The 72089-nt window shown below is 44.8% G+C and overlaps 1 protein-coding gene across 1 annotated transcript; it reads left to right on the top strand.

Moving 5' to 3' along the window:
- Positions 1–58433: 58433 nt before the first annotated feature.
- LOC144510331 (immunoglobulin kappa light chain-like) lies at positions 58434–69386 on the top strand. The gene is made up of 8 exons (XM_078239770.1): positions 58434–58596; positions 59205–59537; positions 59628–59957; positions 66971–67072; positions 67175–67205; positions 67431–67477; positions 68709–68758; positions 68863–69386. The coding sequence occupies exons 1-8, from the start codon at positions 58542–58544 to the stop codon at positions 68938–68940; spliced, it is 1026 nt and encodes a 341-aa protein (XP_078095896.1). The 5' UTR covers positions 58434–58541; the 3' UTR covers positions 68941–69386.
- Positions 69387–72089: the final 2703 nt, after the last annotated feature.

Genomic DNA, 72089 nt, shown 5'->3' with positions numbered 1-72089 from the left:
TTTTGAGAGTTATTCAGGAGGCACAAATGAAATTCATCCCAAGAAGGAGGAAACATGTTCAGGGGAGGACGAGGCATCCATGGCTGACGAGGGAAGTCAAGGACAGCATAAAAGCAAAATAAAAAGCTTACAAGTGGCAAGGATCAGTGGGAAGCCAGAGGATTGGGAAGCCTTTAAAAGCGAGCAGAGCACAACTAAGAAAAACAATTAGCGATAAGAAGATGAAATATGAGTGTAAGCTCGCGAGTGGTATTAAAGAAGATAGGAACAGATGTTTTCAATATATTAAAGGTAAGAGAGAGGCAGAAATAGCCATTGGACCACTGGAAAATGAGGCTGGAGAAGTAATAATAGGAAACAAAGCGAAGGCAGAGGAACTGAACAGTTACTTTGCATCAGGCTTCGCGGTGGAAGACACCAGTGGGATGCCAGAGCTCCAGGAGAATCAGGGGGCACAGATGGGTGGGGTGGCCATCACTAAGGAGAAGGTTCTGGGGAAACTGAAAGGTCTGAAGGTGGATAAGTCACCTGGACCAGATATACTTCACCCCAGGGTTCTAAAAGAGATAACTGAGGAAATTGTGGACTCAATGGTGGTGAACTTCAGGAATCACTGGAGGCAGGGAGAGGACCAGAGGATTGGAAAGTAGGAATGTAACACCGCTGTTTAAGAAGGTACGGAGGCAGCAGATGGGGATTTATAGGTCACTTAGCCTGGCTTCGGTCATTGGCAAGATTATAGAGACAATTATAAAAGATGAGATTGCAGAGTACTTTGAAGTTCATGATCAAGTAGGAATGAGTCAGCAAGGCTTTGTCAATGGGTGCTTATGTCTGACGAATCTGTTAGAGTTCTTTGAGGAGGTAACAAGGAAGTTAGATAAAGGAAAACCAGTGGATTTCCAAAGGGCCTTTGACAAGGTGCTGCATAGGAGACAGTTAAATAAGTTAAGTGCGCATGGTGTTAAGAGTAAGATCCTGGCATGGATAGAGGATTGGCTGACTGACAGAAGACAGAGAGTAGGGATAAAGGCGTCTCTTTCAGGATGGCTGCCGGTGACTAGTGGTGTGCCTCAGGGGTCGGTGCTGGGACCACAAATTTTCACAATATACATTAGCGATTTGGAGGAAGGATCTGAAGGCCCTGTTGCTAAGTTTCCAAATGATACAAAGATATGTAGAGGGACAGGTAGTCTTGAGGAAGCAGGGGTGTTGCAGAAAGAACTGGGCAGGTTAGGAGAGTGGGCAAAGAAGTGGCAGATGGAATACAATGTGGAAAAGTGTGAGGTTATGCACTTTGGAAGGAGAAATGGAGGCATAGGCTATTTTCTAAATGGAAAAATGCTTCGGAAATCAGAAACACAAAGGGACTTGGGACTCATTGTTCAAGATTTTCTTAAGTTGCAGTTTCAGTCGGCAGTCAGGAAGGCAAATGCAATGTTAGCATTCATGTCGAGAGGGCAAGAATACAAGGGCAGGTATGTAGTGCTGAGGCTGTATAAGACTCTGGTCAGACCGCATTTGGAGAATTGTGAGCAGTTTTGTGCCCCATATCCAGGGAAGGGTGTGCTGGCCTTGGAAAGAGTCCAGAGGATGGTCACAAGAATGATCCCTGCAATGAAGGGCTTGTCATATGAGGAACGGTTGAGGACTCTGGGTCTGTACTCGTTGAAGTTTAGAAGGATGGGGGGGGGGGGGGTCTTATTGAAACTTACAGGATACTGCGAGGCCTGGATAGAGTGGACGTGGAGAGGATATTTCCACTGGTAGGATAAACTAGAACCAGAGGGCATATCCTCAGGCTAAAGGGACGAACCTTTAAAACAGAGATGAGGAGGAATTTCTTCAGTCAGAGAGTGGTGAATCTGTGGAACTCTTCGTCACAGAAGCCTGTGGAAGCCAGGTCACTAAGTGTCTTTAAGACAGAGATAGATATGTTCTTGATTAATAAGGGTATCAGGGGTTATGGGCAAAATGCAGGAGAATGGGGATGAGAAAAGTATCAGCCAGGATTGAATGGTGGAGCAGACTCGATGGACGAGTGGCCTAATTCTGCTCCCATGTCTTATGGTCTTAGGAGTGACTGAGCATCGACAGGTCACTTGGGCAGAGATTCCCAAAGATTCATTATCCTCTCGTCGGAGAAAATTCTCCTCCTCTCATTCTGAAATGGTAATTTCTTGATCCTGAGGCTATGTCGCTGTGTGACATATTTTCCAGCCAATGTAATCAACCTCTTTCGTATCTGGCATGTCACCATCCTTCAAAATATTTTGTGTTTCAATGCGTTGATGTCTCATTTTTCTGTTCCACAGAGAATATAAACATAATTTTCCCAGTCTCTCATCGCAGGAAAACCCTATCGTTCAAGGGGTTAATGATAGATTATTAGGAGTTGGGGACCAAGTACGCAGGTGACAGTACGATGAGTGGTAGAGCAAAGTGTGCAGAGGACAATTAACGCCTGCGAAGGGTTATAGGTAGTCTAAGTGAGTGGACAAGGGCGTGGCGGATTGAGTACAATGTTGGTAAATGTGAGATCATCCATTTTGGACGGAAGAACAGCAAAATTTTCTTTTTTTTAAATGGTAAAAAATGTAACATGCTGCTGTGCAGAGGGATCTGGGTGTCCTTATGCATGAATCACAAAACGTTGGTTCGCAGGTGCAGCTGACAATTAAGAAGGCAAATGGAATTTTGAGCTTTATTGCTCGAGGGATGGAGTTTAAATCAGAGAGGTGATGTTGTAGCTGTTTAATGTGCTGGTGAGACCACACTTGGAGTACTGTGTACAGTTTTGGTTTCATTACTTGAGAAAGGATATACTGGCACTGGAGGAAGTGCAGAGGAGATTCACGAGGTTGATTGTGGAATTCAGAGGCTTGGCTTATGGGGAGAGACTGTGTAGACTGTGACTATACTCATTGGAATTCAGAGGGATGAGCGGGATCTCATAGAAACATATAAGATTATGAAGGGAACAGATAAGATAGAAGCAGGGAGTTTGTTTCCACTGGCGGGTGAAACTAGAACTAGGGGGCATAGCCGCAAAATAAGGGAGAGCAGATTTGGGATTGAGTTTAGGAAGAGCTTCCTCACCCAAAGGGTTATGAATCCATGGAATTCCCGGCCCAGTGACGCAGTTGAGGCTATCTCTTTGAATGCTTTTAAGGCAAAAATAGATGTAGTAAAGGAATTAAGGATTATGGTGAGCGGGTGGGTAAGTGGAGCTGAGTCCATGAAAAGATCAGCCATGATCTTATTACATGGTGGAGCAGGCTTGAGGGGCCACATGGTCTACTCCTGCTCCTAGTTCTTCTGTTCTAATTTTCTAAAGGACATTAACTGTACCGCCTCTTGAGCAAGTGTATCCTTCCTTAAATTTGGAGTTCAAACCTGGACACATTATTTCAGGAGTGATCGCATAACATCCTGTCCAATTGTAGCAATACATATTGAATATTATTTTTGAATTCTCACTTCGTTCCTGCATCCAGTGCGAATTTGCTGTGTTCCTTTACAAGTTCACGCCAACATAGCCAGATTGTCTATTCTTCCAAGCTATATGAATAATTCCCCACACGAGCCACCATCTGGTAAATTGGCGATTACTCATTTAACCTGCCGCGTTGCAGCAAATCATCTCCTTTTCACACCAAGCATTCACATCTCCCAATGTCAGTAATCTCCATCATCGCCATTCCAACGTACGTTCTGCTCTCGCAGGACATATCTAGCTAAGATGGCGGCCACGGGGTAGCCAGCCGGGAGTGAGTAGTCCTGAGAATACTCCCTCTCGACTCCTGACCCCATCAATTCACATTTGGTCAAACATGGAAAAGGAAAACACCAGCTAATTGCAATGTGTCCCCAGCCCCATTCCGCTGATAATTGAGCAGTTCTCCATGTTAAGGTACAGCGATAACACAGGCAGCTATTCAGTAATGTGGAAAATTTCTCAGGTATGTCCTGTACATTATTACCAGGACAAATTCAACTGAGTTCATTATCACCCCATGCATTTACTCTCCATCATCAGTGATTATTGACATTGCTGGGAAATTTGGCATGTCAGCTACAACTCTCACCAACTTCTACAGAGGCGCCACAGAAACCATTCTTTCTGGTTGCATCACAACTTGGCATGGCTCCTGCTCGGCCCAAGACTGCAAAAAACTACAAAGCGTGAATGAAGTCCATTCTATCATTCAAAACAGCCTTGCATCCATTGACATGTTCTACAATTCCCGACACCTCAAAAAAGCAGCCAGCGTAATTCAAGGACCCCCGCACCCCGGACGTACTCTCTTCCATGTATGGAAAATGCTACAAAAGTCTGAGGTCACGTCCCAACTGACTCAAACACTGTTCCTTCACTGCTACCTTCAGACTTTTGAATGGACCTCCCTAATATTAAGTTGATATTTCTCTGCACCCTAGCTATGATTGTGACACTACATTCCACACTCTCTCCTTTCCTTCCATTTGCACGGTATGTTTTGCCTGTATAGCGCAAAAGAAAACATGCTTTTCAAAGTGTACTAATACATGTGCCAATAGTAAATGAAATCAAATCAAATCCAATCCAATCGATGCATGTCAAGCAATAACCGGCCCACTGGCGCTCAGTTTGGGTTCTCCCAGTCTTAGTCAAGGACTACTTCATTCCAGCCTTGATTCAAACATGGACAAAAGATCTGAAAATAGATTTCGGTCCACCTGCTCTTTCAGCGAGTTGGGGAAGGCTCTATGGGCTGAATGGCCTCCTTCTGCTCTGTAAGGATTCTATGGTTCCAAACATTCTGTCCCTCACCTTAAATCCATGCCCCCTGTTCATTGATCCTCCCACCAAGGAAAACTGAGTGGTACGGTGGCATAGTGATTAGCATTACTGCCTCACAGCAGCAGGGACCCGGGTTCAATTCCCAGCTTGGGCCACTCTCTGTTTGAAGTCTGCACATTCTCTCTGTGTCTGCGTGGGTTTTCTCTGGGTGCTCCAGCTTTCTCACAAACTCCAAAAGACATGCTGGTTAGGTGCATTGGCCATGCTAAAGTTTCCCTCAGTCTACCAGAACAGGCGCCAGAGTGTGGCAATAAGAGGATTTTCACAGTTACTTTATTACAGTGTAATGTGAGCCTAATTGTGGCACGAATAAATACACTTAAAACGTTTCTTTCCATCTCCTCTATCTGTGCCCCACATAATTTTATATATCTCAATCAAGCCGCCCCCTTATCCCCTCAGTCTCCATCACCTCCCCATTCCGACCCAAGATTCTAGATTTGCATATATCTGACTTAATGCACGGTATTAGTAAGGAGCTGGGGACGGCCAGAGCAATCAGTTCCAAACGGATCCACACAGGTTGTGAACGCGCTGATATGAGGAACAGAATGGAGTCCATCCACTTTGCACCTGTTCTTCTCCCTGGAGATGAAAGGCGGGATTCTGACCCTGGATAACCATGAATGTCAACTGACTATCAGACAGTCGACAGCAAGTGCCACCACTGAGCATGTGCAGAGGTGGTCTTGGATGGTAGAGAACAAGTAACCAGGCAACTGCTATTTAAATAGGATTGTTTGTCAGTATAAAGGAAGTTTTTCACAAAGTAAAGGGTTTGCTGGCTTTCTAGAAGCGTAATGATAAATAAAGATTATTACTCTCCCATTCTCTTATGGCCAGCAGCCTGTATTAAGGTAAAGGACGTAGATTAGCTTAAATACAACAAATCACGTTACTTTTTTTAGTTTTGCGTTTAGAGCCTTGTCTGTTTCTTTGTTCTGTTGCCATTCATAATTTCTGCAAAAAAGACGAATACATATTTGTAGAAAAGTGCAAAATATCGAGAGTTACATGGCATTGATTTCAGAGGATTTGTCAAAAGAAGCAACAGGAATCAACAAAAATGGCGAGCGAGGTGTCTGGGACAGTATCTGTAAATTAGAACGCTGTAATTTTAAATGCCAATGTCCAACGATGTGCTGGTTTGGTGGATTGACTAGCTTAATTGCCCCTTAGTATCGAAAGATGTGCAGGTATTTTGGATTTGTCATGCAAAATTGCCCCTTAGTGTCCAAATATGGGCCGGTTTTCTGATTGGCCATGCTAAGTTGTCCCTTCGTGTCCAAAAGTGTGCAGGTGAGGTACATTGATCATGGTAAAATGTCCCTTAGTGTCCAACGATATTCAGGTGACGTGGATTGGCCACGCTAAATTGTCCCTAAGTAACAACAAATGTGCAGGATGCTTGATTGACCAAGCTAAATTGCGCCTTAATGGATAAAGATGTGCAGGTTAGGTGGATTGGCCATGCTAAATTGCCTCTTCGTGTCAGGGGAATTAGCAGGCTAAATATGTGGGGTCACGGCGATAGCGCCTGGGTGGGATTGCTGGCGGTGAAGGCTCAATGGGCTGAATGGCCCTCCTTTTACGCTATAGGAGTTTTATGGTTCTATAAGTCAACTTATCAAGGCTTTATCAATTGTCAATTTTCGGCATTCTGCTTTGCGTGAACCTGACTGAATCTCCTACATTTCAAAGGTAAGTGCACTTGCAAAGACATATCACCGGCTACCAAGAACCTGGGGACATCCTATGTTCGGGCCAGGCTCGACATTAAACAAGGCGACTGTAATCTCACTGAAAAAATGTGGACCATGCCCTGTTGCAACCCATACAAAGCAAAGAGGCAGCATTAACTGCTCACATATCAGGGTATCAAAAGATGGCTTTGATTTCATATTTTTCTAACACGATTACATCAGAAGCACAGTACAGATTGGTACCATTCGGCCTATCAGCTGTCTAAACATAGAAACCCTACAGTGCAGAAGGAGGCCATTCGGCCCATCGAGTCTGCACCGACCACAATCCCACCCAGGCCCCACCCCCACATATTTTACCCGCTAATCCCTCTCACCGACTCGAAAGGAGCAATTTTTAACCTGCCCAATCAACCTAACCCGCACATCTTTGGACTGTGAGAGGAAACCGGAGCACCCGGAGGGAACCCACGCAGACACAAGGAGAATGTGCAAACTCCACACAGACAGTGACCCGAGCCGAGATTCGAACCCGGGATCCATGGAGCTGTGAAACAGCAGTGCTAACCACTGTGCTACCGTACCGCAACACAGCTGTTGTTAATGTTCCAGAGGTACCTCATTCCTTCTTTCTATCACCCCATCAACATATCCTTCTTCTCCTTTCTCTCCTTCGTGTCTCTCCAGCTGCCCAATTAAAATACATCTTGTCATTCGTCTCAAGCGGATGTGAGGAGGAAAATGGGGCAATCCACGCCATTATCAGAAAGATTTTAATGGTGCGATTTTTTTTTTGAATCGTCACATTTTCATTTGATTTGGTTTGATTTATTATTGTCACATGTATTACTATACAATGAAAAATGAGCCCACGTTGCACGAAGTTGATCTTTCTCCACACCCTGGCTCTGACTGTGACAATACATTCTGCACTCTCTCCTTTCCTTCTCGATGAACGGAATGCTTTGTCTGTATAGCGCGCAAGAAATAATACTTTTCTCTCTATCCCAATCCATGTGCCAAGAATAAATCAAATCAAATCATATCAAATCAAAAGCATTCCCCATGCGACCGAATTCTATATTCTGCCCATTCTTACAGATTTTTTACACAGAGAGTAGTGGGTGCCTGGAACTCGTTGCCGCGGCAGGGAATGGAAGCGGATACGGTAGGGACTTTTAAGGGCGTATTGACAAATACATGAATAGAATGGGAATAGAGGGATATGGTCCCCGGAAGGGGTTTTAGTTAAGTCGGGCAGCATGGTCGATGCAGGCTTGGAGGGCCGAAGGGCCTGTTCCTGTGCTGTAATTTTCTTTGTTCTTTGTTCTTCCAAAATAAAATTTGTCCTGAATTCCTGCTTGGCGACGAACTCATCCTGCAATATTTTGAAATCCTACTTCTGCCTTGTTGAAGCATTTCATATTTCTAAATGTTTCGGTGGATCAGCCCTCAATTTTCAATTTTGTTTCGAGAAAAAGACCTCCAAACACTTCAAGGCTAACAGTTACACACTCATTTCTGGCATCATTCGTTGTGAAATGTTAACTGCACCTTTTCCACTACCTGAGAATCCTTACCAGATTAGGAAGAACCGTGCTCTGCACTCCAAGTCTGGTGCAACTGATGTGAGTCGATGTTTGAGGTGTTTTGTAGAACATGTCGAATGCACGCCAGCACTTGGACCTAGAGTAAACAGGAAAACCGCAGAGAGCTCCCTACCTCGGTTCTATTTTCAAACCCCAGTCGTGTTTTCATTCATATCCACAGTGCGCATATTTCACACCTCCCCCACACAGAGAGAACAAGAGTGAGATCTCTGTGAGATTCGGATCCGGGGCTCAGAGTCTCACGGTCTGGCGCAAGGACAATGAGTTTCCTCGGTATCTGTGCACTGTTCCATCTCTTTCAGGGTGAGATATCCTCATTATATTCAGATAGAGTGGAGAAGGATTTAGATAGAGCGAAGAGGCAGAAACTGTTTCCGTTGGCACGAGTGTCTGGAGCCAACGGAGCATGGATTGAAGAATTTGGTAATAGTAACAGAGAGGGAGATGAGGGGAGTTATATTTTTTTACCCATCTGAGTTGTTGTGATCTGGAAGGCTCTGCCTGTAAGGGCGGAGGAAGCAGATTCAACAGGAACTTTCAAAAGCGGCAATTGGAACTTTCAAAATGGGGGAATTGGATATGTATTTAAGAGGGAAAATTCAGTAATGTTAGCGAAATCTTTCAAAGATTCAACACCGACTCGAACGGCCGAACGGTCCCCCCACCTCCCACCTCCCCCCACCTCCCACCCCCCTCCCCCACACCCCTTCCCCCACCGCTCCTCCCCCGCACCCCCCTCCACCCCCCCCCCCAACCCCCCCCCACGCTCCCCACTCCCCCACGCCCCCCACCCTTCCCCACCCTCCACCTTCCCCCCCACCTACCTTCTCCCCGTCTTCTGCGGTGCTATCAGGTGTGATTCAGCGTGCAAGTTTCACTTAACAATGAAACAAATGTTACTGACAAAATGGAACGTCGATTAATAACAATGATTAGAGTTTAATTGATCCGAATTGCCATTTCTCATGAGATATGATATGTCAATGGGCTCCATTAACAATGTTGACCACTTTGGAGAGAAAGCTCGAACTTCAAGTGGAACGTCAGAGTCAGTTATAAACTGTTGAACAAACTTTAGCGCCCACAGTCAACGGAGGAGGAGCAGAAACGAAGCAAAATAGAAAGTACTGGAACATCTCAGCGGCACAGTGCTTCGCACTGATGCACCACAGCGCCAGGCTTGGGTTCCCGGCTTGGGCCACTGTCTGCAGAGTTTACACGTTCTCCCCGTGTCTGCGTGGGTTTCCTCCGGGTGCTCCAGTTTCCTTCCACGGTCCAAAGATGTGCGGGTTAGTTTGAATGGACATGCTAAATTGCCCCTTCGTATCAGGGGATTAGCAGTGTAAATATATGGGTTTGCGGGAATAGGGCCTGGGAGGGATTGTGATCGGTGCAGACTCGATGGACCAAACGGCCTCTTTCTGCACTGTAGGGATTCTATCATTCTAGGATTCTGAGAGCATCGGCGGAGAGGCAATGGAGCTCTGACCGAGAGTCATCCAGACTGGAAACGTCGGGTCTATTCTCTCTCCACTGATGCTCTCAGACCGAGAATCATAGAGTCAGTTTGTACAGTGCACAAGGAGGCCGCTTGGCCGATCGAGTCGGCACTGATCACAATTCCCGTACCCCCACTGAGGTTTCCCAGCATCTTCTGTTTTTTGTTCAGTTCCAGGCATCCCCAGTCTTTTGCTTTCATTTAAGGAGAGACACGCGATGTAAGCAATAGTTGAGAAACGTAATTTCACTGAACCTCTCTATGTGATTAACATCACTTGGTTTCCATGTGCCCCCTCCCCAGTGTTTAAACCAGATTTACTGGTGAATGGACTGGTATTATACCTTTCGAAAGGGAGGAGGAAAATGGGGCAACTAACACCATGATCAGAGTGATTTTAATGGTGCGATTTCTTTTTCTGAATCGGGCATTTTTGTGATTTCATTTGATTTGATTTAATATTGTCACGTGTATTATTATAGAGTGAAATGTATTGTTTGTTGCGCACTATACAGACTAAGCATACCGTACACAGAGAAGGAAAGGAGGGAGTGCAGAATGTCGTGTTACCATCATAATTAGGGTGTACAGAAATATCAATTTTGTGTGAGGTAGGACCATTCAAAAGTCTGACAGCAGCAGGGAAGAAGTTGTTTTGTGTCGGGTGGTACGTGACCTTAGACTTATTATCTTTTTCCCGACGGAAGAAGGAGAATGTCCGGGGTGCGTGGGGTCCTTAATTATGCTGGCTGCTTTGCCGAGGCAGCGGGAAGTGTCAATGGATGGAAGACTGGTTTGAGGTTTACTCCCAATTGGCTTTCAGTCGGCTGTCTTCAGGGAATGCTCCGTAACCTCTGGTGACTGTTGTTCTCTCTTTCTCTCTCTTTCCCAGTTACAATGTCTCAGGTCACCTTGTCCCAGTCTCCGCCGGTTCAGACGCTCCTTGCGGGGAGTCCTGTTAATCTCAGCTGCCGCATCCAGGGTCAAGCTGCTGGCTCTGTCTTCTGGTACAGACAGAGGGAGAGAAACCACATGGATTTGATTTACATAGCGTACCAGAACAGCCCAGCTGAGGGGAGATTTTCCAGCGAGATTTCTGAAAAACGGCGTATTTATTCACTAACCATTGCGGATTCCCGGATCAATGATTCTGGGATATATTACTGTGCAATCCGCAATTACCAGAACATGACCCAAATATTCGGAAATGGCTCCAAGTTAGTGATTACAGGTACATTCCATTATTATTACATTGATGTGGGACCTCAGAGCAATTAATGTGGCCTGTTCCATTTGTCAATGGGTTCCCCTTTTGTTTTGCCGGATTTAGCGGGTTCTCCCACCATATTCCTCCTCACTCCGCCGCTGGATGAGATTCCCGCCATGGAAAGAGTCCCGTTGTTGTGCTTGGTCAGAGGCGTGTCTCCCGATTCCTTTCCCGTCCGCTGGAATGTTTCGGGACGGGATACCGAGGGACAGACCGATTCAGGGACACTGGAGCCGGACGGGACCTACACCGTCAGGAGTTACATCAGCCTCCCGGCGGAAACTTGGAGAAGCGGTGCTCGCTGTACTTGCACCGTTCAGGTCAACTCCAGTGAAAGTATTCTCAGTGAAAGTGTCTCATCTCAGAGAGGTAGCTATTCACAATGACCATTTTTCAATCCATTTAATATTAACGGGACACTTTACTAAGAGCAGTCCAACTTTGTAAATTACAAATGTCTCTGCGGGCATCTCCATTGAAATCTAAATCAACACTGGCATATCACAGCCCTCCCAGTTTCGTTTTCTTATATTTTAACTCTTCTTCGCTACCGTAGAGAGCCTTGGATGTTGAATCACTGAAACACATTCGCCAGAACGGATAGATTAATGGGTAAGAGAAAGGGCGGGAAAGTGAAGTTTATGTACACGGTTCGCCATGGTGTTATTGGATGGCGGAATAGGCGAGATAGGCCGAATGGCCTCTTCCCCTCTCCCACCTCTTGTATCTGGCTAAGACACCGTTACATGTCTGAAGGTCAAGGACCAATCTGCCTGTGTGTAAAATTGAAATGTGTGATTATATCCCCGGTGTCGTACTCTATCTCATCCCTTCGTCTCTCTCTACTTCAATCCCATTCAGTTACACCGGGTTTCCTGCGGGTGCTCCTGTTTCCTCCCAAACTCCAAAGAATGTGTGGGTTAGGTGGATTGACCATGCTAAATTGCCCCTCAGTGTCGAAAGATGTGCAGGTTAGGTGGATTGGCCGTGCTAAATTGACCCTTAGTGTCGAAAGATGTGCAGATTAGGTGGATTGGCCATGCTAAATTGCCCCTTAGTGTCAAAAGATGTGTAGGCCAGGTGGATCGGCCATGGTTAATTGAGCCCAAGTGTCATGAATCAGCAGGTTAGTTGGATTGGCCATGCTGAATTGCCCCTTTGTGTCCACAAATGTGCAGGCTCGTTGGATTGGCCAGGCTGAATTGCCCCTTAGTGTCAAAAGATGTGTAAGTCAGGCAGATCAGCCATGGTAAATTGCCCCTTAGTGTCCAAGATGTGCAGGTTAGTTTGATTAGCTGTGGCAAATTGCCCTTTAGTGTCCAAAGATGTGCAAGTTAAGTGGATTGGCCATGCTAAATTGCCCCTTAGTGTCCAAAGATGTGCGAGTTAGGTGGATTGGCCATGCTAAATTGCCCCTTCATGTCCAAAGATGTGCGAGTTAGGTGGATTGGCAATGCTAAATTGTCCGTTAGTGTCCAAAGATGAGTAGGCCAGGTGCGTTGGCCATGGTAGATTGTCCCTAAGTGTCAGGGTAATCATTTGGGATTAAGTTGTTGGGACCTGGGTGGGACTATTGTCGTGCAGGCTCGATAGGCCGATAGGCCTTGTTCTGTTCTGCAGGCATACTATGATCTGTCTAGTTGTTTATCTTCCCCTGTTTACAATCTCTCTCCCCCACCATCCACCGCCCCCCCCCCACGCCCCCCCCCCCCCCCCCCACTTACCCCCCACCCTTTCTCTCTATCAATCTTCAATTTATACCCTGGTGTAGCTTTCTCAGTCAGTCTGTCACTCTCTTTCACTCTCACTCTAACTTCAGATATTCATCGCCCTCTCTCTCTCTGTCTCTCTCTCTCTCTTTCCCTCTATTTATTGGTTTATCTTCCATTCTCCAGCGTTCTATGTTTACTATTTTTGTGCGAGTTACATGGTGCTTCATCTCAGTGTCTACCTATCGCTCTCCAATGATATCTATTTTGTTCTCTTCTTTTCGCTCTTTCTCAAAAGCTCTCTGAATCTTTCCCTATTGAAAATTGAGCTAAATACTTCTGTATAAGTTATCGTCTCTGCCTATCTCTCTATCTTTGAACGATGTTCTCTCAGATTGCTGCTCTATCTTTGAATCATTTATTCTGTCAATATATCTGGGACAATTTTTTCACACACTGGGTGTTGAGTGTCTGGAACGAGCTGCCAGAGGCAGTAGTAGAGGCGGGTACAAATTTGTCTTTTAAAAAGCGTTTAGACAGTTACATGGGTAAGATGGGTACAGAGGGACATGGGCCAAGCACGGGCAAATTAGACAAGCTTAGTTGTTAAAAAAGGGGCGGGATGGACAAGTTGGTCTGAAGGGCCTGTTTCCATGCTGTAAGCCTCTATGACTCTATGATTCCACTTCGTGCTTTATTCCTCTGTTGTTTAAACTGGGCTTTGTAACATCTTGGTTCTTTCTCTTCCCTGAATCTTTCACACTCTCCTCCTTTCTCTATGTTCAAAAAGTGCGCAGTCCCTCTGTCACTCTCTCTCTCTGCCTCTCCCTGTGTCCCATTGGAAAAGTGCTTTTTAAAAATCTCTTGATTGGGCAACACGGTGGCACAATTGTTCGCACTGATGTCTCACAGCGCCAAGAGCCCCGGGTTCAATTCCGGCCTCGGGGGTTGTCTGTGTCGAGTCTGCACATTCTCCCCGTGAGTGCGTGGGTTTCCTCTGGGTGCTCCGGTTTCCTCCCACAGTCCAAAGATGTGCGGGTTAGGTTGATTGGCCATGCTAAATTGACCCGACTGTCAGGAGGATTAGCAGGGTAAATGCGTGATGTGACGGGGAGAGGGTGGGATTATTGTCAGTGTAGACGCGATGGCCCGAATGGTCTTCTTCTGCACTGTGGGATTTCATGGTTACTCTCTCCCTGAATCTTTCACTCTCTCCTTCCATCTCTCTGTGTGCCCTGTTCAAAAAATGCTCAGTCTCCCTGTCACTATTACTCTCTATCTCGCCTTGTGTCCTATTGTAAAAGTGCTACTCTATTACATGATGGGAAAGTGTGCAAAAACATTTTACCATTTTCCTGTCAAATTGGACAGTTAAATTGGGCAAACTCCTTCGCTTGTTTAATTATTTCCACACTTGATTTTCTTTGAGTGAAAGTTTAATTCTTTTTGCAGATTCTCCCTTCCCGACCACCTGTCATTTACTGTTTTCCGGGGGTTTGTCGGCTGCGGCGCTTCTCCTTCTGGGCTTGGTCCTTGTGGCCGGAAGAAGGATCTGCAGGAACCGGCAGAGAGGTAGCGATTGTTGGAGGACGCTGTTACTGCGCGGCGTTCTCAATCCGCCCATTTATCGCTGAGTTATTGACACTTCTGAGCGGGTTCGGTGTGAAATGTAGCCAGTTTAAATTTCAGTTTAAATCACTCTTTCTCACAGGAACCGCGAACAGTGATGAGAAACTGACAGAATCCAGAGAACACAAACAGAATAAAGAGGTGAATGAATGGAATTGTTGTTGCTATACCACACGGATACATTTCACTAACTATTAATCCGCGGTTTACAATTCATAACCAACACAGAAAGTTCTGGATAATCTCAATAAGCCTGGCGGCATCACGGACAGAGAAAGTTTCCAGGCCGAATGACACTTCTTCCAAGTTAGATTTTTTGTTCAATTCATTCGTGGGACATTTGATTTGAGTTGATTTATTATTGTCACATGCATTAGCATACAGTGAAAAGTATTGTTTATTGCGCGCTATCCAGACAAAGCATACCGTTCATAGAGTACATTGATTTGATTTATTATTGTCACAAGCATTAGCATACAGTGAAAAGTATTGTTTATTGCGCGCTATACAGACAAAGCATACCGTTCATAGAGTACATTGATTTGATTTATTATTGTCACAAGCATTAGCATACAGTGAAAAGTATTGTTTATTGCGCGCTATACAGACAAAGCATACCGTTCATAGAGTACATTGATTTGATTTATTATTGTCACATGCATTAGCATGCAGTGAAAGGTATTGTTTATTGCGCGCTGTACAGACAAAGCATACCATTCATAGAGTACATTGATTTGATTTATTATTGTCATATGTATTGGGGTACAGTGGAAAGTATTGTTCCTTGCGCTCTATATAGAGAAGGCATACCGTTCATAGAGAAGGAAAGGAGAGAGTGGAAAATGTAGTGTTATAGTCAAAGCTCGGGCGTAGAGAAAGATCAACTTAGTGCGAGGTAGGTCCATTCAAAAGTCTGATGGCAGCAGGGAAGAAGCTGTTCTTGAGTCGGTTGGTAGGTGACCTCAAAGTTTTGTAGCTTTTTCCCGACGGAAGAAGGTGGAAGAGAGTAAGTCTGGAATGCGTCGGGTCCTTAATTATGCTGGTTGCTTTTCCGAGACAGCGGGAAGTGCCGACAGAGTCAGTAGATGGGAGGCTGGTTTGAGAGATGGGATTGGACCAGTTCTTGTGGTCCTGGACAGAGCAGGACACATACCAGGCGTATTCACTTTGGAAGGATGCTCGTGCTCTCGAGGGAAGGTTTACCAGGCTCATTCCGGGAATGGCGGGACTGATGTATGAGGAGAGATTGACTAGGTTAGGATTGTTTTCGCTGGAGTTCAGACGAATGAGGAGGGATTTCATAGAGACTTATAAAATTCTAACAGGGCGAGACAGGGTGGATGCAGGGAGGATGTTTAGGACGGAGATGAGGAGACATTTCTTCACCAAAAGAGTGGTGAACCTGTGGAATTCATTGCCACAGGAAGTAGTTGATGCCAAAATATTGAATGTATTCAAGAGGCGGCTGGATATCGCACCTGGGGGCGAAGGTTATGGGGAGAAAGCAGGATTAGGCTATTGGGCTGCACGATCAGCCATGATCGTAATGAGTCGTGGAGCAGGCTCGAATGGCCAAATGACCTCTTCCTGCTGCTATCTTCTACGTTTCTATGTAAAAAAGAGACAGCACAATCAAGGACCCCACGCACCCTGGACATACTCTTTTCCACCTTCCTCCTTCGGGAAAAAGATACATCAGTCTGAGGTCACGTACAACCCACGCAAGAACAGCTTCTTCCCTGCTGCCATCAGACATTAGAATTGACTTGCCTCATATTAAGTTGAAATTTCTCTACACCCTAGCTGTCACTGTAACACTATAATCTGCACCCTCTCCTTTCCTCCTCCGTACACGGTATGCTTTGTCTGTATCCTGGGCAAGAAACAATACTTTTCAATGCATAGTAATACATGTGACAATAATAAATAAAATCAAAACACTTCATCACAGCACGCGGAGCGGAATTCTGGTCACTAAAAAGCTATATAGAACATTGGGCAATTGGAACTCTCAAAACTGCGACAGTTAGATATATATTAGGGAGTGGATTAAGGATTATTCAATATTGGTGGTTGACTGTGAGTTGAGCTACAGTCCAGCCATGAACCGATTGAATAGAGTGGCGGGGCGGCGGAGGCGGCGGGGGGGGGGGGGGGGGGCGGGCGTGCGGAGAGGGGTGGAGTGGGGGACTCAATGGTCTCGCATATCCCTATAATAATGGTGTGGATTGCACTAACTGATCACTTTTCATCCACAGACGCTTTACGCTCGCCTGGCCTTTAACGAGGATCCAAAACTCTAACTCGAGGGGAGAGAGAACTCACCGGATGTCGAGTGCTTTAGAAACATTCTTCTTGTTGCACGGGAAATTCAGAAAGTGCAGCCGGTGGAAATTCGGGCGGATTGGTGGCTCTATAGTATGATGGCGCCCAAACCGGAAAATGAATTTTCTCTTAATGTCCGCCATCCTATGACGGAATATCGTCGGCAGTGCAATTTCACCTCTCCTTGCTTCTAATTTCTCATAGCGGTTTTTAAAATTCTATTCTGAATTTTCTACTGTAATTGTGCAAGAAATAATTCAAAATATATCTTTGCCGGAGTTATCTAAATATTGAAACAGGTTTTGAATACCAAATGTAAGCTGTGTGATTCCGGTTTCTATAAGGGTTTAGAACAAATATGTTTCCGGTGGCTCTTCAGCTAATTTACATAGACATTTTTAGGATGTGTGTGTGCGTTGGAGATGGGATTAAGGGCTGACCAGGCAGGTTAGTAATTGGTTCAGGATTTCGGCTGCATGAATATGAAATCTGCAAGATTAAATGTGTCCCGAGCCTTAACTGGATGTATCCTGGTATTGGGCACTGATATATTTAATCCTGAAAGAACATTATCTGCAATCCATATTCCCGTCTGAACACTGGGTAAATGGATTTTATAGACTCGAAGCTTAGAACTGTGGCAATTTCCAGCCCAGAAAGAGGCCATTCTGCCCGTCAAGCCAGTGTCATTTGCTGGAACCATCAATTTAGTCTAAACTCTTGGCTTTTTCCCAATGCCCTTGAGAATGATTCCTCTTTCACCACACCACGATTTTAATGGTGATTTTGTTTTTCTTAATTCTTCGTAAATGTTCCTACCTGAATGCGGAGGCGAAGGCCTAGTGGTATGATCGCGAGACTCATAATCCAGAAAGTTAGCTAATGGGGACCAGGGTTCGTATCCCACCACGGCAGATGGTGAAATTTAGATTAAATAAAAATAAACTCTGGGATTAAGAATCTACTGATGACTATTGGCGATTGTCCCAAAAAATAATACCTGGTTCACAAATACCCTTTGGGGAAAGAAATCTGCCTCCTTACCCGGTCTGGCCTTCATGTGACTTCAGATCCACAGCAATGTGGTTGACTCTCAACTGCCCTCCAATGGCAACTAGGGATGGACAATAAATGCTGACCAACCAGCGACGCCCATGTCCCCCGAATGAATAAATAAAATCCATACAGCTTGAAGGATAACCCATTGGCTTTGAATGCAACAGATTTGCTGGCGAACTTTGCAAACGTCAATTATTCAGTCACGTTAGAAGATTCGGCAAACGAGTGAGTAAAGTTCAGATGATTTTTCACTGACACGGTACGACATATCCCCATAATATTTTTAATATCACAACTATTAAGAATCTCGAATGTCGTGTGATGATTTTTGGATAATTGGATAATTGTTATTCTCTGAAATAATATAGAACCTTGGACAATTCCTGATACAAACGCGTAGACACATTTTCAAATGCACACCGCTTTGCACTGGTCCAAAAAATCATTCTGCGCAGAAATTGCGATGAGTATTTGAAGCCATGTGTACATTATGCAGAATCATAGAATCATGGAGTGCAAAGGAGGCCTTTCGGCCCAGCGAGTCTGCACCGAGACCTGAACTCCCGCCAAATCTCATCTACCAACACTTGGCCCGTTGCCCTGAATGTTATGACGTGTCAAGTGCTTATCCGGGTCTTTTTTAAAATATGGGAGGCAACCCGCATCTACCACCCTCCCGACCAGCGCATTCCAGACCCTCACCACCCTCTGAGTGAAAAATCTTTTCCTCACACCCCCCTAAACCTTCCTGCCCCTCACCTTGAATCTATGTTCCCTCGTGACTGACCTTTCAACGAAGGGGATTTTCAAAATGGGAAAAGTTCTTGTGCTCAAGACAGTCCATCCACCCCATGAGGATTTGAACTTCTCATCCACCAGGACAATTGTTTCTTGAGGAATGCAGTGGTTTCATTCAATTATCCCCCAATTCACTCTACCCAGAGAACTATTCTCAATGCCGATCACTTCCTGTGAGATAGGCTCCTGGCATCAGTCCTAAATTTGACTTGGAATACACTGCTGTATCCACAAGAACACTGGGGCAGGTGGAGTCCATTCAGCCACTCGGTGAGTTTGGTCTGTCTTGACTGATCTGTATTAACTCCATCCACGCTGTTCCATTCAATAAACCTCCATCGTATTACCGAACAACATCTAAGTTCTGGAAGTTTTCAATGACCGCCACCCCACCTTTCTTAGCAACTATTTGAGGGTCGGAGTTCCAGATTATTCCTCTTCTTTGTTTGAAGAATAATGAACAGATCAACATTCATAGAATCCCTGCATTGCAGAAGGAGGCCTTTCTGCCCATCGAGCCAGCACCACAATAATCCCACCCAGGTCCTATCCCCTGAACATCATGTTTTTACACTGCTAATCCCCCTGACACTACCGGGAATTTAACATGGTCAATCAACTTAACCCGCACATCTTAGGACTGTGTGAAGAAACTGGAGCACCCACGCCGACATGGGGAAAGTGTGCCAACTCGACACAGAGAGTGACCCGAGGCCAGAATTCAACTCGGGTTAGGCAACAGTAGCGCTGGCACTGTTAGGCAACAGTGCTAACCATTGTAATTGGTAGATTCTTAATTCCACATATTTTTTATTAAATTTAAATTCCATTCTCTGCCGTGGCGGGATTCGAACTCGGGTACCCAGAACATTAGAAACATAGAGACATAGAAAACTACAGCACAAAACATGCCCTTCGGCCCCACAAGTTGTGCCGAACATATCCCTACCTTTTCGGCCTACCGAGAGCCCTCCATCCTATTAAGTCCCATGTACTCATCCAGGAGTCTCTTAAAAGACCCTATTGAGTTTGCCTCCACCACCACTGACGGCAGCCGATCCCACTCGCCCACCACCGTCTGTGTGAAAAACCTCCCCCTAACATTTCCCCTGTACCTACCCCCCAGCGCCTTAAACCTGTGTCCTCTCGTAGCAGCCATTTCCACACTGGGAAAAAGCCTCTGAGAGTCCACCCGATCTATGCCTCATTAGCTGAGTTTTTGGATTAAGTCCAGTGATAATGCCACTCGGCCATTGCCTCCCCACGTGGTTGCGTTCAGTGTGAAGGATAACAGCCTGGAGCAGATTGTCCATGCTCCATCGAGTAAGAGGATAATTAAGCCACAGAGAGATAGACAGGGAAACAGACACCAGGTGAAACAATAACTAAAACGTTCACTCCTCTTTCGAGTTATCTTCAATCTGACACCTTCTGGTTCAAAACAAAATAAATGAAGATATCGGGAATGAATTCAACGCAACACTCTGTATTATCATAGAAACCCTACAGTGCAGAAGGAGGCTATTCGGTCCATCGAGTCTGCACCAACCACAATCCCACCCAGGCCCTACCCCCACATATTTTACCCGCCAATTCCTCTAACCTACACATCCCAGGACTCTAAGGGGCAATTTTTTAACCTGGCCAATCAACCTAACCCGCACATCTTTGGACTGTGGTAGGAAACCGGAGCACCCGGAGGAAACCCACGCAGACACAAGGAGAATGCGCAAATTCCACACAGACAGTGACCCGAGCCGGGAATCGATCCCGGGACCCTGGAGCTGTGAAGCAGCAGTGCTAACCACTGTGCTACCGTGCCGCCCATTAGAAACTATTAGATTGCTGTCCCCTATGCTCAGGTGAATGACGCAACCAGTCGTGCTGTTGAGTTCAGCAAATTATCCACGCTGCCCAACAAAGGGCGGCACGGCGGCACAGTGGTTGGCACTGCTGCCTCACAGCGCCAGGTTCGATTCCCGGCCTCGGGTCACTGTCTGTGTGGAGTTTGCACACTCTCCCGTGTCTGCGTGGGTTTCGGGTTTCCTGCGGGTGCTCCGGGTTCCTCCTATGGTCCCAAAGATGTGCAGGTGAGGTGAACTTGCCAAGCTAAATTCTCCCTCAGTGTTACCCGAACAGGAGCTGGAATGTGGCGACTAGGGTATTTTCACAGTAACTTCATTGCAGTGTGAACGTAAGCCTACTTGTGACTAATAATAAAAAAATAAATAAACTTTGCCTTTTCTCCACAGTTTGAACAGTCTGAAGCGCCCAGTGAAGCATAAGCTGTGAGGTGTTTGTCTTGGCGGACTGAGATATGAGCGGGCTCCTGAACTATAAACGGGAAGCGCTGAGACAAAATAAACACAGTGCTGAATTTTCCAGTTCTTAACCACTGCACGTAGTATCTGCAAAACGTACATTTCCACCATGTTTTCCAGCGCAGATGACGAGTCACCAAAGAGAAAAGCTAGTATGTGGAAAACAGCAAAAAGACCATCCGCTCCTCACTGCCCTGGGTATCTCTTTGTAGTTTGTGTCATCCTCACTCCTCATTTAGAATGATGCCTTTGCAGGGTTAGCACGATTGAGGGAGCAGACAGTTGCTCCCGTTTATACTTGGGATACAGTGAAAGGTTTTGCTTCTTGAGCGCTAAACAGACAAGGCATACTGTTCATAGAGTACATAGGGCAGAAGGAAAGGAGAAGGTAGAGAATGTAGTGTCACAGTCAGATAGAGTGTCGAAAAAGTATTCCTTCTTGTGTGCTTTACAGACAAGGCAGACTGTTCATAGAGGACATAGGGGAGAAAGCAAAGGAGAGAGTACAGAATGTAGTGTTACATTCATAGCTAGGGTGTAGAGAAAGATCAACTTAATGCGAGGTAGGTCCATTCAAAAGTCTGATGGCAGCAGGGAAGAAGCTGTTCTTGAATCGGTTGGTACATGACCTCAGACTTTTGTATGTTTTTCCCGACGGAAGAAGGTGGAAGAGAGAATGTCCGGGATGCGTGGCGTCCTTAGTTATGCTGGCTGCTTTTCCCGAGTTACCCGAGTATTCGGGTAAGCGTTCTCCAAGGCGGCCTTCACGACACACGACGGCGCAGAGTCACTGAGCAGAAACTGATAGCCAAGTTCCGCACACATGAGGACGGCCTCAACCGGGATATTGTGTTCATGTCACACTGTTTGTAATCCCCACAGCCTGCCTGGACCTGCAGAGTTTCGCTGGCTGTCCTGTCTGGAAACAATACACATCTTTTTAGCCTGTCTTGATGCTCTCTCTCCACTCACATTGTTTGTACCTTTAAGACTTGATCAGCTGTAAGTATTCGCATTCCAACCATTAGTCATGTCAATTGAGTCTGTGTCTTTATATGCCCTGTTTGTGAACAGAATTCCCACTCACCTGAAGAAGGGGCTTGGAGCTCCGAAAGCTTGTGTGGCTTTTGCTACCAAATAAACCTGTTGGACTTTAACCTGGTGTTGTTAAACTTCGGACTGTATTTACCCCAGTCCAACGCTGGCATCTCCTCATCATGCTTTTCCCGAGGCAGCGGGAAGTGTCGACAAAGTCAATGGATTGGAGGCTGGTTTATGTGATGGTCTGGGCTACGTTCACAATATTTTGTAGTTTCTTGCGGTTTTGGCAGGAGCCATACCAAGCCGTGATACATCCGAAAACGATACTTTCTATGGTATACCTGAGAGGTGGCAAATGGAGTTTAATGCGGAAAAGTGCGAAGTGATTCACTTTGGAAGGAGTAACAGGAATATAGAGAACTGGGCTAATGATAAGATACTTGGTAGTGTGGATGAACAGAGGGATCTGGGTGTCCATGTGCATAGATCCCTGAAGGTTGGCACCCAGGTTGATAGGGTTGTTAAGAAGGCGTCCGGTGTGTTAGCTATTATTGGTAGAGGGATTTAGTTTCGGAGCCAGGAGGTCATGTTGCAACTGTACAAAACTCTGGTGCAGCCGCACTTGGAGTATTGCGTACAGTTCTGGACGCCGCATGATAGGAAGGATGTGGAAGTGTTGGAAAGGTTCCAGAGGAGATTTACCAGGATGTTGCCTGTCTGGTGGGAAAATCGCATGAGGAAAGGCTGAGGGGCTTGAGGTTGTTTTCGTTAGAGAGAAGGAGGTTAAGACGTGACTTAATAGAGGCAGACAAGATGATCAGAGGATTAGATAGGGTGGACAGTGAGAGCCTTTTTCCTCGGATGGTGATGGCTAACACGAGGGGACATAGCTTTAAATTGAGGGGTTAGAGATATAGGACAGATGTTAGAGGTAGGTTCTTTACTCAGAGAGTAGTAATGGCGTGGAATGCCCTGCCTGCAGCAGTAGTGGACTCGTCAACATTACGAGCATTCAAATGGTTATTGGATAAACATATGGATGATATTGGAATAGTGTAGGTTAGATGGGCTTTAGATTGGTTTCACTGGTCGGCGCAACGTCGAGGGCCGAAGGGCCTGTACTGCGCTGTAATGTTCTATGTTCTCCACCCTGGAAACGTTGGTGAGGGTTGTAGCAGGCATGCCACCGTCTCCTGGGAAAGTAGAGGTATTGTTGGGCTTTATTAACTATAGCATCAGCATGGGCGGACTAGGACGGGTTGTTGGTGATTTGGGCACCTGGGAAGTTTAAGCTCTCGACCATTTCAACTTCGTCCCCGTTGATATACGCAAAGGGCATGTCCTCCACTACGCTTCCTGAAATCGATGACTACCTTCTCCGTTTTGTTGACACTGAGGGAGAGATTATTATCGCCGCACCAGTTCACCAGACTCTCTATCTCTTTCTTCTATCACTAACCTCATGCTGAAGGAGTGGATTATTTACAGCTGATCATAATGAATCACATGTCAATATTCTCCAATCAATTGAAACAAAATCCGCGTGTCTAATCACCTGGAATTTGAAGTATGTCATGGTCACTGTGAGCAGGACCACCAGAGTGGGTCCACTTGTGGGCATATTTCTCCCTCAAGCAACATCAGTAAAAACAATATCTGGATATGAACATATGAACTCAGAAAAGAAGTAGGCCATCACCTCTTCGCGCCTGCTCACCCAGTCAATCATATCGGGGCTAACCTAATTGTAAATTCAACGCCACGTTCCTGCCAATTATCAAGAATCTATCAACCGTCCAAGGAAAACACTTTTAAAAACATTCAGAGACTTTGTTTCCGCCAGTTTCTTCTCTCCGGGTGTCTCTCTGTCTGTCTGCTTTTCTCGCTGTCTCTCGCTCTCTCTTTCTCTCTCCCTCTCTCTCTACCTCTCTCTCTCTGTCTCTCCCTCTGTCTCTCTGTCTAACGTTTTCCCTCCCACCCTCGCTCTCTCGCTCTGTCCCTCTCACTGACTTTCTCTGTTTCTCTCGCTGTCTCACTCTCTCTCGCTCGCTCTGTCCCTCTCTTTCTCTTTCTCTCTCTCTCTCTGTCCACCTCCCGCTATCTCTCTCTCTCTTCCTTTGGCTCTCTCTGTGTCTTTCTCTCTCTCTCCCTCTCTCTGTCTCACTTTATCTCTCTATCTCCCTCTCTCTGTCTCTCTCTCTCTCCCTATCTTTTTCTCTGTCTAACTCTCTCTTGCTCTCTCTCCCTCTCTCTCTCTTTCTTTCTCGCTCTTTCTCGCTCTCTGTCCTTCGCACTGGCTTTCTCTGTCTCTCTTTCTCTGTCTCTCTCTCTCTATCTTTCTGTCTGTCTCTCTCTCTCTATCTCTCTTTCTTTCTCTCTATCTGTCTCTCTCTCTCTCTGTCTCTCTCAGCCTCGTATCTCTATCTCTGGCTCCCGCTCTCTCTATCTCTCCCCTCTCTCTCTCTCTTTCTCCCTCTGTCTCGCTCTCTTTCTCACTCTCTATTTCACCTGCTCTGCCTCAATCTCTCTCTCTAACTCAACGTTTACTTATTACGCTGTGAAATCAATGGATTAGGGAAATAAAAATATCTACATAGAAAAAGACAATAAGACTAGAAGATGTATCAGCAGAATTAGGCCATTCAGACCATCGGGTCTGCTCCACCATTCAATCATGGTTGATAGGTCTCTCATCCCCATTCTCCCGCCTTTCCCTCGTAACCTTTGATCCCCTTTCCAATCAAGAACCTATCTATCTCTGTCTTAAATGACCTGGCCTCTGTGGCCATGAATTCCCCAGATTCACCACCCTCGAGCTGAAGAATTTCCTCCTCATCTCGGTTCTAAACAGTCGTCCCTTTACTCTGAGGCTGTGCCCTCGGATCCCAGCCTCTCCTACTAATCGAACCATCTTCCCTATGTCCACCCTAACCAGGCCTTTCAGAATTCGGTGAGGTTCAATGAGATCCACCTCATCCTTCTAAACTCCATTGAGTACAGACCCAGAGTCCTCAAACCAACTCCCATATACATCACATTTTACGACCCTGGAAGTTGCATGTGTGATGTGAGTGTACCTTTAAGAATTTTTCTTCAAATTCATGCTGACAGCCTGATGTGATTTTATTGTTGGAAGGAGAAAAAAATATGGGCACATCAGGTGATAGGGATTTCATTTTCAGTTTCAGTTTGGAGCTCCAGGTTGGAGTTGAGTTTTAGAAGGGACAGCAAGCTAAAAAGAAATGTTTTCCCTTTTTCCCTATTGTTTTGAAAGTTCTGTTGCTTTCCAGAAAGGTGGAAATCTGATGTTGTTGGCAGCTGGACGAGTCTCTCTGCTGTTTTGGGAAGCTGCCTTGTCTTCAAATTGTTTGGAGTGAATCCAGAGAACTGCAGATTTCAACGAAGGGACGCAAATTATCATTAGTCACGTGAGCATTAGTCTGTGCTGTTAAACCTGTGAAAAGCGTGTTTTGTCAATGGGAGGTTTTGGTTTTCATTGGGAAAGCCTTTCTTTGTTCATTAAGGGTTATACATTGTAATGGTTGCTTTGTTTCTCCTTTGTAATTGTAAAAGTTCTTGCTACTTTGCTTACTATACATGTCAACTATATTCTTACCTCAACTTTGTTTGATAAAAGCTCCCAAGTGCGTCTTTGAATACTCCTGAAGGGAAACCTGGTGTGTCTCAGGGATCAGTGCTGGGTCCGCAATTGTTTCCGATTTACATAGATGATTTGGAGTTGGGGACCAAGTGTAGTGTGTCAAAATTCGCAGATGACATGAAGATGAGTGGCAGAGCAAAGTGTACCGAGGACGCTGAAAGTCTGCAAAGGGATATAGAGAATCTAAGTGAGTGGGCGAGGGTCTGGCAGATGGAGTACAATGTTGGTAAACGTGAGGTCATCCATTTTGGTAGGAATAATAGTAAAATGGACTCTTATTTAAATGGTAAAAAATTGCAGCATGCTGCTGTGCAGAGGGACCTGGGTGTCCTTGCGCAAGAATCACAAGGAGTTGGTTTGCAGGTGCAGCAGGTAATTAAGGCGGCAAATGGAATTTTGTCCTTCATTGCTAGAGGGATGGAGTTTAAAAACAGCGAGATTATGTTCCAGCTGTATAAGGTGCTGGTGAGGCCACATCTGGAGTGCTGTGTACAGTTTTGGTCTCCTTACTTTAGAAAGGATATACTGGCACTGGAGGGGGTGCAGAGGACATTCACTAGGTTGATTCCGGAGTTGAGAGGGTTGGCTTCTGAGGAGAGACTGAGTAGACTGGGGCTATACTCATTGGAATTCAGAAGAATGAGGGGTGATCTTATAGGAACATGTAAGGTTATGAAGGGAATAGATAAGATAGAAGCAGGAAAGTTGTTTCCACAGGCGGGTGAAACTAGAGCTACGGGGCATAGCCTCAAAATAAGGGGAAGCAGATTTAGGACTGAGTTGAGGAGGAACTTCTTCACACGAAGGGTTGGGAATCTGTCGAATTCCCTGCCCAGTGAAGCAGTTGAGGATACCTCATTGAATGTTTTTTAAGGCAAGGATAGATAAATTTTTGAACAGTACAGGAATTAAGGGTTATGGTGAGCAGGCGGGTAAGTGGAGCTGAGTCCATTAAAAAGTCCAGCCATGATCTTATTGAATGGCGGAGCAGGCTCGAGGGGCCAGGTGGCCTGCTCCTGCACCTCGTTCTTATGTTCTTATGAAACATCTCACGCTTATCCGAACCAAATTCAAAATGCAAAACTTATGATTCAGGTGGGCTTCATAAAAGACTTCGGCGTTTCTAACCCGAACCATAACACATGCTACAATCATAATATGGCTGGCATTGCGACAGATGTTAGCAGTATACCTACAAAAGACACAGATGTGGGCAGGGAATCCCTCCATCAGGAACTAGGATTGAACAGTAGCTCTGAGGTCAGTTCTTCCTCCAAAACACACAATTCCTACACTATGGATCAAACCTCGGCTTCAAGTCAAAAGATTAAAAATTAAAACACACCAAGGAAAAAATATTTTTTCCAATTTCGTATTCATAAAATATCTCAAAGATCATGAAGAATATGACAAAATGGCCACCACAGGAAGTAATGAAACATTCAGGATCTCTACACAAATCATGCAGTATACTGAGTTGCTTCAACGCAATGCAAAGGAAATTTTGAGATATTTCAAATTGGTTATTACAGAAAGAGTAATCACATTCAAGTTTTCTACTTAGGTTATGTTGTAAAAAGAGAAATAATAAAGACTTTTCAAAGTACTCATCACATCAAGTGCAGTAAGAAGTCTCACAACACCAGGTTAAAGTCCAACAGGTTTATTTGGTAGCACGAGCTTTCAGAGCACTGCCCCTTCATAAGGTGAGTGGAGGATTGGGTTCACAAACAGGGCATACAGGCACAGACTCAATTTACAAGATAATAGTTGGAATGCGAGTCTTTACAGGTAATCAAGTCTTTACAGGTGCAGACAATGTGAGTGGAGAGAGGGGTTAAAGAGGTGTGAATTGTCTCAAGCCAGGACTGTTAGTGAGAATTTGCAAGCCCAGGCAAGTCCTGGGGGTTACAGGTAGTGTGCCATGAACACAAGATCCCGGTTGAGGCCGCCTTCATATGTGTGGAACTTGGCTATCAGTTTCTGCTCGGCGATTCTGCGTTGTCGTATGTCTTGAAGGCCGCCTTGGAGAATGCTTACCCAAAGATCGGAGGGTGAATGCCCTTGACTGCTGAAGTGTTCTCCGACAGGAAGAGAACACTCCTGCCTGGTGATTATCGAGTGGTGTCCATTCATCCATTGTCGTAGCGTCTGCATGGTCTCCCCAATGTACCATGCCTCGGGACATCCTTTTCTGCAGCGTATCAGGTAGATTACGTTGGCCGAGTTGCAAGAGTATGTACCGTGTACCTGGTGGATGATGTTCTCACGCGAGATGATGACACCCGTGTTGATGATCCATCACGTCTTGCAAGGTTGCTGTGGCGGGACTGTGTTGTGTTGTTGTTGCTGTTCTCCTGAATGCTGGGTAGGTTGCTATGAACAGTGGTCTGTTTGAGGTTGCGCGGTTGTTTGAAGGCAAGTGGAGGTGAGGCGATCGCCTTGGCGTGATTTTCGTCTTCATCAATGACATGTTGAAGGCTCCGGAGAATATGTCGTAGCTTCTCCGCTCCGGGAAAGTACTGGACACTGAAGGGTACTCTGTCCACCGTGTCCCGTGTGTGTGTTCTGAGGAGGTCGGTGTGGTTTTCCGCTGTGGCGCATCGGAACTGTCGACTGATGAGTCGAGCACCATATCCTGTTCTTACGCTTGCATCTTTCAGCGTCTGTAGGTTTTGCCGTGGTTCCCCGTGGACGGCAAGAAGAGTTCATCAATCAGAATAGAGAGTCTGCGTCTTGATCTTCCAGGCAGCAAGGCTTTATTAGCTAACATATTTCAATAAAGCCGGGATTTCCAGATGAATCCAAAAAACCAGTGCTCTGACAGTCCTTTTTATCCACATTTAGCTTCATATTTCATCATTCTTATCTTACAGTCAAGCTTTTTTTGTTGCAGACCCCAAGGCCACTTTTCGTTAGCCACCATGGTTTACTTGACCTATGTTATCTGCCTTCTTTCTGATTGGTCACTAATGAATGTGCTATGATATCACTGTGGTTACATCTTGCCTTCTTATCTGAAGTTTATTGTCTAACCAGCCAAGGTTGTTGTTTGTTCAACCATTGTAGGGCATCCTGCTATGCCAAGTCTTTTTTCCCGTTGTCTGACTTTCTCGCGTTTATTTAAGAAATTACTTTCAGCTTCTGTGTGTTTGCTTGACTTCTTTCAGCCTTTATGTTCATTTACGTGAGTATCCATGTGTACTGACCTGGTAAGGTATTGTGCACTTAAAAGGGTACAGGTGTATGCTTAATAAGATATGTGATATATGAGAGCTTCTCAAGTAGTGATTATCTCTTCTATGTTAATTATTATCTCCTACTTGTCCTAATAATTATTCCTTCCAATATATGTTGTCTTAATGATTATTCCTTACATATTTGTCTTAATGATTATTCCTTACATATCCCCTCTTTGAGACATCATTGTCTCACTAAACTATTTCTTGATATATTTTCCCAATATATGTCTTAGTTATGTTTGGTTTCACGAAATGTGGAGGAGCTTAAGTGTAGGATCAATATCCCTTTTTGTTTATTAATAGCCTAATTGCGAACTGCTCCTCCAGATTTCCTTTACCTGATAGTTCATTAAAATACATTTTTGCATTAATACATTTCATACACTTTGTACTAACACATCTCTCCCTCCTTGATTTTGCTTGATCATTTAAGTATTTCCCTCTATGCGTATGGTATCTAGGGTCATATTATCTCCTCTTATTTTCAAACTATTGATAATGGTACATGCTGTCCATTGCCCTGTTAATTACACATTGACATAAGCATCCTGCTAATGCTATCCCTACTATTATAAGCAACAGTAACATAAATGATTTAAAAATCCAATCAAACATCCCATTTCCCACCCATCCTAACCATCCAGGTGGGTTATAATCATGGAATTCGTGACCTATCTTTTGGAGTTGGTCTGCTTGTGCCTTGATATGCTTTGCAAGGTTAGTTATATTCTCAGATTTATCTGGTATGTAAGTACAGCATTCTTGTTAAATTATGGCACATGTTCCTCCCTGCGAGGCCAATAGATAGTCCAAAGCCAGTCTATTTTGCAGGGCTACTGTGCGACTGCCATCAGTTCTGCTGATACTTCTGTCAAGGCTTGCCCTGTTTATCGAGCTTCAGCTGCAGTGATATTAGCCAGTTGTTCCAGGGCTGTGGCCATCAGAATTAACTCGTTTGCTGTTCTTCCTGTCCCATGTAATGGAAAGGCCATCATAAAGAACCAGTCAGTCTTACTGATTGTTCGTTTTGCTCGCGAAGGGTAGCTTCGTAGGGAAGGCATGTGGTGTATATAGGGCACTACATATCCCAGATAACAGGAGCCTGTCCAGTTCGCAGGAAGCCAGGGATATGCCTTTGTACCGCATATAAAGTAAGTTCCATTGTAGGCCGTAAAGTTATCAGCCAACGTCATCCAAGGTTGTACAGCTTTTCCTTCCCACACGTTGTTTGATGTGATGTTGCATATTTCAGTCCAGTCTATTTTGAACATACCAGCTGTACTTAAATCTTTCACAGGTGGTTGCCATTCTACAGTTTGCTGACATTTACTTTCTCCAACTCTTGCTCCATCCACATTTTTCTTTAAACAGAAGGATCCTGGTCCATTTGATTTTAGGACCGTCGGTACAGGTGGGAACTGGGAATGGTCGTAGGTTGGTTGGTACCATGTAGCAAACCTGGTCATTCTATACCCAGCTGACTCCCACATTGTCATGTTTCCTCCTTCCCCTGTCTTATTTTGTCTCAATATCCATTCTATAGTTTCTGAAATCTGAAAGGGGAGAGACTGGAGTGGTAGGCCTTCTTGGGAATGGCTTGGGACATGAGTGCAGACCCAACATTTGCTTATGTTCAATCTTTCTGCATACATATATGACATATATAGGTAAGTATTTATATGCGATCTGTCTTCTTCCTGTTCATTTTTACTCTTGCCACCCCCCATACTAAGTACTAGTATTATCCCCATCCATCCTACCCCTACTTTTCCCATGCTTTCACAAGGAGGGAGAGTACAATTTATCACAGTTTACGCAATTCTTTTCCCGCGCTTAGTCGCCGCTACTACTATTTAGTTTATACAGTCTTTCAGCTTCAATTTCAGTGATTTCTCTTGTTTTGTCAGTTCAGTTGATAGCTCAGTTTCCTGGGTCGAATTCGGTGAACCATGAACTTGAGCGGTAGAGTTTGTGTCAACAGTCCTTGTTCCTGAGGAAGGAAAATACTGATCACTGGTATACAAATCAAATTTCCATCTTCTTTTAACGCATTGAAACAGATCTTCCCCTCTTTTGCAGTCTTTCGTGCTACATTGCAAAACAAGGAGCGTCAGTCTCAATCAAAGTTATCATGAGTCTATTCGGTGGGGGTAATTCAACTTGACCCCATTCCTGGACTTCTTGTTCGGGGATTTGTTCATTCTCCATTCGCACTACCATTTGTCGCATCATTAGTCTGGTAATAAAAGATCTCAAAGCAGGCAGTAAACAACAAAAGATTAGTCCAATTTTGATTATTACTACTACTATTATAACCCCTGCCTTTGCAACCATGCTCCCCATTGTCCGAATACATTATCAAGCCAATTCCAAATATTATGGCCAAATCCAGCATTGTCATGCATTTTTTTCCTTAGATTTTGTAATTTGGTCATAGCTTTAGTGCTCACTGTCTGTGGTTTTGGGATTTTCAATACTGCTTCTATCTGCTGGTGAGCTATTCTTTTTTGTCCAACAGTTATTTCCCTTCCAAGGTATTCTACTTTTCTTTGACAGAACTGTAATTTCTTTCTTGACACTTTATGTCCTCCTTTCGCCAGTTTTTCTAGCAGTTTTAAACTTTCTTCCCTACATTGTTCCTTTGTTTCTGTACACAACAACAAGTCATCCACATATTGTATCAGTGTTCCTTCTAGTTGTATCCCTGCCAAATCTGCTCTCAACACTTGGTTGAATACATGTGGGGAGTGTTTGAATCCTTGTGGCATTCTATTGTATGTGTACTGTTTTCCCTCGTACTTGAAAGCAAATAAGTACTGACTCGCTTGTGCCAAGGGCACACTGAAAAACGCTGAGCATAAGTCTATTACTGTAAACCATCTGCTTTCAGACGGTATGTTAGTCAATAAGGTGTAGGGGTTAGGGACTTCTACTGGCATATTTTCAACTACTTCATTAACTGCTCTCAGGTCGTGTACTAACCTCCACTTTTCCCCATCTGCCTTTTTAACTGGTAATAAGGGTGTGTTACATTTACTTCGGGTTTCTTTTAACACCCCTGCGTCTACTAATCCTCTGATTGTTTCTCTTATGCCAGTCCAAAGATGTGCGGGTTAGGTTGATTGGCCAGGTTAAAAATTGCCCCTTAGAGTTCTGAGATGCGTGGATTAGCGGGTAAAATATGTGGGGGTAGGGCCTGGGTGGGATTGTGGTCGGTGCAGACTCGATGGGCCGAATGGCCTCCTTCTGCACTGTAGGGTTTCTATGATTTCTATGATTACTGCTGCTGCCTTGATTGGATATTGTGGATTATAAGGTCCTTGACATCCTGGCTTCAATTTTACTTCGACTGGGGTAGCTGTTTTAACTTTGCCTACATCTGTGTCATTCTTTGACCACAATTCCTCAGGGAGAGAATCTAAATCTTTTTCTAACTTTGCTCTCCATTCTTACTCTACTTCTTTATCTTTTAACTCTATTTTTACCTCTTTTGTTCTTCCAGTCATCCTTGCATTAACAGATATTTTCATCATTTGTCCGTCAGTCGACATCCAAATATTCTCATTGTTTGCTTTAATAAATTCCAGTTCCTGTGCCCTAAACGTCATAAATCCCAAATCCTTTGGTCTGTAATCAGGATTCACCTTTAGCGTAACATGTGGTTCTGTCTCAGGCACTGAGAACCATTTTCTGACCCATTCATTCTTTCTAATTGTGAGGGCTGCTCCCTCTGGTCCGATTAAAATGCTGTCTGAATTTATTTCCTGTTCTTGTCCTGCCTCTTTATTCCACTTCTCCTGTATCTCTGACTGTTGTATTTTATCAAAAATCATTGTGCTATGTAGTTCAGTTTTTGGCCATTCGGCGTCTGGAATCTGTGCCTCTATAAATGTCCCCCAAATTTCCCATACCTGCTTTTTAATTTGTTCTTCTATGTCCCCTAGCCAATATACATTGGCCCACTCTTCTCCCCTTACCCTAATTACGTACATGCCCGTCAGATTAATTCCTTGAGTTGTACACTCTAATTTTAACCCTAACCCTAAGATTGCATCCCGGCCTAACAAATTCAGTGGTGTTTTATTGCATACTAACACAGGCACATGAGTGGTTTTGTTTCCAACGGTGATAGGCACCGGCATCGTCATTTGAGTCAATACTGCTTTCCCCGAGAACCCCATAGTTTTTACAAACTGACCTGACAATGGTAGGTGTCCTGCATATTTTTCTTGTATGCACGTACAAGTAGCTCCTGTATCTATCATCATGGGGATCTCAACCCCCCCTATTCTAACATTGATTATAGGTTCTTGATTTGCTGTGTCCGTTATTTTACATACTGGCCTACCATTTCGGGGTTCTCTGGGCCTCCCTATAGGAAACTCTGGTGATTTACTGGCCCCTGACTCATTGGGCAGTCACTGGTTTGCACTTGCATCATTTGCTGACTCATTTGTTGTTGACCTCCTTGTCTATAGCTGTTTTGGGGACAATTCCTCTTTATGTGTCCTGCTTCCCCACATCCCCAGCATATCCCTGGAGGGCCAGGTGGTCCTCCCTGCCTGGGGCCTTGATTATATCCTTGGTTTTGTCCCCTCTGGTGCTGATAGGGTGCTTTTCCCTGTCCCTGTCCTTTTCCTCCTGCACTTCCCTTGCTATATTTACATTTTTCATCCCAATCTTCCTTACCCTCCTCCTCTTCACACCTTGCCTCACTGTCCACTGCCTCCTCACCTTTTTTACTCTGTTCTTCCTCCATTTTTCTATTTGCCCATTTTAACACCCTTACCCGAACCATCTCTTCCTCTAACTCTTGCCTCATACGGCGTATGTTATCCAGTTCTCCTTCCACTTTAGCACCTTCTTCTTCCCTTTTTACCTTTCTTTCCACCTCCTGCTTTGCCCATTGTTCGCGGGTCATGTCCCTTTCTTCATATTCCCCCTCAAAATTCACTGTCCCCTTTATTACTGGATACAGCCCAGCAAAATCTTGGTTTTCCTTATAAGGGGGCGGGGCTATATTTGGGTCTTTCAATTTTTCCTTTTCCTGAATCTGAACTGGCATTTGCATTTTCCATATGCGCTTTTTCTCTTTTCCTTCCTTTTCAAATAATGTTAGTATCTCCATTTCTTTTCTTCTTTTCTGATTTCTCTTTTGTGATTTATCCCTTAGTTTATAGTTCTTTACCAGTCCTTTCTGATCCTCACATCTTTCTGTACACCAGGTGCCTCCCTCTGGCCACTGTGTGTTTAATTTACTTGTTCTTTTGGTCCATTTTTGGGAGATATGGGCTATGTTTCCTTTCAGGGCTGGGTACTTTTCTCCCAGAATTTCCACCGGTGTCTTAATTTGATATGGCATGTTCTGTTTCTTTGCACTGCCTTGCGGCTTAATATTTTCTGATATGTTGGTATTTGGCACTATTGTTATTTTTATGCGATATACTGTTTTCCCTTTTTCTGTCCTTGGACTATCTTCCCACTGCACTTCCCTGACTGACACCTGTATTTCCAACCGAGGTCTCAGTATTTGCTTCCCTGTTCTTCCCTCTCCTGGTGATAATCCTTTTTCTTCTGCTAGTGGATAATATGCCTCCACTTGCTCACTGATTTCCAACAGAGCCTTACTTGGTCTGATTTCTTCTATTAATTCTGTCAATGTTTCTTCTACTGCTTCACTCGTCCAATTTTTGTATATTATTTCGTCCCAATTTATGTATGGCCACTCCTTATTCACTTCCTCCAAATTAACTACTTCAGTTATTCTTCTTAGCAGGGCATTTCTCTCACCCTCATACCACTCCCTAAAACCTCCTCCAACTATTTTTACTAGATCTTCTCTAAAAAAATGTGTGTTAACACCACTACTTAAGAAATCTATTACTGCAATATTCCTACGTGATTCATCACTGTCGTGATCCTGCTTTACACTCCACATTTACCAACAGCTGCTTACACCGCTATTCCAGATCAACCTTTTCAGGCTTCTCCTTGTAACCCCTTTACTTTATTTCACTCCCTATCCCCTCTCTTCTTCCGGCGATCAACGTAGGTCCTTAATTACTATATCAGGTAGGAGACCAATCTCTCCTAGATCTCTCCTTCCTCTCGGCTGACGTCTCTCTCTCCGAGGTCCTGGGTAGGTTTGGACTGGCAGGCTTGCCTACACTTACTCTCCTTGGGCAAGTCGTAACCTGGAAGCCCGCTCCAAACCGCTCGACTAACCTAATTGCATCAATTAGCGTTCGGTTTTTGTAGCGTCTCACTTTTTACCCATTCGTGGACAATACAGTACATAAAACTAAAGCGTGCTTTTTACATGCAAAATTTACCCTTCCGATCAGACTCAGTCTCTCAATATTTTACACAATTTTAAGTTTACCAATGCAGGTTATCTTTTGGGCAGGTGAGATCCAGGACCAGTGGAGAACCGGGTGCGCCAGGCCTCGAAAACCCCTTTCTGACAACAAGGATTTACATGCATGCAAGTCTGCTTACCTTGTTGACAGAAGGCCGGCTGGGGACTTCTCGGTTCCGGTCGGACCACCGTCTCCCTCGATCCCTCCGGGGTTGAGTCACCGGGAGACCTCAACTCTGCCCTCTCGCAAGCGCCAGATTTGCCGTGGTTCCCCGTGGACGGCAAGAAGAGTTCATCAATCAGAATAGAGAGTCTGAGTCTTGATCTTCCAGGCAGCAAGGCTTTATTAGCTAATACATTTCAGTAAAGCCGGGATTTCCAGATGAATCCAAAAAAACAGTGCTCTGACAGTCCTTTTTATCCACATTTAGCTTCATATTTCATCATTCTTATCTTACAGTCAAGCTTTTTTTGTTGCAGACCCCAAGGCCACTTTTCGTTAGCCACCATGGTTTACTAGACCTATGTTATCTGCCTTCTTTCTGATTGGTCACAAATGAATGTGCTATGATATCACTGTGGTTACATCTTGCCTTCTTATCTGAAGTTTATTGTCTAATCAGCCAAGGTTGTTGTTTGTTCAACCATTGTAGGGCATCCTGCTATGCCAAGTCTTTTTTCCCGTTGTCTGACTTTCTCGCGTTTATTTAAGAAATTACTTTCAGCTTCTGTGTGTTTGCTTGACTTCTTTCAGCCTTTATGTTCATTTATGTGAGTATCCATGTGTACTGACCTGGTAAGGTATTGTGCACTTAAAAGGGTACAGGTGTATGCTTAATAAGATATGTGATATATGAGAGCTTCTCAAGTAGTGATTATCTCTTCTATGTTAATTATTATCTCCTACTTGTCCTAATAATTATTCCTTCCAATACATGTTGTCTTAATGATTATTCCTTACATATTTGTCTTAATGATTATTCCTTACAGTTTCTATTGTGTTCCACCTTATCTGAGCAGATCCTGTGTATACCGAGGACTTGTCCGTAGGGGATGGCTTCTTTAACGTGTTTAGAGTGGAAGCTGGAGAAGTGGAGCATCGTGAGTTATCTGTGGGCTTGCGGTACAGTGAGGTGCTGAGGTGACAGGCCATGATGGAGATGCGTGTGTCCAAGAATGCAACCGATTCCGGAGAGTACTCCATGGTGAGTCTAATGGTGGGAGGGTACTTGTTGATGTCATCATGTAGTTGTTTCACTGATGTTTCACTGTGAGTCCAAAGGAAGAAAATGTCATCGATGTATCTAGTGTATAGCATCTATTGAAGGTCCTATGTGGTGAAGAGATCTTGTTCGAACTTGTGCATGAAAACGTTGGCATACTGAGGTGCGAATTTGGTCCCCATGGCTGTTCCATGTGTTTGAATGAAGAACTGGTTGTTGAAGATGAAGACGTTGTGGTCCAGGATGAAGCAGATGAGTTGTAGAATTGCGTCTGAAAATTGGCAGTTGTCGGCGTTAAGTACAGAGGCAGTTGCAGCAATGCCGTCGTCATGGGGAATGTTGTCGTATGGGCAAGCCCTCCGTATACAGAGGATCTGCTCAGATGGGGAGGAACACAACAGAAACCTACAGTTGCTGCAAGACGCCATTGTAAGAACAGGATATGTCGCTCGACTCATCCATCGACAGTTCTGACGCGCCACAGCAAAAAAACGCACTGACCTCCTCAGAAGGCAAACACGGGAGACGGCGGGCAGAGTACCCTTCATCGTCCAGTACTTACCCGGAGCGGAGAAACTACGACATCTTCTCCGGAGCCTTCAACATGTCATTGATGAAGACGAACATCTCGCCAAGGCCATCCCCACTCCCCCACTACTTGTCTTCAAACAACCGCGCAACCTCAAACAGACCATTTTTCGCAGCAAACTAGCCAGCCTTCAGGATAACAGTGACCACGACACCATACAGTGAGTATTTCCACAGCAAACTGTGCAAGATGTGCCGGATCATCAACATGGATGCCACCATCTCACGTGAGAGTACCATCCACCAGGTACACAGTACATACTCTTGCGACTCGGCCAACATTGTCTACCCGCAGGAAAGGATACCCCAAGGCATGGTACATTGGCGAGACCATGTGTATGAGTGTGTGTGCAAATGTGTATAAGTGTGTGTCAGTCTATGAGCGTGTGTGTATGTGAAAGTGTATGAGTATGAGTGTATGTGTGTGTGTGTGTGTGTGTGTGTGTGTCAGTGTATGAGTGTGCGAATTTTTAATTATATGAGTATGTGTGTGTATGAATGTGCATGTGAGTCTGTAAGTGTATGAGTGTGTGTGTGTGTGTGTGGGCGCGCCATTAGGAGACGCTGTTATTCAAAACAATAAGACGGGATCTTGACCCTTCTCACCCGCAAGAAGATTTTTTTTCAGTAATGTCCCATGTAGAACAAGTTCTTCTCTCACCGCTAGGGGAACCAGAAAACCGGTTTCCATTTTTTGAAGTCATGAACTGAGTGAGAAATTGTGAACAGTTCCCCTTCAACATGGGACATCAGAGACTGGCAGGTATACAGAAGAACTGTCTACTTGGATTGATTGGTCCTGTCTAACAGCCAAATAGTCTCGTTTTCTGACTGGATATTTTGATTTGAAAAATAATCTTATTTACTTCTACTTTAATTATTTTCTTATTAATACATATCCCCAGTGAAACCAGATTCGTGTTTCATGCAGAATAAATAAACTGATACGAATCTGAGTTGCATATCTAGATATTTCCCTCAGATAAAATGTCTTACAGGTTTAGGGCGGGGTTGCAGCACCGGACTCTTTACCGAAGAGTGAATGTTGCTGTATTGAAAACGCCGCGAATAAGAGAGAGGCGGATCAGAAATGGAATCTATAAGAATGGAACCACTGCTAACGGAGATGGAAATCTTACATTCAATGTACCGCCTGTGATACACTGAACAAACAACTAAACAATCTTAAGCCAAGTTGTTTCCGGTAATATCGCGTCCAATAAAATTCTGAGAGTACCCAGCAGAGAGTATGGATCTGTAAATGTGTATACGTCTGTTTCTGGCATTATCCAGGAATGGGAAGAGTGATGAAGGTGTGTGTGTGTGTATGCGAGAGAGAGAGAGAAATTCTGGCAGTGTGTGTGTGTGTGTGTGTGTGTGTGTGTAACTCTGACATTACCCAGCAGAGGGTGGATTGGTAAAGGTGTGTGTGTGCTTGTATGTGTGCTCGTGTGTGTGTGTGTGTGTGTGTGTGTGTGAGAGAGAGAGAGAGAGAGAAATTCTGGCTGTCTGTGTCTGCGTGGGTGTGTGATTCTGACATTGTCCAGCAAAGGGTAGATTGATAAAAGTGTGCGTGCGCGTGTGTGTGTGTGAGAGAGAGAGAGAGAATGACAAAGGTTATGTCTGTGTGTGTGTGAGAGAGAAATTCTGGCTATCTGTGTGTGTGGTGGGGCGGGGCGGGGGGGGGAGGCGGTAGGGGGTGGGTGGTGGGTGTGTAATTCTGACATTATCCAGCAGAGGGTAGATTGGTAAAGCTGTGTGTATATGTATGTGTGTGTGTGAGTGAGAGAGAGAGAAAGATTGTATCTGTGTGTGTGAGAGAGAGGGAGAGAGAAACTCTGGCTGTCTGTGTGTGTGGGTGTGTGATTCTGATATTATCCAGCAGAGGGTAGATTGGTAACGGTTTGTGTGTTTTTGTGCCTGTGCATGTGCGTGTGAGAGAGAGAGAAAAAGTGAGAAAGATTCTGGCGTGTCTGTGTGTGAGAGAGAGATTCTGACTGTGTGTGTGTCTGTGTGTTGATTTGATTTGATTTATTATTGTCACCTGTATTGGGATACAGGGAAAAGTATTGTTTCTTGCGCGCAATACAGATGAAGCATACCGTTCATAGAGAAGGAAACAAGAGAATGCACAATGTAGTGCTACAGTCATAGCTAGGGTGTAGAGAAACATCAAATTAGTGCGAGGTAGGTCCATTCAAACGTCTGACGGCAGCAGGGAAGAAGCTGACCTCAGACTTTTGTATCTTTTTTTCCAGGTGGAAGAAGGTGGAAGAGAGAATGTCCGAGGTGTGTGGGGTCCTTGATTATGCTGGCTGCTTTTCCAAGGCAGCGGGAATTGTAGACAGAATCGGGATACCTAAAAACTTGTAGCTCATATATTTAAGATGAGAGGGGAGAGACACAAAAGGGTTCAGAGGGGCAATTTTTCGCACAGAGGTTGGTGAGTGTCTGGAACGAGCTGCCAGAGGTAGTAGTTGAGGCGGGTACAATTTTGTCTTTATAAAAGCGTTCAGACAGTTACATGGGTAAGATGGGCATAGAGGGATGTGGGCCAAATGCAGGCAGTTGGGACTAGCTTCGGGGTTTAAAAAAAAAGGGCAGCATGGACAAGTTGGGCGGAAGGGCCTGTTTCCATGCTGTAAGCCTCTATGATTCTTGACCATTTCTACTCTGTCCCTATTGATGTAGACAGGGCGCATCCTCCACTGCGCTTCCTGAAGTCGATGACTATCTCCTTCGTTTTGTTGACATTGAGGCAGAGATTATTGCTGCGACACCAGTTCACCAGATTATCTCTCTCATTCCCGTTCTCCGTCTCATCATTGTTTGAAATCCGACCCACGACGCTCGTGTCATCAGCAATCTTGAAAATCGAGTTGAAGGGGAATTTGGCCACACAGTCATAGGTGTATAAGGAGTATAGTAAGGGGTTGAGGACAGAGCTTCGTGGGACACTGGTGTTGAGGATGATCGTGGAGGAGGTGTTGTTGCCTATCCTTACTGATTTCGGTCTGAGGGTTACGAAGTTCAGGATCCAATTGCAGAGGGGGGAGGACATGGAGTTTGGAGATGAGTTTAGTCGGAATAATGGCGATGAAGGCTGAGCTGTAGTCGGATAATAGGAGCCTGACAGAGGGGGCTTTGTTATCCAGCTTTTCCACGTTTGAGTACAGGGCCGGGGAGATGGCATCTGCTGTGGAGCTGTTGCGGCGATAGGCGAACTGTAGTGGATCCAGGTGATGTGTGAATGGTGGATGTGTGAATAGTGGATGTGTGAGAGGGAGAACGTCTGTGTGTGAGCGAGAGAGAGAGAGAGATTCTGGTTGTTTGTCAGTGTGGGAGGGGGGGGGGGAGAGCTTCTGGCTGTGTGTGTCTGTATGCGAGAGAAAGATGTTTGTGTGTTTGAGAGCGATTTTGTGTGTGAGAGAGAGAGAGCGATTCTGGATCTGTGTGTGTGAGAGAGAGCGAGAGAAAGAAAGAGCGTTTGTGCGTTTGAGAGAGAGAGATTCTGGCTGTGTGTATATGAGAGAGAGATAATGCGTGTGAGAGAGAGAGAGATTCTGGCTGTGTCGTGGCTGGGTGTATGTGTGTGTTTGCCTGTGTATATGTGTCTGTGTGTGTCTGTGTGTGCGTGTCTGCGTGCGTGTATGTGTGTCTGAGATTTTGTTAGAGCTTTCTCTGTTTTCTCTGTGTGAAGGAATAAGTTTGAAAGTTGTCAAAGCCGCTCTGATCACTGCCTTGTGAATAAAGTTGTGCAATGCCGCCATCTGGTGGCGGCGGACGGCTACTGCATGCGCTGCTTACTCGCCCGATGACCCCGTCTGGGAACTGATGGGTGTAAGGTGATTACTGAATAATATTGCAAAAGGGATTGACGTTTCCATCAGGATCTCGGGTGGCGCATTCGCCCTTTTATCACCAGACACTGAACGTGAACTCTGTTGCTCATTCCCCATTGGAGATTTTATCTGCAGTTTGAGATTGTTGATTATAGTAAGAAATCTCACAACACCAGGTTAAAGTCCAACAAGTTTATTTGGAATCGCGAACTTTCGGAGTGCTGCTCCTTCACCTGGTGAGTGGAGAGATAGGTTCACAAACCTACAATTGCGTATTTGCCTATATATGCCGTGTTTGTGAACCTACCTCTCCATTCACCTGATGAAGGAGCAGCGCTCCGAAAGCTCACGATGGACTTTAACCTGGTGGTGTGAGGCTGACAAGAACACTGCAGTGAAGTTACTGTGAAATTCCCCTAATCGCCACAGTCCGGGTCTATGCACCTAACCTGCACATCTTTGGACTGTGGGAGGAAACCAGAACACCCAGAAGAAAACCATGCAGACACGGGGAGAATGTGCAGACTCCACACAGACAGTGACCCAAGCCAGGAATCGAACCCAGGTCCCTGGTGCCGTGAAGCAGCAGTGCTAACCACTGCACTACCATGTCACCCCAGACATTCTCAATGTTTAATCCTACACAGTCGATTTTTTGCTTGATTTTTAATTATTTTTAAAAATGTTTCCAAGATAATTGCTTCATAATTGGGAACAGCACGGTGGCATAGTGGTTAGCACTGCTGCCTCACAGCGCTAGGGACTCAGGTTCGATTCTGCCTCGGGTCACTGTCTGTGTGGAGCTTGCACATTCTCCCCGTGTCTGCATGGTTTTCTTCTGGGTGTTCCAGTTTCCTCCCACAGTCCAAAGATGTGCAGGTTCGATGCATTGGCCATGCTAAAATTCTCCTTCAGTTTACCGGAACAGGCACAGGAGTGTGGCGACTAGAGGATTTTCACAGTGACGTCAATAAAGTGGTTAGCACTGCTGTGTCACAGCTCCAGGGACCCGGGTTCGATTCCCGGCACGGGTCGCTGTCTGTGTGGAGTTTGCACATTCCCCCTGTGTCTGCGTGGGTTTCCTCCGGGTGCTCCGGTTTCCTCCCACAGTCCAAAGATGTGCGGGCGAGGTTGATTGGCCATTCTAAATTGCCCCTTAGTGTCCCGGGATACATAGGTTAGAGGGGTTAGTGGGTAAATATGTAGGGACATGTGGATAGGGCCTGGGTGGGATTGTGGTTGGTGCAGATTCGATGGGCCGAATGGCCTCTTTCTGCACTGTAGTATTCTATGATTCTATAATACAGTGTGAACGTAAGCCTAATAGATGAATAGACTAATAAATAAATAAACTTTAAATGACCATAATTCTATTAGTTTTAAGATAACTATGGTGAATGATAGGTCCAGCCCAAAAGTTAAAATTCTAAATTGGGGCAAGGCCAATTTTGATGGGATCAGGCAGGAACTTTCAAAAGTTAATTGGGGGAGTTTGTGGGAAGGCAAAGGATCGTCTGGTAAGTAGCAGGCTTTCAAAAGTGTGTTAATCAGGGTTCAGGGTTAGCGTGAAGGGCAAGGCTGGCAGAAGTAGGGAACCCTGGATGACTTGGGATATTGAAGCCCTGGTCAAGAAGAAGAAAGAGGCGCATGACATGCATAGGCAGCTGGGACCAAGTGAATCCCTTGAAGAGTATAGGGGGTGTAGGAGTAGAGTTAAGAGAGAAATCAGGAGGGCAGAAAGGGACACGAGATTGTTTTGGCAGATAAGGCAAAGGAGAACCCAAAGAGCTTCTACAAATACATAAAGGGCAAAAGAGTAACAAGGGAGAGAGTCGGGCCTCTTAAGGATCAACAAGGTCATCTATGTGCGGATCCACAAGAGATGGGTCAGATCCTAAATGAATATTTCTCATCAGTATTTACTGTTGAGAAAAGCATGGATTTTAGGGAACTTGGGGAAATAAATAGTGATGTCTTGAGGAGTGTACATATTACAGAGAAGGAGGTGCTGGAAGTCTTAAAGCGCATCCTGGTAGAGAAGTCCCCAGGACCTGATGAAGTGTATCCCAGGACATTGTGGGAGGCAAGGGAGGAAATTGCGGGTCCCCTCGCCGAGATATTTAAATCATCGATAGTCACGGGTGAGGTGCCTGAAGATTGGAGAGTGGCAAATGTTGTGCCTTTGTTTAAAAAGGGCTGCAGGGAAAAGCCTGGGAACTACAGGCCAGTGAGCCTCACATCTGTGGTGGGTAAGTTGTTGGAAGGTATTTTGAGAGACAGGATCGACAGGCATTTAGAGATGCAAGGACTGATGAGAAACAGTCAGCATGGCTTTGTGAGTGGAAAATCATGTCTCATAAATTTGATTGAGTTTTTTGAAGGGGTAACCAAGAAGGTAGATGAGGGCAGCGCAGTTGATGTTGTCTACATGGACTTTAGCAAGGGCTTTGACAAGGTACCGCATGGTAGGTTGTTGCATAAGGTTAAATCTCACGGGATCCAGGGTGAGGTAACTATATGGATACAAAATTGGCTTCTGGACAAAAGCCAGAGTGTGATTGTAGAGCGTTGTTTTTCAAACTGGAGGCCTGTGACCAGAGGTGTGCCTCAGGGATCAGTGCTGGGTCCACTGTTATTTGTCATTTATATTAATGATTTGGATGAGAATATAGGAGGCATGGTTAGTAAGTTTGCAGATGACACCTAGATTGGTGGCATAATGGAAAGTGAAGAAAGTTATCTCCAATTGCAACGAGTTTTTGTCAATTGGCCTGTGGGCTGACGAATGGCAGATGGAGTTTAATTTAGACAAATGCGTGGTGATGCAGTTTGGTAGATTGAACCAGAGCAGGACTTATTCAGTAAATGGTAGGGCGTTGCGGAGAGTTACAGAACAAAGAGATCTAGGGGTACATGTTCATAGCTCCTTGAAAGTGGAGTCACAGGTGGACAGAGTGGTGAAGAAGGCATTTGGCATGCTTGGTTTCATCGGTCAGAACATTGAATACAGGAGTTGGAAAGTCTTGTTGAAATTGTACAAGACATTGGTAAGGCCACACTTGGAATGCTGTATGAAATTCTGGTCACCCTATTATAGAAAGGATATTATTAAACTAGAAAGAGTGCAGAAAAGATTTACTAGGATGCGACCGGGACTTGATGGATTGAGTTATGAGGAGAGGCTGGATAGACTGGGACATTTTTCTCTGAAGCGTAGGAGGCTGAGGGGTGATCTTATAGAGGTCTATAAAATGATGAGGGGCACAGATCAGCTCGATAGTCAATATCTTTTCCCAAAGGTAGGGGATTCTAAAACTAGAGGGCATGGGTTTAAGGTGAGAGGGGAGAGATACAAAAGTGTCCAGAGGGGCAATTTTTTCACACAGAGAGCGGTGAGTGTCTGGAACAAGCTGCCAGAGGTAGTAGTAGAGGCGGGTAAAATTTTGTCTTTTAAAAAGCATTTAGATAGTTACATGTGTATGATGGGTAGACAGGGATATGGGCCAAATGCGGGCAATTGGTACTCGCTTAGGGGTTTTTGAAAAAAGGGCGGCATGGACAAGTTGGGCCGAAGGGCCTGTTTCCATGCTGTAAACCTCTATGACTCTATAACTTAATGTTTTCCATGCAATTATTTGTCCTAGAAATAACTATGAAATTAAAACGTTCTATTGCATAGATTTCATTTTGACACCATTCCAGTTTTCATTCCCCTTTGAATGAAAGCTGGAAAGGTGTCAAAATGAAATCTGCTGGACCAGAAGTGAAGATCTCCATTGTGTGCTGCTTGATCAGGTTACAATGATGCAGAGAGAGGGACTGAGTTGGACGCAAAATGCACTGCCTCCACTCCCGCCAACTATTTACCCTGCCAGTTAGAACCTTCAATAAAATCTTTCACAGAATTGTCAGGGAAAGCTGCCCTTTCAGAATTCATACAAACCCTACAGTACAGAAAGAGGCCATTCGGCCCATCGAGTCTGCACCGACCATAATCCCACCCAGGCCCGACACCCATATCTCTGCATATTTTACCCGTCAGTCCCTCTAATCTACGCATCCCAGGACACTAAGGGGCAATTTTAGCATAGCCAATCAACCTAACCCGCACATCTTTGGACTGTGAGAGGAAACCGGAGCACCCGGAGAAAAACCACGCACACATGAGGAGAATGTGCAAACTCCACACAGACAGTGACCCAAGCCGGGAATCGAACCCAGGTCCCTGGAGCTGTGAAGCAGCAGTGCTAACCACTGTGCTACCGTGCCGCCCCAAATGACTGATGAAACGGCACAGTGGTTAGCACTGCTGCCTCACAGCGCCAGGGGCCCAGGTTCGATTCCTGGCTTGGGTCACTATCTGTGTGGAGTTTGCATGATCTCTCTGTGCCTGCCTGGGTTTCCTTCGGGTGCTCCGGTTTCCGCCCACAGTGCAAAGACGTGTGGTTAGGTTGATTGGCCATGCTAAGTTCTCCCCCAGTGTCAGGGGGGTTAGCCGAGTAAATAAGTGGGGTTATGGGGATAGTGCCTCTGTGGGATTGTGATCGGTGCAAACTCGATAGGCCGAATGGCCTCTTTCTGCACTGTATGGATTCTATGATTCTAAACCACAGTTCACAATAAACACACCGGGGATACATGACACCTGAATTAAGTGTTGGAATTGCCAATATCTGGGGAAAACAGAGTGAAATATGTTTCTGCACAATATTATCAATCACACCTCGCAGGAGAACACACACCCACACTCACACCCACACACACACACACACACACACAGGCATGCCGGCATCTGCACATAAACACATGCACAAACAAACATACACAGAAATAACGGCGCATACACAGACACAAAAGAACAGAAACACACAGTCATACACACAGACTTAAATACATACACAGACACACGCACACAGAAACACAGACTCAATCACACTCACACACACAGAAACACCAGTTCATAAACACAGACACACACACAGCCACATACAGACATGCACATATCTGCACAGACACGAACGGGCAAAGACACACGCACAAACACATACGGACACACACACACATGCACAGACACACACTGGCTCACTCACGTGCTCTAATACACACAAGTACACACACATAGGTAGCCATGATGTCGAAATGCTGGCATTGGACTGGGGTGGGCACAATAAGAAATCTCACAACAGCAGGTTAAAGTCCAACAAGTCCACCTCACCTGATGAAGGAGCAGCGCTCCGAAAGCTCGTGATTCCAAATAAACCTGTTGGACTTTAACCTGGTGATGTGACACTTGTTACCATGCGCACGCACAGGTACTCATACATGCATGCAAGCTCACACACAGACACAAGAGTCTATAACCCTTCTCTGATTGCAATCTAACTTCCTCGCTCCCAGTCACCTCGTCTCGATCCCCTCTCCCCAACCTATCTAGTTTAAACTCTCCCCAGTAGCCTCAGCCAACCTTCCCGCCAGGATCTTGGTCCCCCTGGGATTCAAGTGCCACGCGTTTTTTTGTGTAGAGGTCACACCTGCCCTGTATTCTATTCTATTCTATTCTATTAGATTATATTATATTATATTCTGCACCCTCTCTTTTCCTTCTCTCTATGTACTCTATGAACGGTATTTTTTGTCGGTATGGCGCGCAAGAAACAATACTTTTCACTGTATCCCAATGCATGTGACAATGAAAAATCACATAATTCCACCCATCTTTTACTTGCTCCTTTCTGCAAGAAGGTGTGTGTACGAGATCAGGTGCCAGAAATGTCACAACACCTTTGATGCTTTTAAATATTAAAGTTATGCATTTATTAAAAGTTACACAAAAAAAAGACACAGAAGATTACATTACACCATTAACATTAATCTCACAGAACACTTTCCAGCAAAGACTCTTACCTGGTTCGACTCATGAGTAAACATACCTTTAGGGTGCAGTCCCTATAGCCACTTAATCTATAAAATAAATCCAGTAATATTACCACAAGCCATCCAGTGTTTATGTGGGAAGTAACGTCCCAGGGATTCTCAAACTCACTCGTCTGTGGAAAGTTCCAAACACTTTGAAATCAATCATTTCTTTCTAAAATTGTTATTTTCGATATTACTAATGGAAACCCATTATCTTAACATAGTTTAGTTGTTTGTTGAGAGTCTTCGATATTTAGATTGACAGTTTAGTTCCTGTCTCTGACTGAGTGGACCCGTTTGGAAATCTGAGATGATCCACTTGACTTCGAGCCTCCTTCTTGTCTTCCTGTCGACCTTTGTCCAATGCAGAAAAATGCTTTAAGTGTATGGTTGTGCACCACCACTGAACCTGGGAAATAGATGAAATCATATATATAGGTGTCAAATCAGTATCATATCAGTTCATTCGTAATGCATAACACATGAAAATGGCATGTGGATCATAGGCAATCTGGGATGAATATTGGCCATGAAATACTTCAAATGAAAAACCATGCCATTAATTTTTAAATTAAAATGTCATGTAAGAGAAGTAGACCACTTGACTTGTGAAACAGGGGCGCAGTGCAACGGTGGTAATATCAGTCGACATGTCCAGGCAAATCCGTTTGGGATATGGAATAGAATTCGGAAAATGTGGAATTAGAATTCGGAAAATGTGGAATTAAAATTCTGTTAATAACGGAAATAACAGAAATAACAATCCAATGTACAGGCAGCAAGGAACACATCAGATGCTCGAGGAGTATAAAAAGTGCAAGAAGCTACTTAAGAGGGAAATCAGGAGGGCTAAAAGAAGACATGAGGTTGCTTTGGCAGACAGAGTGAAGGAAAATCCAAAGAGCTTCTATAGGTATGTTAGGAGCAAAAGGATAGTGAGGGATAAAATTGGTCCTCTTGAAGACCAGAGTGGTAGACTGTGTATGGAACCAAAAGAGATGGGGGAGATACTAAATGGTTTTTTTGCATCCGTATTTACTGAGGAAACGGGCATGGAGTCTACGGAAATACGGCAAACTGGTAGGGAGGCCATGGAACATTTACAGATTAAAGGGGAGGAGGTGCTCGCTGTCTTGAGGCAAATCAGAGTGGATAAATCCCCAGGACCGGACAGGGTATTCCCACGGACTTTGAGGGAAGCTAGTGTTGAACTTGCAGGGGCCCTGGCAGACATATTTAAAATGTCAGTATTCACGGGGGAGGTGCCGGATGATTGGAGGGTGGCTCAAATTGTTCCGTTGTTTAAAACAGGTTCCAAAAGAAATCCGGGAAATTATCGGCCAGTAAGTTTGACGTCGGTGGTGGGCAAGTTATTGGAAGGTGTGATAAGGGATAGGATCTACAAATATTTGGATAGACAGGGACTTATTAGGGAAAGTCAACATGGCTTTGTGCGTGGTAAGTCATGTTTGACCAATCTATTAGAGTTTATTGAGGAGGTGACCAGGAAAGTGGATGAAGGGAAGGCAGTGGATGTTGTCTACCTGGATTTCAGCAAGGCCTTTGACAAGGTCCCTCATGGGAGGTTAGTTCGGAAGGTTCAGTCGCTAGGTATACATGGGGAGGTAGTAAATTGGATAAGACACTGGCTCAATGGAAGAAGCCAGAGAGTGGTTGTGGAGGATTGCTTCTCTGAGTGGAGGCCTGTGACTAGTGGTGTGCCACAGGGATCGGTGTTGGGTCCATTGTTGTTTGTCATCTATGTCAATGATCTGGATGATAATGTGGTCAATTGGATCAGCAAGTTTGCTGATGATACAAAGATTGGAGGTGTAGTGGACAGTGAGGAAGGTTTTCAAAGCTTGCAGAGGGATTTGGACCAACTAGAAAAATGGGCTGAAAAATGGCAAATGGAATTTAACGCAGACAAGTGTGAGATATTGCACTTTGGAAGGACAAACAAAAGAAGAACGTACAGCGTAAATGGTAGGACTCTGAAGAGTGCAGTTGAACAGAGGGATCTGGGAATACAGGTACAGAATTCCCTAAAAGTGACGTCACAGGTGGATAGGATCGTAACGAGTGCCTTTGGTCCATTGGCCTTTATAAATCGGAGTATCGAGTATAAAAGTTGGAGTGTTATGGTAAGGTTATATAAGGCCGAATTTGGAGTATTGTGGACAGTTTTGGTCACCTAATTACAGGAAGGATGTAAATAAGATTGAAATAGTGCAGAGAAGGTTCACAAGGATGTTGCCGGGACTTGAGAAGCTGAGTTACAGAGAGAGATTGAATAGGTTGGGACTTTATTCCCTGGAGCGTAGAAGATTGTGGGGAGATTTGATAGAGGTGTATAAGATTTTGATGGGTATAGATAGAGTGAATGCAAGCAGGCTTTTTCCACTGAGGCTAGGGGAGAAAAAAACCAGAGGGCATGGGTTAAGGGTGAAAGGAGAAAAGTTTAAAGGGAATATTAGGGGGGGCTTCTTCACGCAGAGAGTGGTGGGAGTGTGGAATGAGCAGCCGGATAAAGTGGTAAATGCATTTAAGAAAAACTTGGACGGGTTCATGGATGAGAGGGGTGTGGAGGGATATGGTCCAATTGCAGGTCAGTGGGACTGGCATAAAATGGTTCGGCACAGACAAGAAGGGCCAAAAGGCCTGTTTCTGAGCTGTAATTTTCTATGGTTCTATGGTTCTAAAAACACGCCCCAGTTATAGAGACCCCGAAACCGTGATCGATCGTCATAAAGAAACATTGCATACATTTTTTCTCATTTAGTGAATGAAATGGTCGCTCTGCGCCCAGTCTGACCTTGCCAACTTATGATTCCAGACCTCTGAGATAGCTTTTATGTCACCCCATTGGATAAAAACAGTACAATAGGACGAGATCAGGGAGATTCGCTCAACATTGATGGAGACACGAAAAACAACAGCAGAAATAAAATGCGAACTCAAATCTGTTGACCCATCAAAGTAGTCCTTAAGAACGTCTGGGGGCCTCTTCCAAATTTAGAGGAAATGCATTCCCTACCCACCTCCCTCTCTCTCCCCCCCACCCCCACCGCCCCCCCCCCCCCCCCACCCCCCCACCCTCCCCCTTCCACCGCCGGCTCCTTCTTTCCGAACAGGAAAGGAAAAGGTTGTAATCGTCATACTCAGGGAATCACATCCGGCAGAGGAAGTCCTAGACACCACCATCACCATCCCTGAGGTGGCGCTACAGTAGCATGCAGTCGGAACGGAGGGAGAATCTCAGATTGAGACACTGAGTTCCCAAAATCTTCTCCAGAGCACAAGTCGTTACTTGCCAACAGCACACCCATGGACAAGGAAACGTCCTGCTATTTACCTCAGACTGTCCGAATCAGCTCATGTATCAATACTCCTCCATCTTAATTACAGGCGCATGAGGGAGGAACTGACAAAAACCGACTGGAAGCAGAGCCTAGTGGGAAAGACAGTAGAACAGCAATGGCAGGAGTTTCTGGGAGTAATTGAGGACACAGTGCAGAGGTTCATCCCAAACAAAAGAAAGGTTATCAGAGGGGGGATTAGGCAGCCATGGCTGACAAAGGAAGTCAGGGAATGCATCAAGGCAAAAGAGAGAGTCTATAATGTGGCAAAGAGTAGTGGGAAGTCAGAAGATTGGGAAGGCTATAAAAACAAACAGAGGATAACAAAGAGAGAAATAAGGAAGGAGAGGATCAAATATGAAGGTAGGCTAGCCAGTAACATTAGGAATGATAATAAAAGTTTCTTTAAATACATTAAAAACAAACGGGAGGCAAAAGTAGACATTGGGCCGCTCCAAAATGACGCTGGTAATCTAGTGATGGGAGACAAGGAAATAGCTGAGGAACTTAATAAGTACTTTGCGTCAGTCTTCACAGTAGAAGACATGAGTAATATCCCAACAATTCAGGAAAGTCAGGGGGCAGATTTGAATATGGTTGCCATCACAAAGGAGAAAGTGCTAGAGAAACTGAAAGGTCTGAAAATTGATAAATCTCCGGGCCCAGATGGGCTACATGCTAGAGTTCTAAAGGAGATAGCTGAAGAAATAGTGGAGGCGTTAGTTATGATCTTTCAAAAGTCATTGGAGTCAGGGAAAGTCCCAGAGGATTGGAAAATCGCTGTTGTAACCCCACTGTTCAAGAAGGGAACAAGAAAAAAGATGGAAAATTATAGGCCACCTAGCCTAACCTCAGTTGTTGGCAAAATTCTAGAATCCATCGTTAAGGATGAGATTTCTAAATTCTTGGAAGTGCAGGGTCGGATTAGGACAAGTCAGCATGGATTTAGTAAGGGGAGGTCGTGCCTGACAAACCTGTTAGAGTTCTTTGAAGAGATAACAAATAGGTTAGACCAAGGAGAGCCAATGGATGTTATCTATCTTGACTTCCAAAAGGCCTTTGACAAGGTGCCTCACGGGAGACTGCTGAGTAAAATAAGGGCCCATGGTATTCGAGGCAAGGTACTAACATGGATTGACGATTGGCTGTCAGACAGAAGGCAGAGAGTTGGGATAAAAGGTTCTTTCTCAGAATGGCAACCGGTGACAAGTGGTGTCCCGCAGGGTTCAGTGTTGGGGCCACAGCTGTTCTCCTTATATATATTAACGATCTCGATGACGGGACTGGGGGCATTCTGGCCAAGTTTGCCGATGATACAAAGATAGGTGGAGGGGCAGGTAGTATTGAGGAGATGGGGAGGCTGCAGAAAGATTTAGACAGTTTAGGAGAGTGGTCCAAGAAGTGGCTGATGAAATTCAACGTGGGCAAGTGCGAGGTCGTGCACTTTGGAAAAAAGAATAGAGGCATGGACTATTTTCTAAACGGTGACAAAATTCATAATGCTAAAGTGCAAAGGGACTTGGGAGTCCTAGTCCAGGATTCTCTAAAGGTAAACTTGCAGGTTGAGTCCGTAATTAAGAAAGCAAATGTAATGTTGTCATTTATCTCAAGAGGCTTGGAATACAAAAGCAGGGATGTACTTCTGAGGCTTTATAAAGCACTGGTTAGGCCCCATTTGGAGTACTGTGAGCAATTTTGGGCCCCACACCTCAGGAAGGACATACTGGCACTGGAGCGGGTCCAGCGGAGATTCACACGGATGATGCCAGGAATGGTAGGCCTGACATACGATGAACGTCTGAGGATCGTGGGATTATATTCATTGGAGTTTAGGAGGTTGAGGGGAGATCTAATAGAAACTTACAAGATAATGAACGGCTCAGATAGGATGGACGTAGGGAAGTTGTTTCCATTAGCAGGGGAGACTAGGACGCGGGGGCAGAGCCTTAGAATAAAAGGAGTCACTTTAGAACAGAGATGAGGAGAAATTTCTTCAGCCAGAGAGCGGTAGGTCTGTGGAATTCATTGCCACAGAGGGCTGTGGAGGCCGAGACGTTGAGCGTCTTCAAGACAGAAATTGATAAATTCTTGATTTCTCGAGGAATTAAGGGCTATGGGGAGAGAGCGGGTAAATGAAGTTGAAATCAACCATGATTGTCTGGTGGAGTGGACTCGATGGGCCGAATGGCCTTACTTCGGCTCCTATGTCTTATGGTCTTATGGTCTTATGTTGAAATCCACTTGAAGGATGCACTGGCTGGAGATGAACCTTAAAAGTAAAATGTAACGTCGTTAAGGTACAGCACAGGAAGACTTGTGTGACAAACAGCGAACGCAGAATGCGATAGACAGAGCTAAATGGCCCCACAATGAGCAGATCATTGTCAACTGCAGTCCTGCTCCATTCAGTCGGGAATAGAGGTATTAAATACGACAGTTAACAGGTTGGGAAGCTCCAATCATATTTTAAGCTCAATGACGGCGGAGCCCAGCACATCAGTGCAAAATGCAAGGCTGAATCTGTTGTAAGAAACTTCAACTAGAAGTGTCCAGTGGCTGATGCACCACAGCCTATTCCAGGAATTGCCAATGTGACAGATAAATGAGTTCATCAGATTCGATTAAATTATCTGATAACAATAAAATGCAGATGGCCTCATTCACAACCATTTGTAGTTTTTTGCAGTCTTGGCCAGAGCAGGAGCCATACCAATCTGTGAGACATTCGGAAAGGATGTTTTCTATGATGCATCTGTAAAAGTTCGTGAGAGGCGTAGCAGAGATGCAGAATTTCCTCAGTCATCTGAGAAAGTAGAGGCGTTGGTGGGCTTTCCTAACGATAGCATCGGCGTGGAGGGACCAGGACAGATTGCTGGTGATCTGCACACTGAGAAAGGTGACGCTCTCGACCAAAAGAGTAACAATGTTCCTGGTCAACATTATGAAATGGATCATTCGCTCACTTTTCCTTGAGGGAGCTGTTCACTCAGATTTCTGAGGGAAGAACAAACGAGCTACAAGTGGTGTTCAAAATCAATGCACATTAAAAAAACATTTATTTTAAAATGTGCCTGCTAAACATCAGTCCTCACCTAATCAACTGTTTTATGACTTGAAATTCCAATGAGAATAAAGAGTAGAATTCCGATGAAGTGGCACTTATTGCAAAGGGTCAAAATGCATCATTCTAACAGACAAAACACTTGGAACTGTTAATGGGGCAAATGTTGCTGCTTATTGGATTCTCTCATTGGAAACATGACCTAGTTCTGCTGTGAATTCAGTGAAACGTGCAAATTCTCTGTCAGACGATTCAGGAACCCATGTCACATAATCTTCAGTATAATGATGGGGAACGCACGTTGCGACAAAAAGATCATACATTCATGGGACATGGGCATCGCTGGCTGTCCCGCATTTTTTGCGCATCCCTAGTTGCCCGAGGGCAGTTGAGAGTCAACCACATTGCCGTGAGTCTGGAGTAACATGTAGGCCAGAACAGATAAGGGCAGCAGATTTCCTTCGCGAAAGGATATTTGCGAAGTGGATGGGTTTTTCCTGACAATCGACATTGGTTTCATGGTCATCAGGAGACTTTGAATTCCAGATATCTTTCATTGAATTCATACTCATCCAGCTACCGTGGCGAGATTAGAACCAGGGTCACCAGAACACTAGCTGAGTGTCTGGATTAATAGTCCAGCGATAATGCCACTCGGCCATCGCCTCTCCTTCTTTAATATAAAGAGATTTGTCGAATGGCTTCTGACATTACCGGGAATTGAGTGCCTGAATTGTCCTGCATAAGTGCATGACCTCGAATGAAAATGAAGTGAGTCAGTCGACCCTGCAACAGAGGGTTTGACGTGGCAGCAAAGAGGCACATTACCTAAAAAGAGGGCAAAGAGGCACATTAGCTCTGGCCACGGCTGTTAGCTTCTACACACACAAGGACGGCTCGCATGTTCTGAGGTGTGCAGAGGACATCGAGGGGCGGAAGTCGCTAGCCAAGATTCCATCCACTTTACACCAATGATGGGAAATTATTCGAGCCAGAAACTCTCAGTGGTTTGCTAGTTTTCACCGTTGAGATGCTGCACGCAAAGAGCTGCCTGCCGAGGGCACAGCTTGGCTCTCTGCTTGAAACCGCAAGCAGCAGACTGTCTGCTGCCAGCTTTGATACAACGAACAAAGACCAGGTTATTGTATGAATGACCTTATGTACAGTGTCCTCATAAATACGACACTAGGTCCATGTGTTTATTCAAGGCCCAGTTTGGAAGACAGGTTAAAGATGCCCAGATTCACTCACAAATGACTATTCCCTCAATCAGCGAGCAGTGCATTCTTTACATACAGGGAACATCGAAACAACTCATTAAGGCCGCCACTGTGCATTTCAAATGTATTCACCCACAGTCCATCCAATATTTTCCAGTTTCTGTGCAAGCAGGTTGTGTCGCGTACGAGGGATCATACTTGAGGATATGGGTAAACCTTTTCAAGTTTAAAGTCAATTTATTAGTCACAAGTAAGGCTTATATTAACACTGCAATTAACTTACTGTGAAAGTTGAAATTCCCACCGTCGCCACAGTCGGGCGCCTGTTCGGGTCGATTCACCGAACTAGTACGTCTTTCAGAATGTGGGAGGAACCCAGAGCACCCAGAGGAAATCCACGCAGGCACGGCGAGAACGTGCATACTCCACACAGACAGTGACGAAAACCGGGAATCAAACGCAGGTCCCTGGTGCTGTGAAACAGCAGTGCTAACCACTGTGCGACCGTGCCGCCCCAGTTTTTGGACTGAAGTGAGGAGAAATTTCCTCACCCAGAGAGTGATGAAAGTGTGGAATTCATTACCACATAAAGTAGTTGAGGCCAAAACGTTATGTGATTTCAAAAATAATCCTGGAGTGTTGTGTACAATATTGGCTGCCCTTATCTGAGGGAGGCATGTCCTTGCTATACAGGAAGGACAGCGAAGGTGCACCAGGCTGATTCCTGAGATGACAGGTCTGTCAAGTGAGGAGAGACTAAGTTGGTTCGGATTGAATTCTTCAGCGTTAAGGAGAGTGAGAGGGGGTCTCGCTGTAACTTATAAAGTTCCACCAGGTTTAGACAGAGGAGATACAGAAAGAGTGGTCCTGATTGTGGGGGTGAACAGAACTAGTGGTGATTGTTTGAGGATAAGGGGTAAACCTTTTAGAACTGAGGTGGAGAGAAATGTCTTCACCCAGAGAGGGGCCAATGTGTGAAATTCACTACCACAGAAAGTTGTTGAGGCCAAAACGTTTTGTGATTTGGAACATAGAACATAGAAAAAATACAGCACAAAGAGGCCGGTCATGTCCCGACCAACCGAGGCTTATATATAGGCTTACCTCGAACCCTCAATCCTATTAAGTTCCATGTACTCATCCAGAAATCTCTTAAAATACCCTATCGAATTTGCCTCCACCAACACTAACGGCAGCCGATTCCACTCACCCACCACCCTCTGAGTGAAAAACGTACCCCTGACATCTCCTCTGTACCTACTCCCCAGCACCTTGAACTTTTGTCCTCTCGGAGCAGCCATTTCAGCCCTGGGAAAAACCTCAGAGAATCCACCCGATCTATACCTCTCAACATCTTGTACACCTCTATCAGGTCACCTCTCATCCTTCGGCTCTCCAAGGGGAAAAGACCGAACTCCCTCAGCCTATCCTCATAAGGCATGCCAACCAATCCAGGCAACATCCTTGTAAATCTTCTCTGCACCCTTTCAATCATTTCCACATCCCTCCTGTAATGAGGCGACCAGAACTGAGCACCAGTACTCCAATTGGGTCTTATAAAGCTACATCATTATCTCCCGACTCCTAAACTCAATCCCTCGATTGATGAAAGCCAGCACACCATACGCCTTCTTAACCACCTCCTCCACCTGCAAGGCCGATTTAAGAGTCCTATGGACCCGTACCCCAAGGTCCTTCTGATCCTCTACACTGCTAAGAGTCTTACCCTTGATATTGTACTCCTTCATCCCATTTGACCTGCCAAAATGGACCACTACACATTTATCCGGATTGAAGTCCATCTGCCACTTCTCCGCCCAGTCTTGCATCCTATCAATGTCATGCTGCAGTTTCTGACATCCCTCCAACCTATCCACAACACCACCAACCTTCGTGTCGTCGGCAAACTTACCAACCCATCCCTCCACTTCCTCATCCAGGTCATTTATGAAATTGACAAACAGCAAGGGTCCCAGAGCAGATCCCTGGGGCAATCCACTGGTGACCGACCTCCATTCAGAAAAAGACCCGTCGACAACCACTCTCTGCTTTCTGCAGGCAAGCCAGTTCTGAATCCACAAGGAGTTCGAGGAATTAGAAGAAATAGCTCTTGGGGCTAAAGAGGAATATGGGGGAAAGGGGGGGATCAGGACATTGAATTTGATGATTAGCTTTGACCAAACTGAGTGGCGGAGCAGGTACAAAGTGCCAAATGAGCTCTTCTTGCTTATGTTGCCTATGTTTCTATATCAATAATTGTAAAAATAAAGTTTTTTTCAGAATAGCTCATAGTGTGTACTATTGCATTCAATCTATATTCCTGTCATTCACTTTGCAAATCCACACCTTATTGGCCCTGAAGGACAAAGAGAGTGGATGCATGTGGACACCATCGCCATCAACTCCCCTCCCAATCAGAGGCAATATGTTGGAAATCTATTGTCGTTCCTTCACTACGGCGTGGTCAAAATGGTGGTCCTCGCTCCTTATTTAGCACTGCTGATGTAGCACATGGACTACCACAGAGAAGATGCAGAAGTTGTTTTCTCTGGAGCAGTGAAGGCTGAGGGGAGAACCGATAGAAGTCTATAAAAATTATCATAGTCATGAATAGAGTTGGCACTCAAAATCCTTTTTTCTCAGGTTTGAAATGTCAAATACTAAGGGGCATGCACTTAAGGTGAGAGGGGGAAAGTTCAAAGGAGAAGTGAGGAACAAATTGTTTACACAGAGAGTGCTAAGTGTCTGGAACGCGCTGTCTGAGGTGGTGTTGGAGGCAGATCCGACAGGGGCGTTTAAGGGGATTTTAGATAAGGACATGAATATGCAAAGAACAGGGGGATATCATAGAAATCATAGAAATCCTACAGTACAGAAAGAGGCCATTCGGCCCATCGAGTCTGCACCGACCACAATCCCACCCAGGCCCTACCCCCATATCCCTACATATTTACCCACTAATCCCTCTAATCTACACATCTCAGGACACTAAGGGCAATTTTTAGCATGGCCAATCAACCTAACCCGCACATCTTTGGTATGGACCAAGGTCAGGCAGAAGAGATTAGTTTAATTTCCGCCATGTTCAGCACAACATCGAAGTGCTGTACACTTCTATGATATATACTCTATGTTCTAAAAAGACAACTCAACACCATCAATCAATCGGATCATAGAGATGGTTAATACATGTTGGCCAAGCCATAAGCCCATAGGATAAAGGACCATAATTACGCCATTCTGCATCGAGTCTGCTCTGCCATTCGATCATGGCTGATATGTTTCTCAACCCCATTCTCCCGCCTTTTCCTCTAAATCTTTGAACCACTTACCAATCAAGAACTTACCTATCTCTGTCTTAAATACACTCAATGACTTGGCCTCCACGGCCTTTTGTGGCAATAAATTGCACAGATTAACGTCTCCCTGGCTGAAGGAATTCCTTCTCTTCTCGGTGCTAAAGGGTCAACCCTTTACTCTGAGTCTGTGCACTCGGAGGCGAGTCTCTCCAACTGATGGACGGTGGCACAGTGGTTAGCACTGCTGCTTCACAGCACCAGGGACTCGGGTCCAATTCCGGCCTTGGGTGAATGTGTGGAGTTTGCACATTCTCCCCGCGTCTGCATGGGATTCCTGTCGGTGCCCCAGTTTCCTCACACAATCCAAAGATGTATGGGTTAGTTGGATTGGCCATGCAAAATTGCCCCTTAGTGTCGGCGGGCTCGGAGTGTAAGGTGGCGTTCCGGAGTGGGGTCATTGTCAGTGCAGCCTCGATGGGCTAAATGGCCTCCTTCTGCATTGCAGTGATTCTATTCTATTCTATTCTGAAGATCTTCTCCATATCCACTCTACCCAGGCTTTTCAGTGTTCTGTAAGTTTCAGTGAGATCCCCGCCCTCATCTTTCTAAACTAAGCCGCCGTATCACACATTCTGAGAATACATTAAACTGTAACTTACATATTCAGCACATATCCCCACACTCTTGTGATGCCCTCGGAACGACAAACCAGTCAAACTCTGCGTGGATATTCTATCACTTGACCATTGTGACACGTCGGCGGCGACCACAGTGCGTCAAATGCATGTCGCATTCCGCAGCGCTACGCCACCAGCATTGTGTCATACTTTCCATTGTGTCTCTTGTCATAGTTTCCGCCCAATCTCAAAGTGCAACAATTAACTGGGACTGAGACCAGGTCAGTCCTTGGCCGCTCAGCAAAAATAAACTGGTGAGTGGAAACAGGGAGATATTGCTCACCTCTGCAAAATGTCCCAGCAATCTTTATCCCTGATACTCATTCTCCACGTGTTGCGGGCTCATGGTGAGTATTTGCCAGGTGAGACATTTAAAATGGCAGCAGCAAAATTAGTTTTTAAGCATTCGTGTCACAAGTCGGCTTCCAGGAGAATTTCACAGTAACTTCATTATAGGGTTAATGGGAGCCTTACTTGTGACTAATAAATAATCTTTACTTTTACATCGACACTGCAATGAAGTTACTGTGAAAAGCCCGGAGTCGCCATACTCCCGCGTCAGTGCTGGTACAAAGAGGCAGAATTTCGCACGGTCAATGCACCTAACCAGCACGGCTTTCGGACAGTGGGAGGAATCTCCCATGCAGGCACGGGGAGAACGTGCACAGACAGTGACCCAAGCCAGCAATTGAACCCGGGTCCCGAGCGCTGTGAAGCTATGGTGCCAACAACCATGCCGCCCGGCTACAGCACTGCAAATGCGACATAGTGATCGGTACAAGGGGTTTTCTGTTTCCTCCTTTCAAGCGAAGAAAACACAACTTGGAAAATAAATCTAAGGAAGTATAATTGAAGACATTAATGAGATTGTTCTTCATTTACGGGCGTTTTTGTTTTCAAACGGCAGCTTTCTATGTCGAAATAATCTGTGGTAATGTGTCAATAACCTCTCTAGTTACAGATTCGGAGCCCTCTCTACCTCAAAGGCCCTTCACAATGACAGCTAAAGTCGGACAGACGGTGAATTTAACCTGTCACCACAGTTACGAGGTGGAATTCGTGGCTAGCTATTTCTGGTACAAACAAAGTGTTGGTGAAATTCCGAAACTAATCGATATCCAATCCTGTCAGGGAGACGGTTGTAAGTTTATTTCAAAAAAAGGCCACGGCAAAGGTGAATTGTTACTGGAAATTCGCAATGTTCAGGCGAATGACTCGGGTTCCTACTACTGTGCTGAACGGGATGGCTATCAACCGCTTCAGAATGGACCAACACTGCTGGTTGGAGGTAAGAGAGCAAGTGAAATGAATTCAGATTCTGCACAGCAACGCCATTTGGTGTGAATTAATCGTGAACTGTGTCCCAATCTCTGTCCAGACAGTTCTACGAAGAAGACGGCTGTGCTGATATTTGTCCCGCCGGCTCAGCTGGATGTGAATGATACCGTGCCCTTAGTGTGTTTGGTCAGTGGAGTTTCTTCCAACCAGATTGCTATTTTCTGGAATATTTCCGGCTTGGTCACTGAGGGATCGAGTGATCCCGGGACAATGGAGGGCGACGGGACCTACAGCATCAGAAGTCACGTCATGGTGTCGGGGGAAACCTGGAAAAGCGGCGCTGTCTGTACTTGTATTGTTGAATTGGGGACTCCAGGGCAATATTGGACGAAGAGTGTTTCGAATCCCAAAGCAACTGAAAAATGGAAAGGTGAGATGCTACTCTGTACATTGAAGACTTTTGTTCAACTTTAGAGTCAATTGGATTAATTTAGTAGATCCCAGGCATCTGGGGATATGTATGCGTGTGTATAAGTATATATGAGTGTGTGTGTGAGTGTGTGTGTGTGTCTGTGTCTGTGTCTGTGTGTGTGTGTGTGTGTGTGTGTTTGTGCAGATATATATCTGATCGCATGTTCGTTGGATTTCATTTGATTTATATTGTCACATAGGATATACTGAAAAGTAATGTTCCTTCTGCGCTATGCAGACAAAGCATGCCGTTCATAGAGTCCGCAGGGGAGAATGAAAGGAGAGGGTGCAGAATGTAGTGTTACAGTCATAGTTAGCGTGTAGAGAAAGTTCAGCTTAATATAAGGTAGATTAATTCGAAAGCCCGATGGCAGCAGGGAAGAAGCTGTTCTTGAATAGGTCGGTGGTGATCTCAGACTTAGACGTGCGTGTGCATAAGTATAACTCTGAACGTCTGTGTATATAGTTGTGTATCTGAGCTTGTATGTATATAGTTTTATAGCTGAGTGTGTGTGTATATAGATAAATATCTGAGCGTGAGTTTATAATGATATATGCCTGAGCGCGTGTATATCGAGATATATAATATAGATAGATAGATAGATAGATATCTAAGCGTTTGTGTCTCCATGTGCGTGTGTAGATAAATATCTGAGGGTATGTGTGAGATAGATAGATATTTATCAAAGTGTGGGTGTGCGTTCAATTGTTAAAATATGTCAGACTGCATTAGAATTGCACCTGCCAAAAATGTATTCGTCTTTGATACACACTTCCCGTTTCACTTTATATTTCTGAAAACATGTAAGATCTTTGAGCAATGCACCCAGAACGATCTCATTCAGCTCATTATGCCGAGACTCTCTCTTCGAAAGAGCTGTGCTATTCTGCCCACCATTTTACCCCCAGCCCTTTCAAGTTTTCTCCTTCATGTCAAGATGTGATGTCCCTTTTAAAGGTTATTATTTGCTCCCTCCTTCCTTTTCGGGAAGTGAATCTCGGAATGGGGTGAGATCAGTTCTACACTGCAGGTAACTTACAAAAAGACAATAGACAAGAGGTGAAATTGACATCTTTGCCCAGAAAAGCGGTTAATAAATTACTTCATTTTACTCCAGGAAGCCTATTGATCAATCTATAACTACCTCCTCATACATAAGTTTCATTTAAATTTTGCATCCTGATGTCAGTAACTTTGTACATCATTATTAATCAGCCATGATCATATGGAAATAAACTCGATGGGCTGAATGGACTAAGTCTCCCCCAATGCTTCTCTTTTATATGAATTAAGAGCAAATATTGAACTTGGATTGTTGGAAACGATTCCAAATCATCCGTCGCACGGTAAATAATTGCCTGGCCGTGAATCTATACAAATCATACAATCCTACAGCGCAGAAGGAAGACATTTATTTCATCAAGCCTTCACCGACTCTCATCTTACCCAGGCCCGATCCCGGTAACCCCACGTATTTACCCGCGAATTCCCCTAACCTACACAACTTGGGACACTAAGAGGCAGTTTAGCATGACAAATCCACCTAACATTCGCATTCTGGACAACTAAGGAGCAATTTAGCATGGCCAATCCATCTAAACCGCAAATTGCTGCACACTAAGGGGCAATTTAGCTTGGCCAATCCAACTAAACAACACATTGATGGACACCGAGGGGCAATTTAGCATGGCCAATCCAACTAACCTGCCCATCTTTGGACTGTGGGGAAAAACAGAGCACACGAAGGAAAGACATGTAGAGAGGGGGGAAATGTGCTAACTCCACACAGACAGGCACCCAAGGCGGGAATCGAACGTGGCTCCCTGGCGCTGTGAGGCAGCAGTACTACCACCATGCTGCCACCTGCAGATCATTGGAGATGACAGGCGGTTAGGAAAGCATAGAAGATCCAGAGATTTCGAAATCGAGTCACAAAATCTAAAAGGAGTGAAGCAAGTCGACACTTCTCGCTGCCTTAGAAAAGCTGCCAGCATAATCGAGGAGCCCACTCACCCCGGACATTCTCTCTTCCACCTTCTTTCGTCGCGAAAAAGATACAAAAGTTTGAGATCACGTACCAACCGACTCAAGAACAGTTTTCTTTCTTTCTGCCATCAGACTTTTGAATGGACATACTTATGCCAACCCAAAAAATGCTGGAAAATCTCAAAAGGTCTGACAGCATCTGTGGGGAGAGAATTGAGCCAACACTTCGAGTCTAGGTGACCCTTCTTCAAAGCTCTGACGAAAAGTCAAATAGGCTCGAAACTTTGGTTCTATTCTGTCCCCTCAGACGCTGATGTGGAGATGCCGGCGTTGGATTGGGGTAAACTGGGGTAAACTTCTTACAGTGTTTACCCTCAGACGCTGTCAGACCTGCTGAGATTTTCCAGTATTTTCTGTTTTTCTTTCAGATTCCAGCATCCGCAGTATTTTGCTTTTACCTTATATCAAGCTGATCTTCCTCTACTCCCTCGCTATGAAGGTGACAATATATTCTGCATCCTCTCATTTATTTCTCCCCTATGTACTCTGTGAACGGTATGTTTTGTCTGTGTAGCGCGCAAGAGGGAAAGTTTTTCACTGTATCCCAATAGGTGTGACAAGAATAAGTCAAACCAAATCAAATCAAATCTATGTATGCTGTGAAATGTAAATGTTGTTGTATAGTGCACAAGAAACACTACGCTTCACTCCATACCAATAGATGTGACAATAATGATACATCAAATCAATCGCAACATTTTGCAGAATTCTGATTCGGTCTTAACTGTGTTCAGTTAATAGCACCACAATTTATGAGAAATATGAAGAGAGTGCAGAAAGAAATATTCACTAAATGGTCATAAAGATGAGGAAATTCAGTCAACTGGACAGCGTTGACAAGCAAGGGCTGGTTTCCTGAAATAGCTGAAGGTGAAGAGGAGATGTGAGAAATGTGGTGAAAATCCTGAATAGTCTGGACAGAGCAGCGAAGATGAAACGATTCACAAAGGCGGAGAGGGCCGAGAATTTAAATGGATTGGCAAAAGAAACAATGGCGGCATTAATGACAGTTAAATGTCAGTCCCCATCAATTTGATTTGACTTGATTTGATTTATTATTGTCACACATATCGGGCTAATGTGGAAAGTATTGATTCTTGCGCACTATACAGACAAAGCATACCGTTTAAAGAGTACGTGGATTTGAATTCATTTATTATTGTGACATGTATTGGGATAAATTGAAAAGTATTGTTTGTTGCGCGCTATACAGACAAAGCATTCCGTTCATAGAGTACGTAGATTTGATTTGATTTATTATTGTCACATGTATTGGGATACAGTGAAAAGTATTGTATCTTGCACGCTATAAAGACAAAGCATACCGTTCATAGACCATATAGATTTGATTTATTATTGTCACATGTATTGGGATACAGTGAAAAGTATTGTATCTTGCACGCTATAAAGACAAAGCATACCGTTCATAGACCATATAGATTTGATTTATTATTGTCACATGTATTGGGATACAGTGAAAAGTATTGTATCTTGCGTGCTATACAAAGCGCAACATTTGTAGAGTACATGGGGAAAAGGAAAGGAGAGTGTGTAGAATCTCGAGCGACAGTCATAACTAACCTGTCGAGAAAGATCAACTGAAAATATAGCAATTCCATTCAAAAGTCTGATGGCAGCAGGGAAGAAGCTGTTCTTGTTACGATTGATACGTGACCGCAGACTTTTATATTTTTTTTCCCGACGAAGAAGGTGGAAGAGAGAATATCCGGGGTGCATGGGGTCCTTGGTTATGGTGGCCGCTTTTCCGAGGCAGTGGGAAGTGTAGATGGAGTCAATGGATGGGAGGCTGGTTTGCGCGATGGGATTGGGCTTCGTTCATAACCCATTGTAGATTCTTGTGGCCTTGGACAGAGAAGGAGACATACCATGCTGTGATACCCCCCTAAAGGATGCTTTCTATACTGCATCTGTGAAAATTGGTGAGAGGAGTAACGGAAATTCCGAATTTCCTTAACCCGCTGAGAAAGCAAAGGCATTGGTCGGCTTTCTTAACGAAAGCGTCGGCGTGGAGGGACCAAGGCAGATTGTTGGTAATATGAACACCTAGAAACCTAAAGCTCCCGGCCATTTCCACTGGTGCCCATGGCAACGCCTCCACCAATTAACTTCCACTTCATCTTTTTTTCATTCTGCCATTTAATGTGCAGCGAATAGTGAGGATCTGAAATGCAGTATCTGGAACTGCACTGGAGGCCCAATCACTCGATGCTGCCCACAGCGAATTGGAGAATTATATGGAATGGGTAAAAAAAAGCAAGGTCGAGGGGAATATTAGAGGAATGTGACAGAGTTGTTCTTGGGGAACTGTAGTGCAGATACCAAACAACAAAGATAAAGAACTGTACAACACAGGAACAGGCCCTTCGGCCCACCAACATGCACCGATCACGTTGTCCTATCTAGACCAACCGCCTGTACCCCTCCTCCACCCTCCACCCCCACCCACTCCCCGCCCTCTACCCCCCACCCCCGTCGCACCACCCCCGTTCATGTGTCTATCCAAATAAGTCTTAAATGTCGCTGACGTGTCTGCCTCAACCACCTCACATGGCAGTGCATTCCAGGGCCTCGCCACCCCGCACATCTCCACTCAACATTTCCCCCTTACTTTGAAATTGTGCCCCCTTGTAATTGTCATTCCTGTACTTGAGGAAAGGCTTCTAACTCTTTACCTTATCAATTGGTCTCATAATTTTATAAACTTCTTCTATCAGGTCGCCCCTTAGCCTCCGTCTTTCCAGCATCAGCTAAATGGTTTCCGTGTGTGCTGCAATCATTCTGAGATTCCATAAATCTTGGTCGATGGAAGGATAAACTCAGGAGGCTGCTGAAGGCATAAACATGTATCCTGAACTTTTAAAATTGAGAAATCAAGCTCGGACGTTAATTTAAATATATTCGAATCACTGCTTAGCCAAGTTAATAGCATTGTCTTCAGTGGCGAGCACCATATTTTGAGAAGAATATCAAACGCTTGGAGAAGACACAAAGCAGAATTACCAGGATGGTACTGGGAATGAGTGAATTCAGTTAAAGTGGAGAGAGGGGAAGAGCTGGGCTTGTACTCCTTCGAGCAATCAAGGTTAAGACATGTAATCGAAGTTCCAAACATGAGACCATTTGATTAGTAAAAAAAAATTGAGAATCTCTTCCACTGAAAGTAGGGTCAGCATGTGTCGACAGTAGGGTCAGTAACCAGGGGGACACAGACTGAAGAGGCTTGGTACAAAGAGCGAGAGAGAGATATCGAGTCGTAGAGATATACAGCACCGAAACAGGCCCTTCTGCCCATCCAATCTATCTCGACCAGGCTTCCTAATCTGAACTACTCCCATTTGCCAGCGTTTGACCCATATTCGTCTAATCCTTTCCCATCCGTGTACCTGTTCAAATGTCTTTTAAATGTTGTAATTCTTCCCGCCTCTACCACCACCTCTGGCAGCTCATTCCGAATATGCACCACCCTCTGTGTGGAAAAACTTGTCCCTCATGTCCCTTTCCAATCTTTCCCCTCTCACTTTAAATCTATCCCCTCTAGTTTTGGACTCCCCTACCCTGAGGAAAAGACATTGGCTACTCACCTTATTTATGCATCTCATGATTTTATACATTTCTCTAAGTTCACCCCTCATCGTCCTACGCTCAGGAAAAAAAGGTCCCAGCCTATCCAGCCTCTGCTTATAATTCAAATCTTCGAGTCCCGGTAACATCATTGTAAATCTTTTTGTGCACCGTTCCCAGTTTAATAACATCCTTCCTATGGCAGGGCGACCAGAATTATACGCAGTACTCCAGATGTGGCCTTCCTGATTTCTCGTACAGTTGTAACATTACGTCTCAACTCCTGTACTCAATGCTCTGATGATTTTTTTATACACAATGGCGTTTTGGGATCTGGAAGGAGGATCTGGAAAAGGCGGAGTGCACAGATTCAATAGGAATTTCCAAAAGGAGAATTGAGCAAATACTTGACGGGGATTCGTTTCCAGGACCATGGGTGAAACGAGGAGTTGGAGTTGGGACAGTCAAAGAGACAACATTGGAAGGATGGGTCGACTAGATTCCTTCTGGCCATTATCCTTCCATGACTCTGTTCACAAATAATAATTTTCTATGATGCTTTCATCGTGTCTAAGGAAAGAAGTGTTGGACTTGGAAAGGGTCCAGAGGAGGTTCACAAGAATGATCCCTGGAATGAATACCTTGTCGTAGGAGGAACAGTTGAGGACTCTGGGTCTGTTCTCGTTGGAGTGTCGAAGGATGAGGGGGGATCTTATTAAACCTTAGAGGATACTGCGAGGCCTGGATAGAGTGGACGTGGAGAGGATGTTTCCACTAGTAGGAAAAACTAGAATCAGGTTGCACAACCTCAGGCTAAAGGGGCGATCCTTTAAAACAGAGATGAGGAGCAATTTCTTTAGCCAGAGAGTGGTGAATCTTTGATGTAGTGGGCTGTGAAGGGCAGGTCATTGAATCTCTTTAGAACAGAGGCAGATTGGTTCTTGATTAATAAGGGATTCGGGGTTATGGGGAAAAGGCAGGAGAATGGAGATGAGAAAAATATCAGCTATGATTGAATGGCGGAGCAGACTCGATTAGCCGAGTGGCCTAATTCTGCTCCTATATCTTATGGTCGTAAGGTATTATACATTCTGATACACTGTGAATATTGGCAACTCTGATAGTGTTGTTAATTAGTTGATATCCACTAGCAAATATTTTGCCATCAATTCCATTCTGTGTGTTCATTCTCCACTATCCATTCCACTAACTGTGTTTTAGTTTCCACATTTACCCACCGCTTTGGTGACTCCACCTTTTTAACTGGGTCACGTTTCCCTTCAGTGAACCCCGGAAAGGAATGATTTGACTGATGACAGTTTCTAAGTGTTTTTTCTCTATAGAATGGTGCAGACAGACGATTTATATTGGAATTACTGTCCTGGTCATACTGATTCTACTGTTGGTCCTTATTTCCATTTGGAGTTGTAAAAATGACACATCAGGTGAGGATTCATAATTATCTGGAATATTTTAATACCTGTTTCTCCAATACGATTTCCTCTTTGTAGTTTTTAATCAGCTAATCATATGTTCTTCTATTTTAGAAGACAGAGACAGGGGATCCCACAATGAAACGTGAGTAGAACCATGTGCAAAGTTCACCATCGTCCACCTTTCTCTGTTTTACATTTTGTCAAACGAGTTTCAATTTGCAAACTGATTCCAGCGGTGTGAGTCTCTATTTTCTATGATTTCTGTAAGATCACGAGACAATCCTATTTTCAACAAGGTGCAGCACCTGAGATAGAATAGCCAAGATCTAACATTTGTTTGGTGTTCTTTTCCCACATCCAATTTTAGCTTGAGCGAGAGAAGGCAGCACGAGGGACGTAAGGAGCGACACATGGGTAGGTTTCTTTGAAATGTTAGCGGAGATTAAGTATCCGAATGAAAGAATTGAAGTGGAAGTTAATTGGCATACGCGTTCCTATGGAGAACGTGCCAGTGCATTGGTGCTGACAGTTAACTGCTGAGACTTGTTTGAAAGAAAATTTGAATAACTGCACTACTTGAGTTTTGCTGAAAAAAACACATCGTCCAGGCTTTTGGCCTTGTGTTCATCAGCAAAAAAACACAAGAATAACATATGTAAGGGGAACAATTGTGCATTCTTCCTGACACACTATTTCCCTGTTTACCAAAAGGACTCCGATTGGTTGGAGCCCTTTTATGGAGAATGCTGCAGTTAACTGATGATTGCCCGTTATCTGCCTACATTTGTTAACATAGAAACAAGAAGGAGGAGTACGCCATTCGGTACTTCGAACCTGCTCTGCTATTCATTATGATCATGGCTGATCATCAAATTCAATATCTTGATCCTCCTCAAGTTCAACAATCACTAATGTATCTGTTGGTTTCAATAAAGGGAAAATTGTTGATATTAATACAGGTAGTGGTATACCAGGTGGACAGTCAGTGACAAGTACTGGTGTGAGATTTTCCTCAATCAAGCATTTGCCACATAACATAGACACATACAAACTAGGAGCAGGATGATGCCATCCTGTCCTTTGATTCTGCTCCGCCATCCACTATGGTCATGGCTGATCACCCAACTGAATAGCCTGACCACGGCTTCACCCGTTTGATCCTTTGATCCGCTTCGTCTCCAGAGCTGTGTCTAACTGACAATGAAACGTTGTGGCAGATCTGCCGTGTTGGCAAAATTTAAGTGGCTGTGTGTTAATGATTGTGGCCTGTCAACATATTGGGGTGGCACGGTGGCACAGTGGTTAGCGCAGCTGCCTCACAGCGTGACGAATCCGTGTTCGACTCCCGGCTTGGGTCACTGTCTGCATGCGTTTCCTCCGGATGCTCCAGTTTCCCCCCACAGTCCGAAAGATGTGCTGGTTAGGTGCGTTGGTGATGTTAAATTCTCCCTCAGTGTGGCTGAACAGGCGCCAGAGCATGACGACGAGAGGATTTAGACAGTAACTTCTTTGCAAGTAAGTCCACTTGTGACACTGTTAAATAAACTTTACATTTTTGGCATATCGGTACGCGATGTCTTTATGTAATTATAGATTGTATAGGTTGGGTGATATCTAAATTCATAGTTTAATGCTTAACCCACAGGGGATCACCGTCAAACAGACAGAAACTTGAAAACGCAGCGTGGAATACAGGTGAGTGCATTGAACCCCTTGTAATAAAATGCATTGGAATTAATTTGGGGTAAAAGCCCATTATTTTAACCACTTCGATCATTTCTGTTGAATATATTTCCCAGTCTCAGGGTGGACCCCTCTACGCCTCCCTGGATTTGGCTGCATTGGAAAAAAGGTCAAAAAAGAAGAACCGGAAATGAGAATCGGGGAATTTTGTCTGTGATGTATGACGCAGGAGACTGGAATTACCAATGTATGCTCTGCTCTGTGGAATTCAACATGGGAGCAAGTACATTCCCCTCAAACAGCTAAACTTTTCCCGCATACTGGCCGCAGATTAGAAAGACTGGCTCATTTTATCAAATGTGTAGCGAGTTTTCTTCAGCATTGTGAAAGATATTCTACTATGGTAAGGTCATTCAAGTGTGAAATGACACACTGGGGACTTCCTTGTTTTTGTACCTCAGCCTTCAATCCGGATTCTGTAACTCCAGTTAATGACGGGATTGTTATTTGTTTTAAAATTCCTTTATGTAAGCAAAATGAATCATTCTTCGATTCTAACACTGCACCAAATGTTTCCATTGACCAATAATTGTTATGCTTAAACATAATCCGAGTGGAACTGAAATCTGTTTTAATTACCAATATGAATCCTGTGCGATTATGTGACTGGTGGATTTCTCTGCCTGAGCAGTAGGGGGCGACTCTCTGACCTCTTCAGACGACCGGCGGGAATCCCGCTGCGCTGGTGAATGGGGCGTCGGCGGAAACAAGGGATTCGTGACGGGCGTAAGAGTTATCAGGATAAACCGGAAATGTCTTTCCCACCGCTCCTGGGTTCTGACACAAAGCAGGCGAAAAACCAATGATGATGCAAATAATTTAACTGGAATGTCATTAGTTTATTCATTTATTTAAGTTGATTGTTTATTAGTCACAAGTAGGCTTATATTAACACTGCAATGAAATTATTTGAAAATCCCCTCGTTGCCACACTCCAACGCCTGTTCGGGTACACTGAGGGTGAATTTAGCATGGTCAATGCACCTAACCAGCACGTCTTTCGGACTGTGGGAAGAAACCGGAGGTCCCGGAGGAAACGGACGCACGAGGAAAACGTACAAACTCTGTACAGGCAGTGACACAAACCGGGAGTCAAACCCGACCGCAGATCCAGTGGCCAAGTGATATCCAGTCACATCGCTGCCAGAGGTCACCGGGGTTTGGTGTAACTCTTGACAAGCGAGGAACAGGCGGCAAGGCATTGGAGAGGGAGCTAGGAGATAAGTGTTAATTTTCAAGCGACGTTGGCTTGCTTGGGGGACGTGTCTGACTCAACAAGAACAAAGAACAAAGAACAATACAGCAAAGGAACAGGCCGTTCGGCCCTCCAAGCCCGCGCCGCTCCCTGGTCCAAACTAGACCATTCTTTTGTATCCCTCCATTTCCAGTCCGTTCATATGGCTGTCTAGATAAGTCTTAAACGTTCCCAGTGTACTCGCCTCCACCACCTTGCCTGGCAGCGCATTCCAGGCCCCCACCAGCCTCTGTGTAAAATATGTCCGTCTGATATCTGTGTTAAACCTCCCCCCCTTCACCTTGAACCTATGACCCCTCGTGAACGTCACCACCGACCTGGGGAAAAGCTTCCCACCGTTCACCCAATCTATGCATTTCATAATTTTATACACCTCTATTAAGTCTCCCCTCATCCTCCGTCTTTCCAGGGAGAACAACCCCAGTTTACCCAATCTCTCCTCATAACTAAGCCCCTCCATACCAGGTAACATCCTGGTAAACCTCCTCTGTACTCTCTCCAAAGCCTCCACATCCTTCTGGTAGTGTGGCGACCAGAACTGGATGCAGTATTCCAGATGCGGCCGAACCAACGTTCTATACATCTGCAACATCAGACCCCAACTTTTATACTCTATGCCCCGTCCTATAAAGGCAAGCATGCCATATGCCTTCTTCACCACCTTCTCCACCTGTGACGTCACTTTCAAGGAACTGTGGACTTGCACACCCAGGTCCCTCTGCGTATCTACACCCTTTCTGGTTCTGCCATTTATCATATAGCTCCTCCCTACATTATTTCTACCAAAATGCATCACTTCGCATTTATCAGGATTGAACTCCATCTGCCATTTCTTTGCCCAAATTTTCAGCCTATCTATATCCTTCTGTAGCTTCTGACAATGCTCCTCACTATCTGCAAGTCCTGCCAATTTTGTGTCGTCCGCAAACTTACTGATCACCCCAGTTACTCCTTCTTCCAGATCATTTATATAAATCACAAACAGCAGAGGTCCCAATACAGAGCCCTGCGGAACACCACTCGTCACAGGCCTCCAGCCGGAAAAAGACCCTTCCACCACCACCCTCTGTCTTCTGTGACCAAGCCAGTTCTACACCCATCTTGCCACCTCCCCCTTTATCCCATGGGATCCAACCTTTTTCACCAGCCTGCCATGAGGGACTTTGTCAACCGCTTTACTAAAGTCCATATAGACAACGTCCACGGCCCATCCCTCGTCAACCATTTTTGTCACTTCTTCAAAAAACTCCACCAGGTTAGTGAGGCATGACCTCCCTCTCACAAAACCATGCTGACTATCGTTAATGAGTTTATTCCTTTCAAAATGCTCATACATCCTATCTCTAAGAATCTTCTCCAACAACTTCCCCACCACGGACATCAAGCTCAGTGGCCTATAATTACCCGGGTTATCCTTCCTACCCTTCTTAAATAACGGGACCACATTAGCTACCCTCCAATCCTCTGGGACCTCACCTGCGTCCAGTGACGAGACAAAGATTTGCATCAGAGGCCCAACGATTTCATCTCTCGTCTCCCTGAGCAGCCTTGGATAGACTCCATCAGGCCCTGGGGATTTGTCAGACTTTAAATTCTCTAACAAACCTAACACTTCCTCCTTTGTAATGGAGATTTTCTCCAACGGTTCAACACTCCCCTCCGAGACATTCCCAGTCAACACATCCCTCTCCTTTGTGAATACCGACGCAAAGTATTCATTTAGGATCTCCCCTACTTCTTTGGGCTCCAAGCATAATTCCCCACTTTTGTCCCTCAGAGGTCCGATTTTTTCCCTGACAACCCTTTTGTTCCTAACGTATGAATAAAATGCCTTGGGATTCTCCTTAATCCTGTCTGCAAAGAACATTTCGTGACCCCTTTTTGCTCTTCTAATTCCCCATTTGAGTTCTTTCCTACTTTCTTTGTACTCCTCCAGAGCTCCCTCCGTTTTTAGCTGCCTGGACCTAACATACGCCTCTCTTTTCTTTTTGACCAGTCCCTCAATTTCCCTGGTTATCCACGGTTCTG

The sequence above is a fragment of the Mustelus asterias genome, chromosome 23, assembly GCF_964213995.1.
Source record: "Mustelus asterias chromosome 23, sMusAst1.hap1.1, whole genome shotgun sequence".
NCBI lineage: Eukaryota > Metazoa > Chordata > Chondrichthyes > Carcharhiniformes > Triakidae > Mustelus > Mustelus asterias.
The sequence above is the reverse complement of the archived record's forward strand: the minus strand, read 5'-3'. Positions and strand labels throughout refer to the sequence as shown.

Excerpts from the sequence above, each read along its gene's own strand:
- LOC144510331 (XM_078239770.1), top strand. The coding sequence starts at position 58,542 with ATGTCCCAGCAATCTTTATCCCTGATACTCATTCTCCACGTGTTGCGG. Across the intron at positions 67,206-67,430 it reads AGGGGATCCCACAATGAAAC|CTTGAGCGAGAGAAGGCAGC; the intron begins GTGAGTAGAACC and ends ATCCAATTTTAG. Across the intron at positions 68,759-68,862 it reads AAACGCAGCGTGGAATACAG|TCTCAGGGTGGACCCCTCTA; the intron begins GTGAGTGCATTG and ends TATATTTCCCAG.